The sequence below is a fragment of the Vipera ursinii genome (genome assembly GCF_947247035.1).
Source record: "Vipera ursinii genome assembly, chromosome: 3".
Lineage (NCBI taxonomy): Eukaryota > Metazoa > Chordata > Lepidosauria > Squamata > Viperidae > Vipera > Vipera ursinii.
In genome coordinates, this window is record NC_139516.1 from 24,552,303 (window position 1) to 24,624,391 (window position 72,089).

At 38.8% G+C, this 72,089-nt stretch overlaps 2 protein-coding genes across 4 annotated transcripts; one reads left to right on the plus strand and one right to left on the minus strand.

Annotated features, from left to right (window-relative positions):
* Positions 1-6,215: 6,215 nt before the first annotated feature.
* Positions 6,216-9,333, plus strand: GHRH (growth hormone releasing hormone; the record flags this gene model as incomplete). The annotated part of the gene is made up of 4 exons (XM_083358233.1): positions 6,216-6,295; positions 7,274-7,402; positions 8,148-8,252; positions 9,140-9,333. 4 exons carry the CDS (start codon positions 6,216-6,218, stop codon positions 9,273-9,275), a joined length of 450 nt encoding a protein of 149 aa, XP_083214359.1. The 3' UTR covers positions 9,276-9,333.
* A 1,365-nt stretch (positions 9,334-10,698) lies between these two features.
* Positions 10,699-45,993, minus strand: RPN2 (ribophorin II). Of its 3 annotated transcripts, XM_083358812.1 has the most exons (18): positions 45,956-45,993; positions 44,400-44,593; positions 41,501-41,596; positions 40,400-40,575; positions 39,820-39,895; positions 38,774-38,908; positions 34,616-34,792; positions 32,455-32,573; positions 32,001-32,106; positions 26,227-26,318; positions 24,684-24,798; positions 23,109-23,303; positions 21,821-21,907; positions 20,811-20,906; positions 20,035-20,110; positions 17,188-17,317; positions 15,000-15,086; positions 10,699-10,844 (listed from the first exon to the last, which is right to left on the minus strand). In XM_083358812.1, the coding sequence occupies exons 1-17, from the start codon at positions 45,966-45,968 to the stop codon at positions 15,035-15,037; spliced, it is 1,935 nt and encodes a 644-aa protein (XP_083214938.1). In that variant the 5' UTR covers positions 45,969-45,993; the 3' UTR covers positions 10,699-10,844; positions 15,000-15,034. The 3 variants fall into 3 exon arrangements, with proteins under 3 accessions (XP_083214938.1, XP_083214939.1, XP_083214940.1); XM_083358813.1 differs by lacking the exon at positions 15,000-15,086; XM_083358814.1 differs by lacking the exons at positions 10,699-10,844; positions 15,000-15,086 and adding an exon at positions 17,882-17,942.
* Positions 45,994-72,089: the final 26,096 nt, after the last annotated feature.

A 72,089-nucleotide genomic window follows, 5' to 3' on the forward strand; every position in this document is an offset into this window, starting at 1 on the left:
CTCTTAGGTTTTATAATTGCTTCTTTTTTAAAAAAAATTGTTTTAACTGTTCTAACTTGTAAATATGAAGTGCTTTTAATTCTGTGTGTGACCAGCCATACGCTAAATAAATCACCTTTTGCAATTTTCTGACAAAATCAATGGGGAATTCAGATTCACTTAACAACTGTGTTATTAACAACTGCAGTGATTCACTTAACAATTGTGGCAAGAAAGGTTGTAAAATGAGGCAAAATTCACTTAATAACTTAAATTCACTTAGCAGCATAAATTTTGGGCTCAAATGTGTTATACATTGTGGACCACCTGTACATAGGATACAAAAAGTATTTCCTGTGTTCTGATTTGTCCAGTCAATAATGGCTCTGAAACTTCCATAATACAGGTACTTCTTAACTTACAACAGTTCATTTAGTGACCATCCAAAGTTACAGTGGCACTGAAAAAGTGACTTATGACTAGTTTTCACTCTTGCAACTGTTGCAGCATCCCCAGGGTCACATGATCAAAATTCAGATGCTTGGCAACTGACCCATATTTATGATGGTTGCAGTGTCCTGGGGTCATGGGATCATGTTTTGTGACCTTCTGACAAGCAAAGTCAGTGGGGAAGCCAGATTCACTTAACCATGTTATTAACAACTACAGTGATTCCCTGAGACAGCATATAGGGCGGAGGTACAAAAACTATCCATATGGTGTAGTAACAACAACTTGCACCTAAACATCGGCAAGACGAAAGAGATGGTGTTAGACTTCCAGAGAAAAAAGGAGGAACCTGCCCCACTTTACATCGGGGAGGACTGTGTAGAGAGAGTTTCCTCCTTTAAATTTCTGGGAGTCTACCTCTGTGAAGATCTGACCTGGAATGTTAACACAACCCAGGTGGCTAGAAAGGCCCAACAGAGGCTTCACTTTCTTAGGGTCTTGCGGAAGAACAGGGTAGAACAACAGCTAATGACCCTCTTTTACCGGTCTACTATAGAGAGCGTCCTCTCGTATGGTATTGTTGATTTGGTATGCTGGTCTGACAGCCGCGGACAGGAAAGTATTACAGAGGGTAGTGAGCACAGCACAAGACATTGTGGGCTGTTCCCTGACACCACTGGATGACATCGCCAGGGCTCGTTGCCTTGGAAGAGTGAGGAAGATTCTCAGGGATGACTCACACCCTGGACGGTATCTCTTTACTCTCCTACCATCCGGTAGGAGATATAGGAATATAGCCAGCCGTACCAACAGGCTGAAGAATAGCTTTTATCCGTGGGCTGTTAGGCTTTTAAATGGGACATAATCTTATGCAGAATTGACTTGGGAGGCCGGTGTGTGGTGTAGTTGGTTCACATGGTGTGGTAGGATGGAGGGTTTGTTGTCACTGTGTGTTGGGGGGAGAGAGCACGGGGGGTGGCTCAGCTAATCTCAATGTACACATGTTGTACTTTGACAATAAAGGTTTATTATTATTATTATTATTATTATTATTATTATTATTATTATTATTATTATTTATTAACAACTGTGGCAAGAAAAGTCATAAAATGGGTCAAAATTCACTTAACTAATGTCTGACTTAACAACAAAAATTTTGGGCTCAGTTGAGGTCGTTAGTCAAGAACTATTTATATACAACTTCAATATTGCTCCAAAAACCTACAGAATGAGATGAAGGAAGCTCAGAAATTACTTCAGTCAAATGGAAGAAGATATGGAGGAAGTGTTCAAGAGGTCTCCGAAGAAACTCTTCTGATGATGTTTTGTCCAGTTGAGGCTCCAGCCCTGACAATTAAAAATTCTAATGAAATTTTAGGTTGCATCAACATAATTCTACTGTCCGAATTAAACAAAATATTTACTACTAGTAATCAATCTTGCTTATGCCTTCCTTATGGAATATGTGGAGTAATGTCACAGTTTAAGAAAAATGCCCCCAAATTACAACATATAGGAGTTACAGAAATGGTTAAGGGTTAATGGTTAAGTAGAAAGTTGAGATGAGTAAAATGTGACACTTGTCGTGTTCAAATATGTGAAGACTGCCAGATTTTGATAGAGATTTTTGTTGATGCTGCTGTTGCTTCAGAACATAGGATGAAAATTAACATGTTCAGAATTGTACAAAAACAGGATTATAACTAAATGCCGTAAAGAAATTGTTGACAGTAGTAAGTATTTTAATAAAGAAACAAACTGACATGGAAGGGTTTTTTTCCTTTTAAAGTAGAGGTTAGAGGTCCACTTTTCTAGAAGGTTGGACTGGATAATCTCTAAAGTCTGATTAAATCCTATTGTAATACTTCAGGATTTTTCCTTGCTCACACATGGTTGATATTTGCAAAACACTAGTGCAAGTTCATATAACCATAGCATCAAGGCAAAAGAAGATAATCCTGATAATTTAGAGCAATACAATATATTATAGAAACAAATCTCTGTACAAAAAAGGGGAGAAGGTAATACTAATGGTTAATTTTCCATCATAGCTGGCTTCCTTGTTAAAATGGGTGTTTTTCAGACATGTAAAATTTACCAGTAGCAAGTTGTTATTTGTTCTATCCAGTGGTGATGATGATAATTTGCATGTCAGGCACCTCATACCCTCCACCGATGCCTGTTTGTGATTCTCTTTGTAAGATAAGGGATGCTAAATACGGCTTTTTGGAATGGTTGGTAAGTAATTGATTCTCTGACGTTCAGGAATTTGCAAGTTGGATGAAGACATGAAAGTATAAAAGACCAGGAGACTCTTATAGTTCAAAAAGCTGGACTGAATTCTCTCCATTTCATCAAATACCATAGCAGAAAAATTTACAAGAAAGGACAACAATTTATAGACCTGAAGGTACACCATTTCCAAAGGAAACTGTAAGTTGATACAATTAATTTTGTTATTTCTTCATAGATACAGTACCAGTTTCATGGTGTAAAAATGAAATTGTAGAAAATTTTGTAGACTGAATAAGATTATAATTCTAGTTATACTGACTAGAAAATTAACCATACTTTCTTCAATCAAATTTCAGTAAGAATTCTTAGCACTGGGATGTAAATTACAGAAATGAATATTAATAATTGGATTCTGATAAATCTAATGTAAAATCTAGGATAACATTTGCCAGAAATATTATCTAAATTATTATCTAATTTAGACTTAAGTACTTAAAAATAGTTAGAGATACCAATTCTTTAAAAATAACATTTGTCCTCAGATAATAAGTAACTGTTTATGCTTTTATATTACCTAGAAGAAAAGGAAGTTATACATATGTTATTTAGAAAGTAAAGTATAAAACTGACATTTCAGTGAATAAACTTCCATATGGTACTTAAAAACTTGCAAAGCATAGGCAAAGCATTGTAGTCTTTTCCTAGCCCACATTTTTAAAAATCAGTCTCCGTTTATCTCAGAGTAGATTGGGACTATATTCCTTATGACATGCATTTATTCATAGTGCAATCCTAATACAGTATGCTCTTCAGGGGGAACAATTCCTATTGATTCAGCGGAGGTTACCTTTGAGTTACAGAACTGCTTTGTAAAAAGTACAGAAATATTGTATAATGTCAGTGACACAATAATTTAGTGACTTGTCTCATATTTTCTTTCTGTCTTATTATTTCCTCTACAATTACAATATGCAAGTGCTTAAAACTATGTCAGAAGTGCAATCAACTAATAGGGATAGATTTATCTTTTGGGATATCTATTTTAAAAGGAGATTTTCTTGGTTATGCCCTCTGCTGCTTAAGGAATTTGGTAGCTTCTTTTCTAACTAACACATTTATTTTAAAAAAAACATAAGATTATGCCTCTGATGAAGGGAGTTGTGCCTTTTAATATAATTAGTTGGAAAAGGTTCCAAACTCCCTGTGATTTTTGTCACCATAGAGAAACATGGCTGTCTTACAATTTCTGCGACTTTAAATTCTCAAAATGGAAATAATAATACTGTAGCATCTTTGGTTCTGAAAGGCAATAAAGTCCTGTTAGGTTATCTGTTACCCCTATGTAAGGAAGGGAAATATTTAAAATCCTGTCTTAAATGTTATCTGTTACCCCTATGTAAGGAAGGGAAATATTTAAAATCCTGTCTTAAAATCCTGGAGGAATGTTGTCCATAGGGTCGCGATGGGTCGGACACGACTTCGCAGCTAACAACAACTTTTTAGTTTCTGAAGTTGCAGAATGATTGGATCCAACCTCCCTCTTAATATAAGTCATTTAACAGCTTTTTAAAACGCTCAACACTCAACTGCAGGAATGGGCTGGGCAAGGCGGGGTGGTGGTGGAGGCTTCAGATATAGCTGTGCCTGTGCTATGACTTTTATCTGCACAAATGAAAAGACATTGAAAAGAGTCTGTAGTGCAGAGGTCCCCAACCTTTTGGGCACCAGGGACCTGTGCCGTGGAGAAAGGTTTTTCAATGGACCAGAGGGAGTGTGGTTTTGCGTACTGCCTGCATTCCGCAAATGGGGCTTTGTTTGTTTGTGTGGCCCGGTTGCTGCCATTCTGTGGACCGGTGCTGGTTCACGGACCAGGGGCTGGGGACCCCTGCTGTAGTGTGATCCTAGTGATTTTATGACAATGTCAATGTAGTTTTCTTAGCAAAAATACAAGAGATTTCTTATGACTTTCTTCTGGGATACCTTTTCAACATCCCAATCTTGCCTACATCCCCAGGGAAAGAATTAAAAAAAGGGAAAGACATCCTGAACTGTTGCTCAGTTCCTGGTGATTGAATCCATGCAGTTTTCTTGTTTCGTTTACAGCCTAGATCAGCTACATGCTGCTACCTAGATTCTCTCAAATTGATCACAGGATGATTTATATTTCTATAGTCTAATATAAAACAAGAATGGAGACAAGAATTGATGATGGAAAGAGAGAGCAGTAGATTACACTTTTAAAACACAGGAGCCTAAAACCTGCGCTTTAAATTGTTAAAATGGATTTATTAATCTGCATCCCTCAAATCCTGGTATTGGAAGTATCAAAAGTACTCATAAACGTAGGGCAGGCTTCCTGGAATTTTTTTTTTTTATTGAAAAGTTTTAAAATACAATTTTCCTTTAAGAATCCCCCCTTCCCCCTCCCTCCTCCCCCTCCCTACCTCCCCCCCTCCCCCCCCCGGCTTCCCAGAGCTAAATACAAGGTATATATATAAAAAGCAATCATAAACAATCATATACTAACAATTATAAACTCTAAAATCCATCACTCTCTAGCTTATATAGGATAAAACATACCTTAATAATATTGAATATGTATAAAAAGAAACTAAGATAAGAAAAGAAAAGAAAAACGAAAGAAGACTTATTCAAATGCTACATAAAACTTCTTAACCCTATACTTGTTCTGGATAAAATCAATCCATTTTCTCCATTCCATAATATAGCATTCTTGCGAATGATCTTTCGGGAATTTTTGACTATAACAATGAGTTGCCTAAGAAATGAATTTTCTTTTTCCCCCTCCTTCAGTAACTGGCTCAGTTAAAAGTCATTTCTGAACTAGCAGATATCTGGCTTGAAGTGTATCCAACTAAAGATCTATTTTAAAAAAAAGCAAAAAAAGACATAGGGATATTTTTGAGACTTCATATAGCATTGTTCATAAAATTTTCCTTTTATTTTTGAGGTGAATGCAGTTGCCCGTTTTGCCAAAACAGCTAGAACCTCACATGGTGGAAGTTATAAGGGGCTGGAAAAACAATGAAAATAGTTAAAATAGGAATCTACAAAGTAGCTCAATAAGACTAAGGATGCTCAGTAGCTGTAGAACTGAATGTATGTTCTTTGGATTCCATCTCAGTTCATGCAGTGTGTTTTTGGGTTTTGATCACAACAGTTCTGTGAATTGGAACATTGTTGATGGTCCTATTTGCATTTTTTAATTGCTGGAATTGAACACCTTTCAGTAGCCACATTTGTCAACAAGAGAGATCCTAGTAGAAATCAATATCATTTCTCTCCTATCCATTCACATGCTTGATTGAAGTACAGAAGGGATATTAATGCTCCATAAGATATACAGGGTTTTGCTGGAATTTAAGTTGTTGAATTTAGATTACTGAGATTAGTAAGGAGAGGAAAGCTCAGTTGACTTACAACAGATTTGAAAAACACCAAATTGTTATCTCTGTGGTGATTATTTTCAAGAGCCACAATTAATCCCGAATTCTTATTTTATGTTGCAGCCTGCCCTAGAAAATATTAAGATGTTGGACAGAGCTACTCATTTCCTTTTCCTCCACTTTGTCATGAGTTCCTTTTCTTCTCCTCTCTATCAACCACTCAGGTAGTTGATCATCGCTATTAATTTTTGGCTACTCAAAATGTAAGTTGAACCCATTGGTACCTTTTCTCCATTGGAAAAGTCTCTCTTGGACAGTAAGTTTCTTGCTGCTGGAAGAAGCTAGTCCATCTCTAAAGATAGTACACATATTTACAAACAGAAGGGTCCTCTCTGTAGTAACTTGGCAATATGCCAAGCACTATACAATATAAGCTTTTTTGCAACTAAGTTAAAATGCTCGCTTCTCCATTTGATTTTTAATACAGATTAAAATAATTTATGTTTATCAATATTATTTATTGATCTGTAGATTACCATGCTTTATGATGTATGAAAGGGACGCGGTGGCTCAGTGGGTTAGGACGCTGAGCTTGTCGATCAGAAGGTTGGCAGTTTGGCGGGTTGAATCCCGAGTGCCGCGTAACAGAGTGAGCGCCTGTTACTCGTCCCAGCTTCTGCCAACCTAGCAGTTTGAAAGCACGTAAAAATGCAAGTAGAAAAATAGGGACCACTATGGTGGGAAGGTAACAGCGTTCCATGCGCCTTTGGTGTCTAGTCATGCCGGCCACATGACCACAGAGACGTCCTTGGACAAGCGCTGGCTCTTCGGATTTGAAACGGAGATGAGCACTGGCCCCTAGAGTTGGAAACGACTAGCACGCATGTGCGAGGGAACCTTTACCTTTACCTTTAGATGTATGAAATATTAGCTAATGATTTAGGTATAACCTTTTCCCTCAGATCTCGACGTATAATGGATGTCTTCCTTTATTTTATCCCAATATCCACAATCCTATGCAATGGATTGGGTTGACTGAAAAAGATGATTGACCTCAGAGCACTCAATAAGCCCCCAATGAGGACATATAGCAATATTTTCCCTCCTTCTAGGAATGTCTAATTGTTACTTCAATGTGCCATGGGATGAGAAATATTTTGCCTTATTCTGATTGTTTTTAATGTTGTTGCTTGTTGCTTTAGATATAATCCACTATCCATTTCTGGCAAAGCAGGGAGCTTTCAACTACAAGAAAGTAGTCCTATGCATGAAAGCCACAATCTTTCAGTAGAAGACCAAGAAGAGAATTTTCTCAGCCCTGCTGAAAAAAGGTGGGTATACAGTATATGAATGTCAAAATAAGTAACACAACCTTAGCTGTGCTCAATCAGAGCTAAGATCCATCTACTTAGCTGCCCTGTTTACTCCAAATGGCCAGCTTCTCAGAATGTCATGAACAGATTTTGAGCTTTGATTCCATGAAAGAATGCAGAAAATAGTTATTTATAGTTGTGAAACTGAGAGCCCCTAAGGTATTACATGATGTCAAATTTCTTTTTAAGAACTTCAGTTAAAATTGTTTAGACATGTTTACGGTATACTTTTTCTTGCCTTTAAAATTTAGCAATTAGAAATACACGAATTCACAACAAAGTTCAAAATAAATGATTCAAAACAAAACCAACAAAACAAACCAGTTAGGACATTGGAAAATCTATTTGGCCTGTCTTGGGAGGAATTCCAGCACTCCTGTGGAAAACATCCTGTTTTGCCATTGAACCTTTTTAGGCGCTACAGCATATAAAAAGGGCACACATTGGTGATCCTTATTTTGACTTCATAAGTTCCAGAAATAAATTATACATGAGAAAGAATGCAGTGAACTCATTTTTATTTAGCACTTCACTTGTTATCCAAAAGGAACAGAAATTGGAAATGCATAGAACTTCCCCTTTTAGGATAGTGTAGCTTTGAAGGTATATAGACCTGCCTTTTCCATTAACAAGAATTGTTCTTACGATGCTCCTTTGCAAGTCGGTACTGCATCAGAATGACAGTGCATTTATATTTCATTAGACTTCAGCGTCATGCAGATGCCATATTCACTGACAGTTACCGGAAGGTGCGAGGAAAGGTATCAGCACGGAAGTTATTACAGGGCATAGTTGGGAAAAGACTTAGGTAAGTGTAAAGAATATACATTATTTACCATAACTTTGTAGCTGTTAAGACTCTACTTGACTGTCAAATGCAGAGACAGGAAGATAATCCTGGTGGTGGTGACAAATTCTTACAACCGCAACAGATATTTTTCTCATCAGACGTGGCCAGAAATATAGCTCAGTTAGCAACAAACAGTTATTAGAAAATGTGCTATATATTTCAAGTGATTTGAACTATTCACTAGAGGAAATTTGAATTTATGTAGTATCTTAACTGGAGCTCTCCTTTCACTCTCTATTTTCTTGGAAAAATCTAGGCCTATATCTGATATGTAATATAAAAATATTTATCTTTCTAATCCAAATAAATATTTACAAATCTTTCTAGAAGAGTACTATAGAAAGAATTAGACTTTTCTGTTCAGATGTTAAAATCTGCAAATATCTCAAAGACAGCAAACTGTGCTCAGATGTGTTAGACCAGAGGTCCCCAACCTTTTGGGCACCAGGGACCGGTTTGATGGTGAAAGGTTTTTTCATGGACCAGAGAATGCATGGTTTTGTGTGCTGCTTGTGTCCCATGGATGGGGCTTTGCTTGTTTGTGCAGACTGGTTGCTGGCATGCCATGGCCCGGTACCGGTCCACAGACTGGAGGTTGGGGACCCATGTGTTAGACTACAATGTCATCTATGAACAGTCATTAGATTGTGGAATTTGCATTAGAAGAAATTAATTTTATTTTAGCTCAAGTAATTGTCTTCAAAAATAGCTGTTAAATAATAATTTTTTCAAGACCAATTTATGAGCCTGGTAGTCAAGCAGGAATAGCTCTTGCCTATGACCCTTGATTCATGCCTTCCTCTGTAGTGTGTTTCTCTATAGCAATCATTTTGGTTGTTTTCTAGGAAAGGAAGCCTGGGAGATGAGCAACGTGAAATCTTGACTAGACGCCAGTCTGACAGCATTATGATGGATAGCCGCTACCACCAACAGATGGTACTCAGGAATTTCTTGGGAGCAATGTTACAGAATCAAACGTAAGTAGTTTTATAAAAACAAAACAATCACATTCTGTAACCTACAGTACATTTGAATGTGCTACTGCTACTTTACCAACTGATATAGCATATATAATGACTGCAACAAAAACACATTCTAATGAGTTGTAATTTGTACATATCTCTGTTCAGTGTACTTCAGTGCGCATTCAAAGCTTACTCTATATATTAACCCTGAGTAAATTGCAATATATTAAGGTGATTAATCATTTAATTCTGCTTGTATTAGAACTGCTTTTAATTTTTAACACTGAAAAACATAATTTGCATAAATTTCTGGCATCACTATTACTGGAAATCATCTCTAACTAGACAACCTAGTCAGATGGCTTAAGTTCAAAAATTTAGAAGGAGAAACTGATTACTCATTACTGTTCAAAAAAGGGATGAATAAACACAGCTTTTATCTTGGTCAGAGATGTCCTGTTGCTGGAGCCTAGTACCTTGGAAGCAACAGTGTTCCACTGAAAGTAGCCACAATCTTGTTGCATTAAGATCTCTTCTTTTCTTTCCCAGCCCTCAAGATGTTGATAATGACAATTTAGAGGATTTTACCAGTGTTCTGATCAAACTGATGGAACTGTAAACTGACTTCATCCCTTCCCTTTCTCACTTTGGTCAGTACTATTCTCAGGTTTGGCATAAACTGCAAGAATTTCAGGGGGTGGGAAAGGTTTCTAAAGCTGCAGAAAGAAATGAACAGGACACCTCACAGATAACCAATATTACTTCTTCTATAAACATAGGATTAAAATTAAAAGCAAATGTTTATATGTGGAATTGTTTTCTGTTTAATTTATGCCAGATAAGAATGCTTAATGTATAGTAGCCTCATTTCAGTTTGAAAAATAAATGGCCGCTGTGGCAAAACGCTATATCCAAATACTTTTATTCTATTAAGACTCCATAATCAACAGCATTGAGTTGTCTGATATAGTTAAAAGATGGGGATTGTACTGAGTGTTTAAATTGAGAAGTGCTGAATGGAAAGCATTCATTGACTTCTGATTTCAGCACCATGGATAGTTTTTGATTGCTATGCAGTCTTGATAAGTGTGTAAAGAATTTGTCAGAGGTTTTCTGATTCTTCAAAGTGTATTTTAACTGCTTTTTATCATCCAATTTTTTCTTGCATTTTCACACAAAATATGGAAATGCTCTTCTATAATTACTTGAAGCATAAACTTAATGTTTGCTTTAGAAAGCCAGAATATAATAAAAGAAATTGCAGTTGGCTAGACCTTTTGTCTTATTCTCTTTATTTCGTGAAGGAGGCGGTAGAAAAAAGATTTTAAAAAAATGACAATTTGGGAGCCCATCTGTTTTTAGTTCTTACTGACTGACAAAGTGGTTGTATCGCAAATCAAAGTACTTACACATTCAAGCAAACACAAAATGTTAGGGTATTTTTCTTCTTAAAAAACACTTTTTAATATTACAGGCAATTATTTTCCACACTTCAGTTTCTGGTCTTCAAACTGTCTTTGGCTCCTTTCCTTTTTTACTTAAGGTTTTTTTTTCTGTTCCTCTGTTCTTCTGTCATTAGCGTGTTCTGGAAGGACACAAAGAAATCCCCTTAAAATTAAAATTCCTGATGTGGAAGAGTTCTTCACTTATAAAGCAGTTATCTCTTTTTGGAACAGAACAGTGAAATTTAATGTTTTAAATGCCAAATTTCAAACCTGAAGAATGCAAAGAATACATAGTAAACTAGAATGTAATGCAAAATACAGTTATTTATCATGCAAATTTGAATTTACAAGTCATACTATATTTGGAGTATTATGTAACATGTGTACATAATGCTACAAGTTAAATTTAATAACATATTCAACAATTGATCTATTTTATTTATTTTTATCTTGCCTTTACCATTTTTACAACAACTCAAGGCAGTGAACTTACTTAATACTTCTTTCTCCTCCCACTTTCCCCACAACACCCCTGTAAGGTGGATTGGGCTGACAGAGTGACTGGCCCAAAGTCAATCATCTGACTGAGATTACAACTCAGTCTATCCAATTCAAATGATTATATTAAAATTAAATTAAGACTAAAAAAGAGACAAATCTTACAAATATCTCCCTATTGTAAAAGAAATGGAATATTCTTTTTGTAACACTTTAAGTGTACAAAAACAACTAGAATCAAAAGGAAAAGATGAGATGGCTCTGACAACAGGACTTAAGCTCTTAAATTACGACATTCATAAACTCAATTCCATTACACAAATGATATATAAAACAATATATTCAGATACTTATTTTCATCTGTAAAACTGCACTGAGATTGTTTCTCCAAATAACTACATACTTTTAATAAAGAGATAGTGGGAATAACATCATTCTTAGGTATTTTTCTTTGGAATATAGTGATAAAAGTACATTTTTAAAAATTATCCATAATCCCCAGTTCTGTAGCCTACAGTGTGATAAGAGCTTCAACTAAGTTCCACTAATAGATTTACTTTAATAGGTTAAAGTAAATACCACAAAATCAGTATTTTCCCCCCCACACTGTTTCTCATCTAACAGTTTCATGTTTTCTTTGGCATATCCAGTTTTTAGCCATTACAACCACTTAAGAGGGAAATTGTAACATTTCTCTGAAAGCTGACCAGGCTTGTGCAGACAGTTTTTATAATGTTGTGTGGGTAAAGTGGGGAACATAACTTAATGTTTTAAGAGAAGATTAAATCCAGTATTTAGCCATCTTTGGATACCAATACCTGATGATTTCTAGTATGGTATGTAGCAGTACATCCATCATATTTGAAGTGTTTGGAGAGGACGAATTTTAAATTTTTCATGTATTGGAATGCATAATTATTTTTCTTTAATAAAAGTAAAGATGATCAATCAATCAATCAAAGGAGTTACATATCTTTTATGTGGGTATATTAATTTCTTCCCCAACCTTAATCCCCAGTGAAATCCTCTCTCTCTCTCTCTCTCTCTCTCTCTCTCTCTCTCTCTCTCTCCCTCCCTCCCTCCCTCCCTCCCTCCCTCCCTCTCTCTCTCTCTCTCTCTCTCTCTTAGCTGGTTTGGGACTAGAACTCATAGTCTCCTGATTTCTAACCAGGTGTCCTAAACAATCCATCAAGCTGGCTCTCAATGAACTCCTAAGTCATTTCCATTCATTTATCATTTTAGATGGCCATATACTGCAAAGTCTGAAACCCCCTTGACAGCTGTGTATTCTTGAATATTATAGAACTGGAGCTCAAATATCTGTCTTTCATTATTCATACATTCAAAGTGTAAAACCTGGAATTTACAAGACTAAATGCTTATATCCTTATTGTAGACAAGAATATATCAATTTATATTCTTTAATTTTATATCCGTAATCTACATTACCTCAAAATATCTTTGTTGGTACATGCAAAATTTATATTTTTGTGTGGCCACATAACTACAAAATCTGGAAATGTGCTATTAAAATCAGTAACCTGGAAAACTCTATTTTAAACAAACATTATAATAATTTCTTAATGCAGAAACCAGAAATGAGGACAATGATTGGTCAAAGTAATATCTTCTCTTACTCAGATTCTCCTATCAACCTACAATTCTTCTCTTTTGATTCCATCCAATATTCCATATTGTTGCAAAAAAACAAGACTTGGCAATCTAATTTATTAATTCATTTAATTTAATTTAATTTAATTTAATTTAATTAATAACATTTATATACCGCCCTTCTCCCTGAGGACTCAGGGCGGTTCACAGGGCAGAATAAAATACCAAATACAAACATTAAAAAGAGATTAAACAGTTGCCCTAGTTAAAACAATAAAAGTACAATTCTAAAAACCCCAAGATAAAATTAAGAGACCAAAGATAAAACAACCCCACCGATCCCCATCAGGCTAGGCCAGCTTGTACAAACAAAAATGTCTTGAGATCGCGACGAAAGGAGCGAAGATCGGGCGCCATCCGGAGCTCTACCGGCAGCTGATTTAAGCAGCACAACTTATTCTAATTTAGAATATACTTAGCTTTCAAGGATGTTTCTGGAATAATGAACAGGAGGTATCATAACAGTAATTCATGCATTCCATAGCATGCAATTAGGCTACCAGAAACTATTCTTGTCCTAAGTGTCGAAGCCAGGTGCTAATAAGTATGAATTCTTTTAGTAATGTAACAAAAGTGTTCTAGTCACTGCATTAGTTGCCAATTGGTTTCAAAATCCAATTCAAAATACAGGTAGTCCTTGGTTAATGACTACTGGTTCAGCAACCATTCAAAGTTTTGATGGTGATCATTGAGGAGATTTATGACTGGTCTTCACAGTTTTGGCTGTTACACCATCCCTGCCATCAGAATATGTGATTCAGATGCTTGATAACGAGCTCACACTGTGTCCTATGGTCGCATGACTTTAACCACCTGCTTTTGACAAGCAAGTCCATGGGGAACCTAGCAGGAGATTACAAATGGCAATCCTATGATGTCGTGCTTAACGAGCACATGGGATTCATTTAATGATCAAAACTGGAAGGGTGCATTTGCCATCGTAAGTTAGTAGTCATGTAACATTGCACTTTTTGACTGCATTGCTTAGTGATGGAATTCAAAATTCCAATTGCCATCATTATGCAAGGAGTACCTATATTTGTTTTAACCTATAAAGTCCTTAATGGCTCAGCTCCTAGTCACCTTTGGGACCAGCTTCTCCAAACTGTTTTTTGTATCTAATGAAGTCTTTGAGAGAGATGATGTTTGGAGAGGTAGAACAGTGTACGGTAATCTGATGCTGTATTTTTTTTTTGTTGGTGGCTTGTTATGGAACATTGTATCCACTAATGTGAAACTGGCCTGGAAGAAAGTCATGGTAACTATTTTATTTAAACATAGTTTTAAATGGTAATAAGATGGCTGGATGCCTGTTTGTTGCTTCAGTAGATTTTTAGACATTATATGTTTTAAACAAAATGTTATATTGTTTATATTGAATTTATGCTTCTCCAAATGTTGTAATCTGCCTTGACTCTGAGGCATAAAAATTCAACAAACAAACAAACAAAATATGCAGTACAAAAGCAACTGCAACAAACAGACAAAAATCCACCCAGCTCACTAAGCTCCTTTTTTCCCCCAACAAGAATAAACGGGCAGAAAGAGAAAAATCAAAATATTACATGCAGGGCCATAGGTAACATAGATTCAGGCTACCCAACTTCATGAAACAAACTGAAACAGGCATGTCCAACAATTTGCATCAAACTGATCCTAACTATCATAGCCTTCTTACTCCAAAATCTTGTTCCCAAGATTCTCAACTTTTTAAATTACACAAATACTGATTCTTTGCTTCCAGAAAAATTAATTTTATATTGGTTGGACTGAGAACAAAAGCAAAAGCAGCATGTGGGTAGGTAGATCAAGCAAAAATGTGGAAGACATAAAAATGAGAAGTCTAGAGAAATCTCGAAGTCTTAAGCATTGCTAGCAATTTCTCTAGCAACTGATTTTTTTTAAGAATGTGGAACTGCAATGGAGTTAAAACAATAATTGAGTTAAACAATAAACTCAAAATACAGCTAAACCATGCAGATGTTCCTTTTGCAATGGTCAGAAGCATAATAGGCAGAGATAGTGACTTCTACTAAGGCTCCCCCACCTCCTCAACCCCAAACAGAGATAAGCATAAAATGAAGCAGCCACCATGCTTAGGAAGAGGAACAGCCAAAGACCCTTACTTCTAGGTAGGACTGGTCACTAGTGTACCCCCTTTTTACCGTAGCGTCCTATACTTTGCCAACCTACTGCTCTGTTCTGCAGCGATCCTGCCAAAAGGAGAAAGGAATTAAAGTTCAGAGCAGACAGGGAAGTGGAAAGAAGTATTACTTTAGGAAGTGACAACACATTCAAAAGAAGCATGCAAACCAGGCTTCCCAAAAATCGACAGAGATTGGGTGAGCATCAAGAGAATTGCCATTTTTTGTAAGAGAATTTATGCTGCCGTACTGGCTGAATTTTAAGCCAGCCACTAATGTAGGTAAAACCATGGTCGCTCTAATTTCACCAAATAGCCATCAGAGAATAAATCGGGTAAAAGAGACAAAGTGCACAATTATAAAGTTAGCCCTGATGCATAACAGGTATTAGCAAGAAGCATTTTTATTACAGGCAGTCCTCAACTTACAACCATCTGTTTAGTGACTATTCAAGGTTACAACAGCACTGGAAAAAATGATTGATGGCCATTTTTCACACTTAAACCATTTCAGCATCCCCATGCTCAGTGATCAAAATTCGGATTCTTGGCAACTGCTTCATGTTTATGATGGCTGCTGTGTCTTGGGATGATGTGATCACCTTTAGTGACCGTCTGACAATCAAAGTCAATAGGGAGATTCACTTAACAACCGTGTTACTATCTCAAGTGTAGTGATTCACTTAACAGCTATGGCAAGAAAAGTCGTAAAATGGAGCAAAACTCACTTAACAACTGCCTTGCTTAATAACAGAAATTTTTGGGGTCAATGTGGTTGTAAGTCGAGGACTACCTGTATTGGTTCATGCTACTAGGAGCCCTGGTATAACTTAGAACTTTGCTTCCTCATTTAATACTTACTACTACAAAAAAAATCCACAAAACGTTACTTCTCTATGAAGACCTCTCCATGCAGCAAGAAATGTTGCCTATATAAGCTACATATACTAACTTGTTACTAACCTCATGGTTGCCTCAACCCTGAGAATGCCTAATGACCATCAAGATTTTCTGAAGGCAAATCTATACATTTTTTCCCAGAATTTTAAAAAAAGCCAAGCATTTAAGACACTAAAGTGAGGTTCTAGGTCCTGCAAATGATTTGAATTACTATATTGGAGGCTTTGTGAGAAATGACACTGACCTTCCAATCTTTTAAAAAGAAAAAATCCAGAAAAGATATTCCTTATATTACTGATGGGGAAACCTACGTCTTTCTAGATGACTCTCAATTTATAAATGCATGAAGCCCCAGATAACATGGCTAATAGTGAAGGAAGCTGAAAAGTAGAATTTACATATGTACAAAGGACTATAAATGATGACAACTGAGGACTGAATTTAAGCAATGTGGTGTTAATACATGATGTCATGTGACTCCATTGTTTAGTGATGACAATCCCAGCAGTGCTGGTTACCATTGTAACCCCAGGACCATATGGGTTGTTAAATGGAAATGGCAGGAGTCCCAGACAAGAAGCGCTAGGGAATTGGAAATACTGCAGGGTGACGCAGCAAACAGGAAGTGCAGGTGGGGTCACAAGCATGTGTGCACAGTACAAAGTGCGAGTCAAGTGGCTTTTTTCTCCTGGGGAAAGGCAGAAACAACTTACAAGGGATGACTTTTGACCCTTCCTGTCAGCTTCCCTAATGACTTTGCTTGTGTAACACAGGCAGAGGTGGTCGTAAATGGTAATCACGTGACTGCAGGATATTGTGACACTGGAATTGCAAGTCAGTTGCCAAGCACAAAATTCATGATTATGTGACCAGGGAGGTACTGCAGTTGCTGGATCTTCAAGGACCAGTTATAAGTACCATTAGTTCAGAGTTGTAACTTTGAACAGTCACTGAACGTGTGGTTATAACCCAAGGACTACTTATACTAAAAAAAAAAAATCATTCCAAACAGATCTCATCACTTGGTCAGTTAGAATCTCTCCCTTAAATGACTGTCTTTAAAAGTCAGAACATGGAATTAAAACCTAGAATGTCTCAATTATTACGTAAGGTGAGATATACTAATGAATCAGGAAAGGACAGCTAGGAATTTAGCAACAGATTTATTGTTAATCGCACGTACTTCCAATTTTCCTTTACTATTGCTACTAGGTTTTTTTTGTAAAAAAAAAAAAGAAAAAAAAAAGGAAATCCAATTTTTGTCCTCTTACCTTTTCACAGCTTTTTGAGCCAACATTCTATTGCCCGCTAGGAAGGTGAGGCTACCAAGGAGAGCCAGGTACTTTAGGGTTTGAAACATGTTGAGCTGAGTCCAGTAAACATACATGAGCCCCAACATTGCTAGGAAAAATATGGTCAAATAACAGATGGTAAGATTTGATTTCCTTGAAAACATTTTACAGTAATTCCAGTCTGTGAACTCCTTGCACTATCTACTAAACTGCAACTAAATCAGTTAAAGTACCCAAATTACATATTAAGTAACGGTTGCAAACGGTTGCTCCACTATGCAGTAGATAACAACCAAGGCTCCAGAATCTTTGACTTCTCTTCAAGTGCAAATGTTTAATTATGTACCATAAAAAAGCTGACTGGCAGAGAAGGAAGCTGGCAAAAGGAATATGAGGAGCTTGCTTATTTCTCTCCATATCAGGTGCAAATACTAAACCTTTCATCTGGAGGGATGAATTTATGATTCTTCCAATATGAAAAGCAATTCTAACCACACACATAAGACATAAATAAGGCAAATGAAACAAAAATAATCCTCAAATGAAGTAAAAATCAACCTTCTAACATAATATGCTGACATTTATAGACAGAATGCAATTAAATGAGTCACACTGAATACCGAGAAAATTTCAAAGGGACCAAAGTATAAATAACTTGGAATGTAACACTTACATTTACAACTATCTTCAAAATGTACTCATTTACTGCAGTGGTATTCAAATTTCTGTGCTTGCTTTATTTATTTATTTTGGTTCATTATATAACATGTAAGAATAAAGCAGATATCAAAACAAGAGTAACAAAAAGAAAAAAATATGTAAATTTTTGTTGGCTAGTCTTTCTGTTAGATCAATAGATACACAGTTCATAAAAAAAGATGGACAGGTATCAGCCTTATGTCTTACTTATCTCTATTAAAAAAGGAAATATATACATTTACAGTCAGTTCTAAATGTTCTCTATATACTGTACATATGTAAAACTGTAGGTGTTTATGCTCTCCCCCCAGCATCCACATGCAACTTCTCTTTAAGCCTTAAAAGGTTTAAAAAAAACAAACCTTGTTCTTCCAAGGTGAGGCAGAGATGCCCTACCTATATGTTCCCAGTAGAAACCCCCCCCCCCCACAAATGATTCTTGGAAAAATATGGTTCTATGGCAGCTAATGTATTTTTGGGTGAGCAACCCTGCATTTTTCTGGCCCTTCTCTTCTTTCATTTACAGCACTAACCCAGTAGTGGGATTCAGCTGGTTTGCACCAGTTTGGTAGAACTGGTAGGTAATTTTTTGTTGGGTTGAGTGAACAGGTTGAATCCCATCACTGGATGGCACCTAGTGAAGCCCTAGCCCTTTTTCGCAAGGCCCAGAATCGCCCTCGGGAAGTGCGTGGATGCTGCTTTGGAAGTCTGTTCTGGGCCTCGGAGGCCCAGGCCCAGAACAGACTTCGGGAAGGGGCATCCATGCAGAGAACTAGTTATTCACATATTTGAATCCCACCACTGCACTAACCCCATCACTTAACCAATTTCTCCATGATTCTCTGCTTCTATTCAGAAACCTGGGCACCAATGCATTCATATTATGTGTGGGCTTGCAAGCTGCAGAGAATCCAATCAACCGCTTTCCTCCAAATACTGTAGGAGTCCCATTTCAGTCCCAGATGGAACATGCAGGCATTACTGTCTAGGTGTCATATTGAGAACACTTCATGCTGTGTCAACACATGCTGCCACTATGTTCATCTAATGTAATTTAGAAAACTACACAGAATACAAATGTGTGCAGTGCCTGAACACCACAGACGGCCAAGAAAGCAAGGTCAGGCAAAGATGCTTGTAGACTGTTTCCACAGCATATACATTCAGGGAGATGGTGTACTTTTGACCATGAGTACACGCTCCCTATGATTATGAACCCAAATAAAACAGTCCTAGATCATCTGGACAGCTGTACTCAAGCAAACAGAAACACAGCTACTGTTCAAGCCTCCCAACTGAATATATGGAGGTTAGAAGAGAGGATAGCATCATATGGAATGCCCTATTCTCTCTCCTCTTTTTGCTAAATCGGTGAGTTAGGGCAAACATCTCTTTTATAGTGACTGCTGAAAACCAGGATCTCCTGGATAGTTAACAGGAATGCCTGCATTCCACCAGCGGTATACATATAATAAACTGAGAATCATTGATGAAAGATTCAAATGAAAATTTTAAATATCCAATTAGCTAATTAAACTTTTTTTAAAAAAATGCTGGTTTTTCATAGGGAAAATATGAAGTTATGAAGAAGACAAAAGGAAAGAACCTAAGATTGAAAGATAACAGGGAAACGATTCAAGATAAAGAGGACCTACAACTTTCTTTTTAAAATTTTAGACAATTTAGCATGTTAAAGCCAAGTGGCATATTCCAAGGAATGTAAGAAGCCAATAGCTGTTTCTGATCAAATTAACACAAACTGACTGAGGAGAAATCTAGACACTGATCAAGGTACAATACAAAAATCAAAGCATCAAAAGGTCATACATACTAAAGGACTAATGCCCCAAATACAAACTCAGAACATTATGTACTAACAAATGTATCTAAATACAAGAAAAGCCATTGAAATTAATGATAGCTTTTAAAACTGATGGCAAACATGCATTTAGCCATACCAGAATAATTCTGAAAGATGGGCTAGAGGAAAAATGGACAAAAGGGAGAGATATAGTGTCATTATGTCCATTATACTTAATAAGCTGTGAGCTCATCTGTCATCAGGCTCTTATCTATAAAGCCAACAGAAAAAAAAGGATAATGGAGAGGAATTCCTCTGGCACTTACCTGCATGACCCAGATGAAAGATAATGGTACTTGGAGCAAAACTGAAGTTAGAAATATTGGCCCCAATCTTTATCCACTGAAAAATGGTAAAAAATAATACATTAAGGGAGGATAACATTTGCCAATCAACTTCAAGAACATTAATAATAATAATAATAATAATAATAATAATAATAATAATAATAATAATAATAATAATAATAATAATAATAATAATTTTATTTGTATACCGCCCTTCTCCTGAAGGACTCAGGGCAGTGAACAGGGCAATAAATACTAAAATACAAAGATACAAAAATTAAGAGAAGATTAAACAAAGTGCCCAATGCCTTAGAACAGTAAGTTAAAATACATTAAAAGCAATAATAAAACCCAAACCCATCAGGCCAGGCCGGCTTGTTCAAACAAGGTCTTTAGATCCCGTCGGAAGGAGTGAAGTTCGGGCGCCGTCCGGAGCTCAACCGGTAAACCCAGCTTGCTTTAAGTCCATTCAAAATATCTGATTCCTTCAGATATGCAAATGAGCCTTGAAAGTTTTCAGTGACCGTCTTTTAAAATGGGCCTCTCAAACAGAGGCAGGAATTTGGGAGAGGGGTAGATATGGAATAGGAAAATTTTAAACTTTCACCCTAGGAAATCCTTCACAACCCTATTTTGTGAAAAAAATAGCAATGTTATACTGTATTTATATTGGTCTTCAGCTGCCTGAAAAACCCAGCAACTGAGTAACAACGGCAAAGAATTCAGTATAATTAGAATGTATATGAAACACTTACCAGAATAAAGAGCAAAAGCAGTGGAGAGAGTATCATGGCTGTGAATGTGTTTGATACAACAGTGGGAGGCCTCTTCTCAGGCTCTCTGAACAAGTGCTAGTAAAGAGGAATTCCAGGAAAAAAAAATCAGAAAAGTACTTTGTCTCACTCAACAGGCAGCAAATTCTAGGTCAATATATCTAACTATTATTGTATGTATATACAACTTAGATTCTACTGAGTTGTTAGTGTTGTTTTCTTAGTACTGCCTGACTGCAAACTCGTTTGACCGATTGCTTTTGTACTGTATTCGCCTAGTTCTTATAGCAAAACAATGAATGATACAGTGAGGAGTTTTATTTATCAGCTGACATATGCAAGGCAGGTATTGATTTGACGGGAAAGTGTGACTGAGCCAAGGCTACCCAGCTGACCTTCATGCCTATGCAAGAACTAGAAGCTGAATTCTTAAAGACATTATAAATCTCTAGTGGGGAAATGACCAACTTTTCCTTTTTTCCTTTGTTGTCATATTCAAGTAAGGCTCTTTTCCATATACAATCAATGCTAATTTATCTGTGCAGAAAAGAATAGGTGTGCTATAAGACCCTTCTAGGTGCCAGGGCATTATTTTTCTATTTTCTTTAGCTAAAAGGTGATCCTTGAAGCAACAGTAGAAAACTCAATGTCTTATTCTTGGCTTTTACAACCATCTATGGATACATGCACACTCAGGTTAAGAATTACCAAAAAAAATACAACTCTACTGACAGAGGAATTCATTATAGTTGCAAACATATGGAGGTTTTTGTAATGGCAGATAATATTAAATTTAGCACGCTAATCCAAGTACAAAAAGAGCAAAGGAAGCAAAAGCAAAAGCATTCATGGACAGAAGAGACCGAAACTGGTACTCTTGCTCTACAGCTAGATAAGCTTGATAACAAATTTAAGTTCAATAAATAAATCAGAAGTAGCGGTCTTTCAAATGGAGAATTCAATGGAACAGAGTGTCCTGATTTGGGATGTACCTGTATCTCAGGTTTAGGAGTGAAAAGGCTTTTTGACTGGACTGTAGATGGAGCATCTTCTTCTGGAAATTTGATGACAACATCAGCCTGAAAAGAATTAAAAAGGCAAATGCTAATTGAAGGTTATTTATGTTTGATTGCTTTACCTTTCCATAAATAATTAAAAATATCAATTCACTGAACCTATCCTTAAAATTAAGGCCTCAGATAATTAGATAGTTGCCACCTTTATATGATTTGGGTCCTAGCTATATTCATGAGACTGTATTTCCCTGATAGAATTTGCCTACTTGATATGGTTGGGTAGAGATTCACAGCTGAAGGTCCCTTGTTATCAGAAGACATTCCCCTCATCTGGAACTGCTTGTTTTACTAGGCAATACAGATCCAATCTGATGGCCTTCCAAAAGCTTGTAAAAATCTGGCTGGTTTTTTCCATGCCTTTTATTATTGGTTAACATGGCTATGACTATTACATAGATCTAGATCTGAAGGGATTTAAATGATAGAAAGAATACACAAATAGGAATAATTTATCTTAATAAGGTTTACTCTCAAGGTAGTAACCCTCTTTTGCCTTACAACTGGAAGCACCATGATATCACTGGTTTTCAGAATAGCCTTATATAGAAAACATTGATGCAAGTTTTTCCCCTCGCTCAAAGTATCAGAACTCAAGATCATCCATTGAAATTAAATGGAAAAAGATCCAGAAAAGGCAGAGGAAAGTATTTTTCCACAAGGCACATATGTTTTGGAATTTGCTGTGAGCATCTATGGTTTTAATAGCCAAGTTGGATAATTTTTGGAAACTTGACAGGTTCATGACGGATCAGGCTACCAAAGCCTACTAATAATTTAAGGACTGATTCCTAGCTCTTGGTTAGTAACATACCTTAAATGCTAGTTATTGGGAAGTATCATGAAAGACTGATGATGCCCTCCAGTCAGGAGGTATAAGCAAGATTCAAAAGCTGGCCACTGGGGCAAATAGAAATGGGCAAAATTGATCCACGGTGTTCTCCCTGCCTCTTTTATTTAGATCTTCATCAAGTTAGTTCCTTGAGCTTACACAAGGTCTAGCTCCTCATCTCTCTAACTCAGGGGTGTCAAACTTGCAACGTCACGTGACGTCGCGCGACGTATCGGAGCTTTTTCCCCATTGCCGGCAATGGGGTGGGCGCGGTTTTGTTGTGATGCATCCGGCCCATGGGCCAGCAGTTTGACACCCCTGCTCTAACTGATACTAATCTAGCAGGTAAAGCATTCTACAATTGGACCAACATACCACATTCCAGAGGATTGGGTTTTCCAGAGTGGCATCACCAATGATCAAATAAAGAGTGTATATTCCAGAGGCTGAATCAAACTCAGTTTTTCTCTCAGAAGTGTCCAGTTCAAACTTGTAGATGTTTTTGCTATCTGGTTCTGCAACGAACACTACCTCCTGCCCAGTTTTTTGATTGTGAAGCCGTACAAAAGTCTAATTTGAAAAGACAATGAAACTTATGTTAGCATCCAAATCATAAAAGCACAAGTTTTAATACTATTATTTCACCAGGGTTGAAGGAGAATATGCTTGATTTAAGAGCTTGGAAAGAATTCCAAGGGCCAGACATTTTACAAATTATTATCCTCCTACTGCCAATAATTACAGAAGCAATGCAAGGATAAAGTAAGAAAAGTTGAAAATATCATATTCTGTTTTATATATCATTCACATGCAGATTGTTATTATGCTATCCTATAGCGGACACTTTTAAGGAAAGGAATTATTTTCCAGGTTCTGGCAAGAAACTAGAAAATTCAACATGGGTTTATTCCAAGAAGGAATATTTAAAGAGCCAATTCAGACATGCTGCTCTTATATATAAAAATGTTAAAAAATAGTATAATACTCTTTCCTTCTTCCCATTGTACTTCTGATATTAAGCTGGAATATATCCAGAACTATAAAGGTAAGCTATTAGAGGCTTCCTCTTCACAGTGTACTGCAAAATTTTCATCCAGAATCAAACTATGTTTTTATATGCTTCATGAAAAGACACTAGCTTACCCTCAGTAAGCATGTGATCTGTACATTCAGTCTTCATTGCTTCCACTTGTAATATCTATGTGTAACATAGCCGGGTGAAAAATGGGTTGATGAAGCTTCTCTGAATGCTCTATTGATTTTGTTAAACTTGGCAGGATTGGTCATTTTGACAGAAGTGAGCTTTTAGCATCACACAAATCTTAGCCAATATTTTATTTATTTATACCCCACCTTTATTTCTTTTAATAAATAACTCAAGGTGGCAAACATACATAATATTTTCCTCCTATTTTCCCCATAACAACCCTTTGAGGTGGATTGGGTTGAAAGAGAGTGAGTGGCTTTCATGCCTAAGTCACCAGCTGGCTTTTATGCCTAGGAGAGGACTAGAACTCACAATCTCATATTTGCTAGCCTGGTGCTTTAACCAATCTACCAAACATTTTCTAACCTGAGACAATGGCGATGATACAAGCTAAGCATTCTGATTCTGACAAGATTTCAACTTTCTTTGGTGTTTTAAAGAGCTCTGGTACAGAAGAATAAATAGCAATGGATCAACTGAATAAACAGTTTATCTGGCTTAAGGTACTTTCATAAGTATACATGAAGATCTCTCTGTAATTTTGTCCATTAATTTAGACAAGAGCTAACAAATCACAAAGGCAATAACTTGCTTCTTGCCTTCAAATCTGTTATGCGCAACTGTCACATTTGCTTGTTTCTAAGTTTTTATAAACAAAAAACAAAAAGCAACCTGAACTTCTTCCCATAAGCCTTTTTGCTAAATATGTCTCTCTGGATTAGGGTAGACATGCATTAACTAACCTGGTGAGGGATTAATTCTGCTCCAGTGTTCACATCAACCAATTGAAAGGACAAGGCAAAATTTTGATGGCTGTCAGCTGTGAATGATCCTTTGGCTTTGGCTGGGTAAGTGACCCTGAAAATAGAAGTGAACAATTGCTAAGGAAAAAAAAAGTGAATCTGTGCAGAGGAAATTAGATGCAAAGTAGATTGGGATCTACTCATAAATCTAGTGATCTGCAGTTAATTAACAAGAGCTTCTGATTCCCTATTATGTTATATAATGTACGTAATACAGAAGCAACTAGAAAGCTTCTTATTCCCAAATTAGATTGCTAAGAGTATTTGTGAAAACCCAAGATCTCTTTGAACAGAAGGACTCAATTTGGGTCAAGCACTGACCCCAAATTTCTGATAAACCAATACTTAGAAACACTCTTAATATTTACCGTAATTGTTAGCATACATGTACTCATTTTATTGGTTACAATTAATTGGTCCTATTCTTTTACGGCAAGTTAATTTGCAAGTCTAAAATCTGTTCATCCTTCAATAAAGGAGAAAACTATAGAAACATGCAGGTAGTTTTTCTACCCTCTTAAAGCCAAGTTACAAGAAAGCTGGTTATGCTTCACATTCATTTCCATTTGGTGAGTAAAATTATTGCTAAGTCAGTCATTGCTAAATCTGAACTATGATTTATTAGCATCTAGTCCTAGAATTATCTTTCATTATATATAACTACCGAGGGTCTTTTTAGCATGAAGAGAGGTGGTTGTCATCTCAGAGAACATTGTCTGCCACCTTATATTACATATTTAAGATTAGGAACTAAATCTTATAGATCAAATTATCTGATTTCCAGTCAAGCTTGAACCCTACAATACATGGGCCAATAAGGAAATGGAGTCATAATTAATTTGGGAGATGTGAAATGAAAAAAATGGTACACAGACAGCAAGCAGGAGAATTGTTTATTTATGTTCCTCTTTATGCCCCAATATAATCTGCTTCAGAGGCCCTATGGCCCTTTCCAGCCAGATTACAAAGCATCATTAAAGGCATCAGACAAAAGTCTTAAAAGATACTCAGTGCCAAGTAAGAATAAGCATTTGCATAGTTGAATCACAAAAAAGAGAAAGGTAGGTGGGTTGGTAACAAAATGAAATTGTAAAAACAGCAAAAGAAAAAGAACAATAACTTTCTAGAAGTTCAAGAAGTGTAACCTTCTTTTACAGACAAACCCTTTCATTTCTGAAGAGAAGCAGGCAAGGATACAAGAGGTTCAATAAAGAAATTAAAATAATGAATTCTGTTCAGTGTTCTGTTTGCCCTGGTTGACTGAGTAGTTAAGGAATTAATAATCTAATACTTGAAATTTTTAAAGGACTAGTTGCTGCTAAGAGTGTAAACATCCAACCATACATATCTAGTATAAACCCTAACAATTTAAATGTCAAAATACAGATCAATTTATATAATTTGTTTCCTTGATAACATGTTGAGAAAGCCTGGATTTACAGTGTTGACATTCAGTACTGAGTTGTATGTACTGGTATTTTACCTGGTAGTTTTGGGTGCAATGCTCTGATCTTTATCCACAGTAAAGAGATCCACATTTGTAATACCAACTTCAGTTGAGACTTTGACTTTCAACTGCAAACCAGAAACAATGAGTTACACACACACACAAACACACACACACACACACACACACACTTTACATAAACAAAACATGCTGCATTTTAAACAGATTACAAGTAATATTTTTATTCATGCTTCATTTTTGGAAATTAGGCTACTTTTCTTTTCTTTTTTTTTGAAAGTATATTAAAAAGGAATCCAAGAATCAGCTTTTGATTTTTGGATATTTCCATACATTAATCAATTATAAATCAATGCTTTCTTCTAAAAGTATTCGTTTGTAACACTTTATTAATGATAGGGTTTCCAGAAAAGAGATAGCATAACTTTATTCATTGAGATGATTGAAAAGATAGTATAGTAGGCAAACCAATGTTTGATCGCATGAAGGAAATTTAAGGAAGCAAGAATATGACTAATTAGTGGCTGACAGCTCCATTTTCTAATCACAGGGAATACTTTCTAGGGCTCTCTGTGAGGCACTCTGTATCATTATGAGTTTTTTGCTTATAGTAGTTGAGACCAAGCCGCATTCTGTATTTAAACTAAAGAAGAGAATATCTGTCCTTAAAGTTCAATTTAATTTACTGTTGTTTGTTAGTTATTGGAGCTTCCTTATACAGCTGATGTTATCTTTTGCTCCCTTCTTCATTTCAATTTCTTCCACATTTGGGCCCATTTCAGTTTCAAAAGCTAGGTTTTAATAAAAAAAGTTTGTATTTTACTATTCTATCTCACTTTACAATACAGGTAGTCCTTGACTTACAAGTTACTTACAACATAGTCCATTAAGTGACCGTTACAACGGCACTGGAAAAAGTGACTTAATGATCACTTTTCACACTTATGACCATTGTAGCATCCCCATGGTCACGTGATTTACATTCAAATGCTTGACAACTGACTCACATTTATGACGGTTGCAGTGTCTTAGAACCATATAATCTCCTTTTGTGACCTTCTGACAAACAAAGTCAACGGGGAAGCCAGATTCACTTAACAACCGTGTTACTAATTTAACAACTGCAGGGATTCGCTTAACAAATGTGGCAAAACTCACTTAACAAATTTCTCACTTAACAACATAAATTTGGGGCTCAATTGTGGTTGTACATTGAGGACTACCTGTATTTGAATGTCTACTTTGTTTCTTGGGTTCATGAACTTTTAAAATACATATACTGAAAGGCATATGAGACAAATTTGAGTACTTGGGCATTATGCAAAGCAATGAGGGAATGAGCAGCAGTTATTCAGCACTATTGTTTGGAAAATGCTCACCTGGATACCATGAAACTAAGTCCCTACTAGTAACAGCCAGATACCCAAAAGAATACAATAAAATAGAATGCACAATGAACCAGTCAGCAAATGCAATTTGAGCTACACAAAACATTCCAAGCTCAAAAAACCCTGTTTTTTTGAGTGTTCCAAGGTCAGGACAGAACACCAAGAGTTTACTCGTGAGCTTATTTTGAATACAGTACTCAACCACAGGGATCAATGGGAACTTGGAACAATATTTTGTTCTCCTTTCCAGAGGCATAAAATATGTGAATAACTGTGCATACAATTTCCTATTTGATCAGCAGCACATTTTACTTTAATTAAAACTTTCACAGTAAATCATGGAAGCAATTATGAAGTCAAACTTTTCATATACTACACTTTGACGAAGGCAATATTTGGGAATATTTAAAATAAGGATTTATCTTTTGTTTTGCTCAGGTTTGTCTACTGTGTTTGGCACATTACATTCATGCACACACAATAAATGCTAGAGAATATGGTATTTTTAGTTAAAATATTAAAGTTTAGATCATAATTGCTGAACCTGCTAGAGCACTAAGTAATCTAATGACAACCTCTAATAAGCAGCCCACCTGACAGCTTTCTCCAGTAATAAAATGCCTTATTATTAGTATTCTTACTAAACCATCACCATTAATGCATGGCCACTAGTACTCACTTATGTAGCCAGAGTGCTTAAGCAGCTCCATAAATCCCTCTCTGATGCTTTAAGAGAGATTATTACTCCAATTACCACATTGATTTGGATATGTATGACAGAGCTTGGCATGTAACTTCTAGCTGATGCATGCTGAGTGAGCAACAGGTCTTAAATGCTAATTTTTCAATTAAATAAGCAATTGAGGAGGTGAAGAGAATATCAAATATGGTAAACAGCTCTTGGGGGAAAAATAGCGCACACACAAATTGTTTCCAACTGCCATCACTGTCACTTTGGGAATGATTTTTTTTTAAAAAAGAGACTCAGTAAAAATGAAAAGATAGCTGCATTAGACTGCAAGGAAAAAAAATTCAAAATATTGATGAACTGCAAGTAAGCTAAAGAATACATTTCTATTTCCTACTCCAAAATAAGTATGTTTCATGTTACTGAATGAAAGTTTTTTGGGCCCAAATTCAGTTGGGCAACTTGTCCCTGGTCTTAAAACTAAACTTTTTTCGGTTGCTGAAACATTTTCCAACTGCACTGCTGAAATTTCATCACAAAACTGACGGTAGTTTCTAGACAGCACACTAAAAAACAGAGACATCACCCTGTCAACAAAAGTGCGTATAGTGAAGGCTATGGACTTCCCAGTTGCAATGTATGGCAGTGAAAGCTGGACCATAAGAAAGGCTGAGCGCCAAAGAATTGAAGCCTTTGAACTATGGTGCTGGAGAAGACTCCTGCGAGTCCCTTGGACTGCAAGGCGATCAAACTGGTCAGTCCTAGAGGAGATCAACCCTGACTGCTCTTTAGAAGGCCAGATCCTGAAGTTGAAATTCAAATACTTTGGCCACCTGATGCGAAGGAAGGACTCACTGGAGAAGAGCCTAATGTTGGGAAAGATTGAGGGCAAGAGAAGAAGGGGACGACAGAGAACGAGGTGGCTGGATGGAGTAACTGAAGCAATAGGCGTGAGCTTAAATGGACTCCAGAAAATGGTAGAGGACAGGAAGGCCTGGAGGAATGTTGTCCATAGGGTCGCGATGGGTCGGACACGACTTCGCAGCTAACAACAACAATGAGCAGGAAAGGGATGCGGTGGCTCCGTGGGTTAGGACGCTGAGCTTGTCGATCAGAAGGTCGGCAGTTTGGCGGGTCGAATCCCGAGTGCCGCGTAGCAGAGTGAGCACGTTACTCGTCCCAGCTTCTGCCAACCTAGCAGTTCGAAAGCACGTAAAAAAAATGCAAGTAGAAAAATAAGGACCACTCTGGTGGGAAGGTAACAGTGCTCCATGCGCCTTTGGCGTCTAGTCATGCCGGCCACATGACCACGGAGACGTCCTCGGACAAGCGCTAGCTCTTCAGCTTTGAAACGGAGATGAGCACCGGCCCCTAGAGTTGGAAACGACTAGCACGCATGTGCGGGGGGAAACCTTTACCTTTACTGTTGTTGTTGTTAGTTGCGAAGTCGTGTCCGACCCATCGCGACCCTATGGACAATGTTCCTCCAGGCCTTCCTGTTCTCTACCATCTTCTGGAGTCCATTTAAGCTCACGCCTACAGCTTCAGTGACTCCATCCAGCCACCTCATTCTCTGTCGTCCCCTTCTTCTATTGCCCTCAATCTTTCCCAGCATTAGGCTCTTCTCCAGTGAGTCCTTCCTTCTCATCAGGTGGCCGAAGTATTTGAGTTTTAGCTTCAGGATCTGGCCTTCTAAAGAGCAGTCAGGGTTGATCTCCTCTAGGACTGACTAGTTTGATCGCCTTGCAGTCAAAGGAACTCACAGGAGTCTTCTCCAGCACCATAGTTCAAAGGCTTCAATTCTTTGGCGCTCAGCCTTTCTTATGGTCCAGCTTTCACTGCCATACATTGCAACTGGGAAGACCATAGCCTTGACTATACGCACTTTTGTTGGCAGGGTGATGTCTCTGCTTTTTAGTGTGCTGTCTAGATTTGCCATGGCTTTCCTCCCAAGGAGCAAGCATCTTTTAATTTCTTGGCTACAGTCCCCATCTGCAGTGATCTTGGAGCCCAGGAAAATAAAATCTGTCACTACCTCCATTTCTTCCCCATCTATTTGCCAGGAATTGAGAGGGCCAGATGCCATGATCAACCCAAGTTTTGCACTCTCCTTCTTCACCCGCAACAAGAGGCTCTTTAGTTCTTCTCCACTTTCTGCCATTAGAGTGGTATCATCTACCTTTACTGAGCAGGAGATAAACACCCACGTTTTTACTCTGTATATAACCTGCCTTTATTTTAAAGTAGGGGAGGGGATACAATGGCCTGCTTAACTGGTTCCAACGCCAGCCACGTTTGCAGGAGTTCCAGATGAATAAGTCAAACTTGCAGACCCTCAAAAAGGAGCAGCCATAAGCCCTGCTCTGCCATTCTGTAGCAGATCAGTAGATCTCTCCTTTATTCTTCTAGGGCAGGGGTAGGCAACCTCGTCTCTTTTATGACTCGTGGACTTCAACTCCCAGAATTCCTGAGCCAGTTGAAGTCCACGAGTCATAAAAGAGACGAGGTTGCCTACCCGTTCTAGGGCTCTACTTCACTTGGCGCAGATCCTAGTACAAGGGAAGACAGGGAAACTCCGCCGGCACGACAAAGCTCTGATAATAGGGAGTCATTTTCAGAAGGAAAGCTCTTGACCCCGAAGCATCACAGACTGCCAAGAAAGATGGAACCTGAACCTGGGTTCTTAACTCCATCAAGTCCCCTCTTACAAAGTATCCTGCAAACGGCTAGCAGGCAGTTTGCACGTGGCTAGTTTCTTGGTCAAACCAATTTCTAATTAAAACAATTTTTTAGCAAATGTGACAGGCAGTCACAGCAACGCTGAGCAGAAGAAATGGGGTAAGTTGTACATTCCTCAAATGCAGACTAAGTAGTAATAATAAAAAAATGAAGCATGAACAGGCTTCCCTAGCGTGGTATTTTTCAAGAGCAAAGCAAAGTAATATGAGGACTACCTCTTAACAGCACAAAATACAGAATGGCTTTTCAAAAGTGGTAAATGTGGGATATAGTGAATTTGAGAAAGGGTATCTTTGGTATGGACCTTTGTTTGCCAAGTCCAGGGTGGATGTCTACCACTACAAAAAAACCCCAACAATTTAAATTATTTATAAAAATATAATACATTAGTCACACTCATTTAATTAAGACCATTATTTGTTATTGTTTTCCCCATCTATTCAATGCAACACTTTTTTTCCCCCGAGGACACTTTTTTTCTGACTACAGGCCTTCAAAGTCCAACCATCACACATTCTGATTCAAAGTCACTGGCCGAGCAGTATGATAACAGTTATTTGGGAAGGGCGAAAGGAAAAGACGTTTCCATGCAGGACAGCTTTCTGAATTAAAGAAAAAAACCATGAAAGACAAATTATATGAATGAAGGCGAATAGACGTGTCCCAGGGTAATGTTTCAGGATCCAATCTGGGTTGGTCACCGGGACCAAGGGTTTAGTCTTCTGAGCTTTCGGACTTCTTGTGCTGGAGCCCCCATCCTCAGGGATCTTCTCTCCAGCCACTAGAGAAGATGGGCTCCAGCATGAGTCCGAAAGCTCGGAAGACTAAAACTCTGGTCCCGGTGACCGACCCAGATTGGATCCTGTGACAAATTACATGTTGACAAAAATAAGTATTTTTCAACTAACAAGAACCAAAAAAGTTTTAATGAACAAGTTCCTTCCCAGAATAAAAAAGGGCTTAGATTATATACTTACCTCAACTTTGTTTGCTATAAACCGACTATCTCCATTAATGCTGATTGTAAAATCATAATAGCCGCTAGCAGGCTTGACGCTCATGAAATTCAGCTCAAACACGTCTCTGTTAATAAAAGCATAGCTGTAAAATTGCAGGAAATTGATGCCCCATATACATAGCAATGATTAAAAATGCCAGAAGCAGGATGCACTTGCTTATAACAAGTGGCTCATAAAACCTTGCTTATTATAAGTGGCTTATAAAACCTCAAACAGCAAAGAAACAGAATGAAAAGTCACAAGATACTATTTGGATAGAAAAGCTATGAATTCAAAATGTCAAAAAGGCTGAGCATCACTGGACCCATATCTATTTTCAATCTCTGCATTCTTTCCACATTCTTGGGAAGAATGGGAATCTTCCAAACTTAAGATGAAGAAGAAAGGTTTTGAATAACAGTATTCTGCTTACCCAGACAGAGAAAAAGTAGACTGCTGAAGGACTGTGGCTTTAGTTGCAACAGACTTTACATGATCCAAGGTTACAGTTGCTTGAGTTAGTGGCTGTGACATCACATTTGTCACTTTAAGCTAAAGAAGGTAAGATTTGTAAAATTAGTTCTTCTTCACATATGAAAACTATCAGCTAAATAACAAATTCCAGGAAAAGGTAAGCTATAAAGAACTCCTGACAATCTTCTCTTTGTTTTGCTTCAGATACATTTCTAGGCATCTTCCAAAAACTACATCTAATTAATGCCTTGTTATAGCTTTCATTCTTGTTATTTAAATTTATACTGCATCATATAGTATAACCTAAGTATGGCCTGTCTTTAAAAATACGCCCTTTTCCACTTATCCATCAACTAAGAGGATATGTTGTACCGCAAGACTGGTATTTTTATCCAAATTGCTCTGGGGAAACTTGGGTTGAGAGGAGCTTTTAAAATTTACGATAATGTTTTTATGACTAATAAATATTATTAATTTTACAAGATATACAAACTACACCAATCTAAATCAATAGAATGGACATGAGCAAACCAAAAGAATCTATAATAAGCCAATATATAATAACTAACAACCATTACAAAAATAAATGCACACCTAAAACCACCCTAGATTGAATAGAAGCTAGATCTTCTCAGTAATAGCCACCCCATTGTGGGACATCTGGACTCAGGTGGTTCCATTAGCCTCTACCCTCTTCTCATTTAGGAAAGCACGTAAAATTAATAAGCAGGTGTTGTTTTATAGCAGCAAGCCTCAAATATCAACTGTAGTTCTTCAACGGTGGGATATGTAACTCCTAGCATTGGTCATTCTGTCTGGGTTTCTGGGAATTCAAATTTAAAAGGAGTGGGAGAGCTACTGCTGTCTATTCCTAGCCTACTCAAAGGAGGGATTCTAAAGGACTCCATTGACATCTATTAATTAACAATCCATTAACAGGCTTCTGAGTTTATACGTGGAATCATTTACCTTACTATGATGCTATGGGTTTTTTTACTGATCACCAGGCATTGATCTGTACGCAGGGTACATCTCAAATCAAATTTACTTGCTTCTTAGTGGCTTTCCTGAATTCATTTCAATCCATAAGATTCTGCTCAGTTTAACTCCAGAGGGGGAAAACAATAGTTATATGGGAGAGACTTACTATATTTTAAAGCCTCTCATTTTTTTAAATGTAATTTCTGAGATATGAAAATGCCCTTCCAGGCTGCTTCATGTATACAGCTTGGCATTTTATAATACGCATTCTATAAAATACTCTGAAATTAATTTTGAGTTCCCAGTTCATTATCAGAGGATAGAATGGTTCCTGAAAATATCAGCCATTTCTGCTTTAAGACAGGGCTTTTCAACCAATGGTACGGGTACCACCTGTGGTACATTGGCACCTGGCTGGTGGTATGCGACCATCCTAGAAAAGTGGTAGCGAGGGAGGGGAATGAGCTGAACTGGTGGCAGTACTGCACAAGCCTGAGCGAGAGACGGCTGGAGCTGCAGGGCTGTCAGGGCTCAGTGGAAGCGCCAGGATCAACGCCAGGCTCCAGCTGCTGATTCTGCTGAGCCCAGAAGAAGCGCCGATCAGCTGGAATGTTGCAGCATCTCCAGGGTCTTGTGATTTACATTCAGATGCTTGGCAACTGATTCATTCAGTGACCAAAATCTGCTGCAACCACCCAGCAGACGGGGGGGGGGGGGGGATAAAAACCAAACACACCCCCACCCCACCCTCGCTGCCAATCCTCAACAGAAATGCTCACAACAATGAAAACCTTGGACAGAAGGAAGAGCGCCGCCGGGCAGGTAGGCGTCTTGCTCGGCTGTGGCTTGGGGGGCACTTTTTTCAGTGCCATTGTAACTTTGAACAGTCACTAAGTGAACTGTTGTAAGTCGAGGACTACCTATACTTCATCACTTTTTTCCTTTTTTTTGGATCATCACGTTTTTGACACCTTGCTAGGCGACTGGTGGTACTCGGATGCTGCCATTTCCTAAAAGTGGTACAATGAGTGAAAATGTTGAAAAGCCCTGCTTTAAGAAGCAGATTTAGTATTATCTTCCCAATGCAAATATTCTCACTTTCTACTTCAGGCATTAAGACACTCGGTGCAGCCACTGACCGTGAGTATTGGCTGATGGTGAGAGACTGCAGTAGGTCCCTCAGTCACAGCAATGACCGGCAAATGGAAACGATTCTGGGAAAGGGAGGCTGCAGCACAAGCCACACTGAATGCTTCAGAAAGAACCTCAAAGTTTTTCTTGCTGAAAACTGCATTCACCAGCTGGATGAGCTGATCCTGAAAACAAAAAATAACAAAGAACCAAAAGTTAAGTTGGCTTGAGCTTTTTATTGTTTTAAGATACAAAAAGAAAGGAAATAGGGGAAAAAATAAAAAAGTGATTATATCATATACAGCAGATCATTCAAGCAAATTTTTAAACATACCATTAAATCTTGATTACATGAAATATTATTGATTACCTTGAAGGAGAGCTAGTTCATAAACAGAAAACAAGCATAAACTGATGAAACAGTATCAGTCTAGGAATATACTGAAAAATAATTTATGTTAAAAAAGTTCTAATTCTTCAGTAGTAGTAACTTCCATGTTTTTGGTATATAATTCATTACTGTGTTTACATTTTTAACTTAAAGTTTGCTAAGGAAAATATAGTTCAGGTAGTGTCTAAAAATGAAGACTGTCTTGAAGGCACATATACAAAAAGAATAATCTGAAAATCAGGAAATTTAAACTCTATCTTAATAGATTTAATTTAGAAAATCTAAGAATTATCCTTCTAAAAATGAATGCCTTAATATTTTATCAATTTACTGAAAATAATGTAAAATAGTTATTATAGGTGTATTTCTTAGTAAATCAATCTAGAAATAATATTCAATTTTATAATTTAGTGGATTTTAATAATCTATTTTATCTATTTTTATCTGAGATTAAAACTTTTATATATAACATCTACAAATGAATTTTCATTGGAATTACTATTCCTGGATACTCAAAAGATTCAAGCAACAACTGAAATCCAAATTATTACTAATATCCATAAAAACCATGGGGCATATAGAAAGTATATGACACTTTACTTTAGCAGGCACATAATATTATCAGATGTTTGGTTACCTTTTATAAAAACATGATTGTGTAGAATTGACAATCAAAGGTAAAACTTTTATGTAATAGGCCAGGGTCACCGTCAATATTTCTACATAAATGGTTAACCAGAAAATTTGACAATAGCTTGCATAGTCAACAGCAACTTTAAAATGGATTTATAATAGACTTCTAATAGTACTGGAGCAATTACCTCAATGAATATTTTAAACCCTCAATGGGATAAACACCTAGATTAGAAGTTTATCCTATTTTTATAGATTAATGGTACCCATTACTTCTTGGAGAGACAGATACAGGTCCTACTCAAAAGGACAGAGTTTATCATGTAAATCTAAATCAGAAAGGGAAAGGGCAATCAGATACAGGACCAATGACCTGGCATGTCTCAAAAAAGCTGTTGAGAGACAAGGTTTGCATAGGGCAGTCATGACCTTTCCGAAATTTTAAAAAAAGACTGTAAGGAAAAGATTTGTGAACCTATTGTGAAGAGCCTTGGTGGAGCAGTGGGCTAATGCCTCCTTAAGTAACACCAGCTGCCTGCAATTAGTGCAGGTTCGCATCCCACCAGGCTCAAGGTTGACTCAGCCTTCCATCCTTCCGAGGTAGGTAAAATGAGGACTCAGATTGTTGGGGGCAATAAGCTGACTTTGTAATAATGCCGCTTGGGGGGGGGGGCGAAAGCCCTAATAAGCAGGCATATACATAGAATGAAGGCTATTGCTAAGCACATTGGTTTGTGCTTTAAATTGTAAGCCGCCCTGAGTCTTCGGAGAAGGGCGGGATATAAATGGGATTAAAAAAAAAAGTGTTAATAATTTTGAATACTATTCGTCCATATTCTTCCAACAAAGAAATTTTAGTTATTGTTGTTGTTCTTGTTATAAAGGAAAGCTAGAGAGCTTATTTTTACCTCCATTTTAGGTACCCAATTAAAGCTTCACATCTCATTAAAAGCATTGAGGGTGGTTTGAAAATTTGTCAAACTAAATTCTTTGTGAGGAATGATGTAAAAGCATGCCCATTTAGTCACAGCCTTATTAAATTACAAAAAAACCTAGCTGTTTTAAATTTTTCAATGAAATAGAATCTGTTAATACAATTTATATATATATATATAAATCTCAGAGTTCCTGACAACACAACGCATAACTCACACCAAATAATTAATTTTAATTGGACCAATTTGAGACTTTGGAATTTTTAAAAGCACTTTATGACAAGCAGCCTGCAACACATCATTTTAGATTCACCTGGGTACTGTTTAAAGAACGTGATTTAGAAAGTGTTGCTTTTGCCACAATTCTTAAAAAGAAGAAATAGACTTGAGACCTTTCTAGTCCATTACACATTCCCAATACTAATTGGAAATAATAGGTGCTAATTATATTTTCAGTTCAGTGAAACACAATTTTGTGATTAGCTCTTAGCTGTCAAGACAAAAGATATTATCTTAGAAGATGACATTAAAAATTTTCATAAGTAACTTCAGTCTTTCTGCAAATTATGAGGTCATCTGATGTTCATTAATTAATGCCTTTGCCTGAAATGTATTTGTTTTTTCTTTCAATTGGTTAAAGTCACTGTTTCCATCTTGTCATTGTGGGTAGCCTAATCACACCTGACATCTGAGCCAGAATAACTCAGTATTCCTATAGATTACAAGCATTTTCTGGTTTTCCTGTAATGGTTGACTTTCCCATAAAACCTAGACTTGTATCTTTGTCAGTTTTACAAACTGTATAACTTTTCAGTGCTCACCTACAGATAATAAACATTTGATATTCTTATTTGAAACTCTTGTACACAGTTTTTAATCTGATTGCTTTATGTTTTAAAGAGGCAGGACCCTCAATGGTGACTGAAGCCATATGTTGATGAAGATTCTCAGTCATCCAGGTAGAGTTGTCTGGAAGTTGAGTCATCACAATTGAACTTCTTTTCTTTTTGGTTTGTAACATTTTGCTGCTTCAAACCAAAAAGAAAAAAAAAACTAGTTGCCATGACTCAACTCCCAGTGACTGTAGCAGTTTTTCCATATATGATGCTAACATTATTTAACTTCAAAATTAAGGTAAGCACATAGAAATAAGCTATTTGTATTAAGTGCAGAGCTTAACAGAATTATTTTTCTCCTGTTTTCATACAAGAAGCAAGAACAAGAGGAAGGATTTAAGATGCACCCAGTACCATATACCTTGAGGCCAATACCTAGGTCAGGGGTAGGCAACCTTGGCTCTTTTATGACTCGTGGACTTCAACTCCCAGAATGGCTGGCTCAGGAATTCTGGGAGTTGAAGTCCACGAGTCATAAAAGAGCCAAGGTTGCCTATCCCTGACCTAAGGGCTGTTAGGTATTTACACTGCCATCTTAATGTTTTTTGCTGGAACTGAAATGCTGAATGCTAAAAATTGAGGCCACATGACCACGGGATGCGGAAAAGGGTCATACATGTGAGCTGGTTGCAAAACACCCGAAATATAATCATATGACCACACAGAGTATGTATGTTGTGTCTGTTGTAACTTTGAAATTGGGTTGTAAGTAGCTCTGGGGAGGTATATTGTAACTTTGAGCTAAGCAACTAGACCAGACATGTCAAACTCGCGACATCATGTGACATCATGCAATGTATCAGGACGGTTTTGCCATTGTCGGCAATGGGGTGGGCACGGCTTCTGGATGGCAGTTTGACACCCCTTAACTAGACCTTAAGTTAAGAGAAGGACTACCGGTATTTCAATATCATATTCCTCCCAACAGTATTGGGGGGGAAAAAGTGCAGATGAGCTCTGCATTATTAAAACACCATTCTGCTTTGATATTGGTATTAAAAACTGACATTTCATTGTCACATAACCAAAACCCAGATAAATATAAATTATTACTAGTTTATAAACCGATTCACATCTTGCAATAATCCAAATTCAGTTTTGATTTTGTGGTTCTTCATTCTAAACCAGGGGTAGGCAATCTTGGCTCTTTTATGACTCGTGGACTTCAACTCCCAGAATTCCTGAGCCAGCATGGCTCAGCTTGGCTGGCTCAGGAATTCTGGGAGTTGGAAGTCCACGAGTCATAAAAGAGCCAAGGTTGCCTACCCCTGTTCTAAACCATTACAACAGCATGTTCCAAAAGTTACCTACTTCTTTTATTGCCGGCTCAGTGCCAACATGATCTGAAAGTCTGTAAGTAGCAGCTACAAATAATGCGGTTGCTTCAAGCCCTTCTTCAAATTGTAGATACATTCCTCCTAGATCATCCAAGCGTGCAACGAGATCCTACAAAAAGACAACAACAAATAATTTTACATCTATCTCATCCATATAATGTACAGCATGTCCTTCCATACCCAGGAGTTTTGCTACCTTTCTTCTTTTACCCCTTACTAATCTGGGGTTCTTCTTTCATATCTAGTCTGGGAGTGTCTAATGGAGAAAAGGATATTCCAATTCCAGTGAACAAACAGGACTCAGTACAGAAAACAACCTGAACATTAAATGGGAGAAAACCAAGAAAATCTGCATAGTGGGAACTTTGACTAGGAGAACATGACAGCAACAGCCTCAAACCACCATAACCCTGTAATGGATGAACCTTGTGTGAGTGAGAGGGCAAAAATTGTTAAATATGGATAATGGAAAAACAGAGAAAAGGAAAGTTTGACTTCTTTTTGCCCCCCTCGGACAAAAGCTATTACTGATAAGTATCCCCACTTCCTTGAAATATAGCTCTTAATCACAAAAAATTGTCAACCTTTTGATCTAGTGGCATGGATTCATGAAAATATGAATTTAGAGTCAACAGAAGTTCCTATATTAGTTCTATCATAAGAAATTATTTTTTTCTTCAGACCAAAATTAATATTGCAGAAAGACAAAATGTAAACTCCAGGTTACATTTTGGGGGGAAGAGGAGCATTTTCATTTCTCAGCATCAAGGCCTGTTATGTACTCACTCTACTGTTATGGAATACCTAAATATTACTCTTTTAATCTTTATTCTACCAAGAATTTGTGATTTGAGAGAAGTGGCGTGCCATTTATTCCTTTACTACTTTTAGAATATTGTTTATATTTAAAATATAGTTACACTTTTTAAAAAAATTGGTTTGATAAATTTTATTTCATATGGTTAGTTAGATGAGAACAAAACAGAACGGCATATTATAACAAAAAAATCTAAAACAAACCTCTATTTCTTCCACAATGCTTCTTAAATCTGCCTGCTGGGATAAATAGGATGCTGTCTGCAACGCCTGAATTGTTCTGAAAGAACAGAAACCTTGATGTGGGGAGTATACTATAATACACGATCCTACCAACTATGAGCAGATTGATCTCAGAAGTACGAAACAGGAATATATATTAAAAATAGCACCAACAAATTGAGATTCATATGGTAAAAAGTTTTGGATAAAATAAGATATATTAAAAAGTTGTATGATTTGATTAAGGTCAACTTTATTTCCCTAGACTAGAAATGAAACTGCAGTGGTGTCCAAATTCTAACATTCAGGAGTGATCATTAACATTTCTATGAATAGCTAAGTCAGAAGTTCATCAATCCAAAAAGCTTCAATATACAGTAATCTAATCATATTGCCAATTCTGTTCCATGCTTATGGCTCATAAGCCATGAGGCATGTTACATAAGTGTCAGTAACTAGATCAACTTAAGGCAAAAAATTAAAATGCAGAAGTAAATAATACAGCAGTCTAGCTTTGGCATTCCATACGTTTCTCTGAATAATCCTCAAGATAAACACTTACGCCAAGATGTTTTCTTCTTTGCTAAGACGAGAAGTGAGTGCAGTCAGAGCTTCTTGGGAAGCAAGAGGAAGCCCAAAACCATTCAGGGCTCCAACAGCATGATAAATCTGGGTAATTGAAGAATCTTCACTGATAGCTTCAAGTAGCAATTCCCTGGTTTCATTTGAAATAGTAATCTAGGAATAATACACTAAATGCAGTATACATAAAATCAAGTCAAGTCTTCAAACTCCTTCAAGTTCAGGAAAAAAAGCCAAATCAGACTATTAGGCACAGTACTGTCTATTCTGATATACAACTCCTGAATTTCTGGTAAATTCTTTCCCATTAACTTTATGTGAACTCTTTAACTGGAGGACTAGGGATTGAACCCAGAAACTTCTATTTATACTACTGTTTACATTATACATAAACCTTTAGGTTCTTCAAAATCTAACAAAAGACACGTTCCAATTATAGTGCACTACATGTTATACTGGCAGTTTAATGTCACAGCAAATTGTGATTCAATGAGCAGAATGGATAAAATCTGGAAATCAAAAACTAAATCGCTCAAGAAACAGCACTAGTTCTGCAAAAATCAGAAACCAGAAAACTTCCCTCCAGTAAATTGAAAGCATATCATAATTTCTTTTCATAAACAGCTTAGTTAAAAATAATCCAGAAACACATGTCACTTTCAGCTTACTCAGAAAGTCAAGTATAAGAATATTAGCTACATAAATAGAAACTGTATCCAATATAGAAACTGTATCCAACATAGAACAAAATTATGCCTAACTTCATTTTGAAGCCCTTGTGGTTTAATTTGCACTGTCACATTGCTTAAAACAGGTTAAACAATCTGCCTTCTGCTATAGTGTTATTTAATATAACCTCAATAACTGCTTATTTTAGCGTGCAAAGAGATGTCTTGGAAACAGCTGTTGTCAAATTAACCATAAGTCAAACAAATGGAAACATTTGTACAAGAGAACATATACTGCTCAAAAAAATAAAGGGAACACTTAAACAACACAATGTACTGTATTTAATAGTAGGATGTCTTATCTTGTGTTCCCTTTTTGAGCAGTATATTTTTCCTTTAAAAACTGAACTTACCTCACATCCAGCCAGTGCCTGACTTCCCTGTGCAGCATAGAAGAGGGAATCAATACTATTGGGGTCCAGTTTAGATTTTATAAAATTGCAAGCAGCCTATTAAGAAAAAAAGTGGTCTTAAATAATTAAGGCTATTAGCACATGCTAAACGTAACGTTCCCAGTTATTTACCACGAAAAATCTTTCCAATGTAGATTTTGTAGAAAAGATTATGCAATGCCAGACTAGATCTGGTCTAGTGAGATCTGGTAAAAGATAGCTCATAATTTATGTATCTCCCTCCACTACAATAACAAAAAAACCCAAAAGGTAAGTTCCTAATCTATTCCTTTTCTTGCTTATATTACAGGCTGTTTTGTTCCTCCATTCTCAAAGACATGAGGCTTTTTACCTATGGAAGCAAACAGAGGCATCTATAGAATATTTTCAGGGCACAACATAAATGCTGTGAAACATGGAGTACCTGATTTAGGAAGGTAACATAAAATAACACTGGATGTAAAGGAGGAAGGCATTTTCTAGTTCCTGTAAGTGGTAGCCTTATGGTCATTACAGTAAATCAAAGATGGCTATTTATCAAATAAAAAATACACTCTTTTCAATTTGAGTTCAATTCCTGGTAACTTTACTGATACATTGTCCGTATGGAGCTCCTATTGCTCCCACAGAAGTGATTCACCATTACAAACTTTTGAGAAAGTTTCCCATACAATCTGTAATCTGGTTTTCCTTGGAGGTCTCTCATCCAGATACTAAATACCCTGACCCTGTGTGGTTTTGAAGCCAGACGTAATCAAGCAAGCAGAGACTTTTCTATGGGTTTAATTAAAGTAACTGATACAGACTGCAAATTGCCAGCAGGTGAAGTATTAGCACCATCTATTGGAGGAACTCTATTGCTAAATCCAGAAAGAATGATAAATGTTCAAACTCAAGCAGAAATTATCTGTCTGAAATAACAGAACACATATAGTCTGAAATAACAGAATACAAAGTCTACATATAGCTGGATTAAAATATTTTGAAGAAGATATGAGCAGTAGGAACAGGCATTAGTCCAGCAGAGAATATATTCTGCAAGAATATCAATTTTAATTTCTATTATTTCCAGAAAAATCATGTGTGAAAACATGAAGAGTCATTACTAATACAGACAATACTGATAAACTGAACACTATTCTGACTCGGTATAAGGCAGATTCATACCATTTTAAAAAGAATCAATAGATAGTCCATTCCTAATTGTCCTAAACTGGGATGGTATAAAATAGTATATAACAGGTTATGTTGGTTCCAAAACCAACAAGGGCACCTGAGCTTTTACTACCATGGTCTTCCAACAACCAATTTCATCTGTTGCGTACCCCACACTTATAATAAGCATTCCAGGTTGTGATGTAAGGTCACAGAGTGAGACTGACAAATAAAAAAATGGGCAATTCAACTCACAGAAGCTAGAAAAATAAGTCTGAAATAAATGAAAAAATATATTTTATGGGTGATCACTTAGTGGACAATCACTTAGATATGAGCCAGCAGTGTGCTGCAGCTGCCAAAAAGCCAACACAGTATTAGGCTGCATTAACAGAGGGATAGAATCAAGATCACATGAAGTACTAATACCACTTTACAATGCTTTGGTAAGGCCACACCTGGAATACTGCATCCAGTTTTGGTCACCACGATGTAAAAAAGATGTCGAGACTCTAGAAAGAGTGCAGAGAAGAGCAACAAAGATGATTAGAGGTCTGGAGGCTAAAACATATGAGGAACAGTTGCTGGAATTGGGTATGTCTAGTTTAACGAAGAGAAGGATGAGGAGGGACATGATAATAGTGTTCCAATATCTCAAGGCTGCCACAAAGAAGAGAGAGTCAAGCTATGCTCCAAAGTGCCTGAAGGCAGGACAAGAAGCAACGCATGGAAACTAATCAAGGAGAGAAGCATCCTAGAACTAAGGAGAAACTTCCTGACAGTTAGAACAATTAACCAGTGGAACAACCTGCCTCCAGAAGTGGTGAATGCTCCAACACTGGAAGTTTTTAAGAAGAGAGTGGACAGCCATTTGTCTGAAATGGTATAGGGTTTCCTGCCTGAGCAGGGGGTTGGACTAGATGACCTCCAAGGTCCCTTCCAACTTCACTATTATTATTAAATTACATCATGTTAAAATGTATATTATATATTATACATAATTTCTTCTCTATTACCTAAAGTGTTAATAGAAAGGGTTCAGGTATAAATTAGTCAATGTTTTTAAGAAGAATTCAAAATAAGCAATTGCCTGATACAAAGGAATAAACATTTATTTAGGTTTCATTGCTTCTCTTACACCTATAATCGGGTTTTTGTCAAGTTTAATTTTTCTCCCATGATCTTCTCCCAGAAGTAGAGACACTAATATAAAGCTTATTGATGCTATTCCATGGATGTTAGTTAAAGATCCTTGCAATAAAACGCAATAATTTATTGGGAGTTATATAAAAATAACAAATAGAATAAGGCTAAAACATAAATAATTCCAGGTAAGAATTCTTAAGTCGTAAGAAAAAAAAATGTACAAGAACTCTCCTGAATGCATTATGAGAACTGATTATTTTTCTTGATTTGTCCTTTTGTTGTACAGTATTGTCAGAGAGCAATTTTCAGCTCTCTTGCCTGAAATCAACAAGTCAACTTTGTTTCTAGCCTTACATTAAATGTTCAGGGAAAACTCCGGGGAATGATTCATAGACAGCAAAGCTAAGGATATGGGAAGTATATGATATTTGTATACCTGAAAGAAATATTACTTGCCCAGAGCAAATGGCAAAAATTATGCTGACTTGCAGTAATTTATTTATGTACATATAATCAGCTCATTCATCATGAATTCATCAATATTCTAAATGCCCCTTACCTTTTCATCAGCCACTTTCCCACCTAATTGATTCAATCCTACGATGGTATAATAACTTCCTTCCAAATCAGTAAATGGACGATTCAAAGAGATTTGTAACCTCTGAACATCATGTAGTGTGAGATAATGAGTAGGAGTCAAGGCTATGATCTTGTCCACAGATATTAAGACCAAAATGAAAAATGTGAGATATCCTGAAAAAAGGAGAAAAGTAAATGCCTGTGAATATCTTTGTGAAGTGCATATATTAGTTTTAGAATAATTTTATCTAGTTGGATCATTACACGATTCAAGTATCCTCAGCGCAAGAAGAAAATGTATTAGAGTCAAAAACATATAATCAAATAAATAAATTTGACTGCTTTCTACTTTCAGAACATACTTTTAACGTGTTTTATTAAAACAGGCTATCTTTCTAACACATGGTTGTCAAACTCGCCACATCATGTGATGCAACCGTGACTCTTTTTGCATTGCCGGCAATGGAGTGGGTGCGGCTTCAGTATGATGAAACTGGCCCACGGGCCAGCAGTTTGGCACCCAGATCAAGGAGTATATTTGCAAATATTAAAGTTGATTTGTTTTAAAAAATATTTGTATTCTTTTAGATAGCTTGGAATGAAACAAAGACAACAATGCTATTAGCCCAAATCAAAATGTAAATAATTAGATGAAAGGGGACAGATGGGGAGTTGTTTTACCTCACTTGCAATCAATTTCTGCCACCTATAGTGCAAAGTTGCTTGTAAAACACAAGATGTGTCACCCGACTGAAAATAGACGATACTATTCTCCTTCATACTATTCTCCTTCAAACACAAATAGCTTCCCATTAATTTAGAATGACCATCAGACTCAATTATCTTCCAATTCCACATTCACATCATTACAAATGATGTGAATGTATGTGGAAATGAATCCATACGAACAACCTTTCAAGCTATTTAACCCCAACCTTGTCCTTCTTTAACTGTACAGAGATTGACCATGTGCAAGAGAAAGTGGCAGAACCCAGGTAGTATTGAAGGCTGAAATTATTACAATCTTTTAATGCAATTATATTCAAGAACGTGGTTTTTTTTGAACCAGATTAAATTTACTCCATACTAATATGGAGATTAAAGTGCATAATTACCTAAGCACAATTACCTGGTAGAGAAGAAAAAAAATATATAGGATAAAAGCGTAGGGGAAAAAAAGCCTTTACAACATCAATGTAGCATTTCAGTTAACGCTACAATAGTGAAGAGGCTCAGCTCTATTAGGAACGCATACAATTCTCCTTTGATTTAAATAAAGATCGCTCGAAACAAGGCTCTTTTTATTTTCATCAACTGCTTGACAGGTAGGAAATTCAGCAGGTGAAGCTTTTTGTGTCAGCCTTGACATGATAAGGTAAGATTCATTCTGATCGTGCCAAGGACTTTTCCCAAATTCCCTCAGGGGAAACTTACACCCCAGACTTCAGAAAGGAGTCCTCCACCCGCCCTCCCTAAGCAGGACTGCAAAAGCAACAATCCGTTTCCACGCCGTCACCACCTCACCAAACTCCTTACCCGGGGCCGCCATTTTCCCCCTCGCCTGCACACCAAGGGAAGACCCCACTTCCGCCCGGAGCTCTGGAACATACCATTTAGCATAACCTAACTCTTGCTCTTAAAGAACAGGATTAATATTTGGATAAGATAGATCGAATTGCTCCTTTCAACCTGTGGAAATGGATTTCAGTTTAAAGAATGTGAACTTTGGCTCTGCTACTCATTTCCCCTTGGTCAGCACGAATGGTACGTTCCAATACGGTGGCTTTGGTACTGGGCGGAGCTTCAGAAAGGATGTGGCGTCCGCTGAATGGCTGGCAATCGAATCATTTATATCGAAGGAGGCACATTTAAACAAGCGTGCTATGGAATGATTTTGTGGGGCGGGTCGAATTCTAAATCTATACTTAGGAAGTTTTCGGAGAGGTTGGGAAGTTGCAGATTGTCGGCGAGAGATTATACAGCGGAATACAGAATATTCACACACATCACTTAGAGACCTCATAGCTAAACAAATGGAATAATTTTGCATTCCATCGGTGAAATTCTCTTCCTCGTGGAAAGAGTTTTTAAGCAAATTCTGTTTCATCAAGATGAATGAAAACTGTTAATTAACCCCATGAGGATTTTTTTACTGGAAAAAAAATGCAAAGAGGAAAATTTAGATCTGGATTTAAGGCAAAATATAAATTTATTTATTTATTTTATTTAATTTGTATACCGCCCTTCTCCCGAAGGACAGAGGGCGGTGAACAGGGCAATAAATATCAAAATACAAAAATTAAAAACAGATTAAACCATAGTGCCCAAATACAATAAATAAATTACTTAGAAACAATAATTAAAACCCAAACCCATCAGACCAGGCCAGCTTGTTCAAACAAATAGGTTTTTAGATCACGTTGGAAGGAGCGAAGGTCGGGAACCATCCGGAGCTCAACCGGTAAACGGTTCCATAGGTCAGGCGCACCCACAGAGAACGCCCTCGCCCTGGGGGCCACCAGTCAGCATTCTCTGACCGGTGGCACCCTGAGGAGGCCCTCTCTGTGGGAGCGCACTGGGCGGAGGGAAGTTGATGCTGGCCGCAGGTGCTCCCTAAGGTACTCTGGACCCATGCCATGTAGGGCTTTGTAGGTCATTACCAGCACCTTGAATCTCACCCGGAAGGCAACTGGAAGCCAATGCAGCTCACGGAGCAGAGGTGTAACATGGGAGTATCGGGAGACCCCCCAACACAACTTGCGCGGCTGCATTCTGCACCAGTTGGAGCCTCTGAGTGGTCCTCAAGGGCAGCCCCATGTAGAGAGCATTGCAGTAGTCTAACCGAGAGGTCACGAGCACATGAGTGACTACGCAAGGCATCCTGGTCTAGATAGGTCCGCAACTGGCGCACCAGGCGAACCTGGGCGAAGGCCCCCCAAGTCACAGTTACTATATGATCTTCTAAAGAAAGCTGTGAATCTAGGAGGACTCCCAAGTTGCGAGCCCTATCTACGGGGGGTAATAACTCACCCCCCATAGTAAGAGATGGAATGATCTGAGTTTCCCAAGATGCTGGCACGCACAGCCACTCAGTCTTGTCAGGGTTGAGCCGAAGCCTGTTCCTCCCCATCCAGACCCGGACCGCCTCCAGGCAACAGGACATCACGTTGAGGGCATCACTGGGGTGGTTTGGGGTCGAAATGAAAAGCTGGGTATCATCAGTATGCTGATGATACCCAACTGATGATACATACATACTGATGATACATACTGATGATACCCAACTCCAAAACCACGAATGATCTCACCCAGAGGCTTCATATAGATGTTGAACAGGAGAGGCGAGAGGACCGACCCCTGAGGAACTCCGCAAGCGAGAGGCCTCGAGGTCGACCTCTGTCCCCCTGCCAACAAATGTACATATAAATGCAACAAAATATAAATGTATCTATAACTGCTGTAAAGAAGACGAAGCCACTACATTCTTTTTCCTTTTCTACTTTTTCTGTATTTCTTTTTAACTTTTCTATTACTTTTAGTCATTTATCTTTAACTCAAAATCTAACTCAAAATAATTTCTATGCTTAATCTAATGAGGATTCATATCTTTCACAATGTAAACTAATGAGAACATAAATGGCTTTACAGCAGGGTTTATGGGCAAGAGATCAAAAGAGGCAGGGCGGAGGTGCCAAGATCTAAGTCTTGACCCTTTCTACCTGGACATGGACAAAGGGGGTGGAGCTTGGATCACAAGATCATGTCTGCCCTTTTACTTCCGTTTTTGGATATCGCTGGTGCTATTAGGAAAATGCAGTTTTGTCCTGCTTTTAATAGTCAAATCTTACATTGACAGACAGAGGAAAACCTACATTTTTAAGTAGACTATCCAGATAGAAACCTAATGCTGGGAAAGATTGAGGGCAATAGAAGAACGGGATGACAGAGAATGAGGTGGCTAGATGGAGTCACTGAAGCAATAGGCGTGAGCTTAAATGGACTCCAGAAGATGGTAGAGGACAGGAAGGCCTGGAGGAATGTTGTCCATGGGGTCGCTATGGGTCGGACACGACTTCGCAGCTAACAACAATCCAAATAGAATTAAACATGGCTCTCAAGCAACTTACGGTTGGATTTGATAGACTGAAATTCTTTCCGATTCTCAGATTCTAAATAAGTAAAGATTTTCAAGTAATGAAAAAACCTCTAAATATTTTGCTTGTAAAAATTAAATCTTACCACTCATCGTAGTAATTAAATAAATAGATGGGCAATATCCTGTAAAAGCAAAAGACTAGAAAGGGAGACGATGTAATTCTCAATCTAACCCACAGAGGGTGGTGGAATCATATTTTTTGTTTCTCTGGAAGAATTCAAAGCTCCAGAAGAGAATATAAATAAGCCCATAAATATCTTTTGAAAAGTTTATGCTAATACAGTACTGTACAATATTATACTGTAAATGAGAAACATCCTGTCGTCAAATTCAGATTTGAAAAATAGGCAGCAATTAGTGATTAGCTTTGTCATAGGTACAATTTAAACCTCACCAGCCTGGTACCTCTCAGCTCTGTTAAATTTTCAGTTATATGAAGACAGCTAGATGCATAAGACATTCACCTGGAAGTTAACAATAAGAATCTCCTTTTATCTGCTTGCAAATTTTGTTATAGTCTGATAATGTCATATCCAAAAGCTGCTTCAATTGCTGCAACACTGCTGAACCACCTCTCAGCAAGCTATTTCTCCTGTCTTTTATTTATTGAAGGTTTATTATTGTTTTATTATACAAGAAAGCAAAATCCAAAAGGATATTAACTTCTTTTTAAAGGCAGAACAGCATATTAAATAAGTACCAGATGACTGTTAAAATTGAATTTATTACATTTTAATGTCGATGAGCTTGATCTGTATCCTATTACAAAATAGTTAAAACTTTTCCATGAGAACTGCAGTTTTCTCAATGAGTGCAGATGATGTCATATTCCTGTTGCTAGCTTGCAGAGATTGAGAATTATCTTGTACTTTTAAAAAAAAAGCTCATTCTATGCTCAGGTATGAGCAAAAAGAAGGTAATATAGTATTTGTGAACGACAGTTTATTTCTTGCTATTGTTTACAGCAACCATGGCAGGGCGATTTGTACTTCTAGCCAAGATTAAAAACCCTGGAACTAAATTGTGTGACTCATTTGCAGAGATCCAGAGAGGATAAAATATGAATGAATTTACAGCTACTGTAAAGATTGGAAACTCCCTTTTATATCTCTTTTCTTTTTCTTGTCTCTTTTCTCTTTTGTTACTTATTCACTTTTCTTTGTTTTCTTCTATTTTGTTTGAATTTGAATTGTTTTTATTCTGTAAAAAATTTTTCAATAAAAATTAATTTTTAAAAATCATTTTGATTGGTTCTCTAATAGTGCAATTTTCGGGATCTTTGCGGAGAAGTAAACTGCAATAGCACACCGCAGATAGATTTGTTTAAGATTACTATTGTGATTTCTTTTTCAAAGAAAAAAAATGTAAATTTGAGTTTGAGGGATGATTATATAACTCATGGTGTCAAACTTGATCACATCACGTGATGTATCATGTTACATTGTGACTTTTTTGCCTTTGCAGAGCTGGGGTGGGTGTGGCCTGTGTGTGATACATCCGGTCTGCGGACTACCAGTTTGACACCCCTGATATATTTGGATTGTGTGATTGTAGAATTATCGATCCGGCTATTTGATTACCATTCGTGAACTTATGACTTAACTAATTAATGACTAGGGACTTTAATAATAATAGTGTAGTGTTACCACCTCAGAGGCCGCCAAAGCCCAGGCCATCCCAGTCCTACTCTCCTCCATCATGCTCAGCAGCTGTGCTCTTGAGGTGTTCATAAGAGTGTCTTTTCCAGCGGGAGCTCACGCAAAGTGAGGTGGCAGATTCTCGTCAAGGGGGGGGGCTTACAGGAACAAAGATGACCAGCCCCTAACCCCGATAGTCAATGCATGGCAGTGTTTAACAGCCCCTGGCAGTCACAGCAGCAATAGTCAATGATTTTACAGTGACTGTTCGGAAACAAAGGGGTGGGGAAAACCCCGGCGCCAGGCAGCGCTGGGAACACAAACGAAGGTAGTCAGCATTCTGCAGAAACAGCTCACCCTGCGAGGGCAACTCCCCACAATGTCTATAACTTGCACAAGTAACTAATCAAAGTTTGGGTGGCCGCTGGTCCCCAAAGAAGTAGCTACCAGCCTCTCCTTCTCTTCTGTCGTCGCTCACAGTCCCAGGTCTCGTCGGCATCAAAACCCCTCCCCCCTTCTCTTTATTGTTAAAATCTGAAGACTTAGCAACCCCAACAACTCTCTCTCTCTCCTCTGTGTCTCTCTTGCCTCTGCTCAGGATATCCCCCCCTGTGAAAGAAAGCAATAAAATTCCACCTTCTCACTCTCTCCCACTCTCTCCTTCCCTCTCCTTCAAAGAGAGGGATCAGCTAAAACCTCAAGTCCCTCCCCAACTTCACCTGGTCTCTCCCCGACAACAGCAACAGCAAACACCTCCATCACCTTTCTTTCCTCCTTTTTCTTTCCTTCCGCCGGAGCCTGCCGTGCCCAAAACTGGCAGCAGCTGTCTGAGCTTCCTTCTCCCCAGGCAGGCTCCTGCAAAGCCTTTCAGCCAGCCCCGCTACAATAGTAATAACAAACAACAACAACAACAACAACAACAACAATAATACAACATTTCTCAATGGCTGAAAAGTTCTGCTCTGGCTTTGGAAGGTTACATATAGTACTACAATTTATGGAGGACTAGAGGAATACTGAAAATAACTAAACTCTATAACATTGCACCATTACAGAATTCTCACTTGCTTGGAAATGACAGCTCTTACCTACAAACTAAAGGAAATTTCTAATCTGTATTAGTGGAAACAAATTTGCATGTGTACAGCAGAACAGGATGGAACAGCAGCACATATATAGGTCTATAGGTTCAATTTTAGAAAATACCAGCAAATTAGCTTGGACTAGAGATACTCAATCAATGAAAAAACTTGATAAATATCCTCTATATCATAGGACTGTGGCTATTTGCTATCATATCTCTATATTCTAGGCTTGGGATTCATTCAGAGATTGAAAGGGAATGCTTCTGTAGATTTAGAAATCCTCAATGAATGCCAGATCACTGTCCAGCTAGTTAACTATGAAGTGATTGCCTTGTGTCCCTTTATTACAGAGTCACCAACTCATGTATTTGTAAAAAGGAAGACATATTGATCTCCGGGATAGAAGATATGTTTCCCGCTGCTAACATTATCAAAGAGTAAGCCAACATTAGAGAGACATTGTTTTTAACTGCCAATAATTTAGCCATCGAACGTGTGGTAGGTCTGTCGGTTCAACACGTGCATATGTTTGGATGCGTCACATCTGGCTCAGCTGTGTTGGTTGATGTATGCAAAACTCTCATTGCCCTGTTTCCCACCACCTGCTTTCTAGGCTGTGTGCGCCTATCCCGTGCTGTCAAATTGTCGGGCATTACCCCACAATTGCTCTCCCTATTACGGTACAGTGTGTTATTGCCATCTCGTACAGTTGCTCTGATTGGTGGCCTCCCGGTTGTATTTGCAGTGTCAGTCATGCTAGTTTGCTTTGGTCTCGTAGCCGATCCAATCTGTCCCTCTGTGTCACTGATTGTCATAGCCCCCAGTTGTTCAGCTGTGTCAATCAATCCATGGCAAAGATCCTTTGCCATCTCTCTGTGGTTCATGAGGCTGTCCTGAATGTCCACAAGGGGGGGAGAAAGGGAGGATAGTTATCGATTCTCGCGTTCCGGCCTCTTATGCGATTTTCCATGATGTCGTAGTGCCTGATATGCAGGTAGCAGATCAATGTGCCAGTTAATCGAGTTCTGATTGGATAACCATGTTTCCTTCAATAGGTGGCCACTCCTTGTGGAATCCTGGGCAATAACCTCGACCTCTGTAAAATTAAATTAAATTAAATGACAATCAGTGACACAGAGGGACAGATCTGCAACCTATTTGCTGTGAATATCAATAGCTTCTCATTCCTAAAATAAGAATATTGTTCTTTTTGTCCTGTCACATCTTGAATTATGGCCACAATCACTGCAGCTTCTTTAATCTTTGTTTGGAAATTAGTGTCCTTGGATTTGGGCGTCTATGATCCCACTTCCTCAACAACTTTTATTGATTAGCCCTTGGGCCATATCAAAGTACAAAGTTCCAGCAACAAACCGTCACCAAAACTAGATAAAAGCAATCCGAAATGGAATTTGATAAAATACAATTTAAAATGGAATTAAAATACAATTTAAGTTAAAATAGTAATAAAATGCAAATTTAAGATATAGATAAAATATGGAAACATTATATTTTGGAGTCGCCCTTACAATCTACCCCAATCAGTCCCACATATGCAGATCTTAACTGGATCATTTTGTTCAAATACTGTGCTACATTGGATGTTATTTTCAAGTTCTGGCCGGACATAAGGTAAGTTATTTTGGTATGGGGATCCCAATGGGTCATTCGTTTGGTATATAGACCAAGATACCTGTCTCTCACCCTCTTATACAAACAACAGTCAAATAGGATGTGAGCCAGGTCCTCTACCTCTGCCGCTCCGCAAATGCAGAGACGCTCATTGTACGGTATAGCATGAAATCTCCCATATCTGACCATTGTGTCAAGCTGTTCAAATCTTGCTCTCGTAAATATCTCCCTAAGATGTTTTGGGAGTTGTGACTTCAAATAACTGTCCACTTGAAAAGTACATTTGTATTTACTCAGCCATTTCAAGTTACCCACCTTACTAAGGATAGCTATATCAGTTTGTGCTTCTATATCCTTAATTCTTTGGGCAACTCTTTTTTTAGATTGTTCTCCTGTTACGCAAGAAACAGGAAGGCCACAGCTTCTTACAAAATTTGTTAGTTTGGTGATCCAGGAGATTTGTGATTGTAGTTTTATTTGCTCTAGTAGGCATAATTTGGGGAGTCTATCAGTCTCCATTTCATTAACTTTGCACCAGTAGTTATAAGCTCTAATTTTAGATAATGCCTGAATTGTATGAATTCCCAATTCAGCTCTAACTGCTGCAGCAGATGTTCTTGGATCTACACCCAAAATGCATCTCAGATGCTGGGACTGTGTTCGTTCTAAAGCTGTGGTTGAATAAAGACCCCAAATTTCTGCTCCATACAAGAGCATTGTCGTAACCTTAGCCTTATAAACTTTGAGTAGTGGAGCTAGGGATCCTGGGTAACTATGATCCTTTAGTTTGAGCAATAAATTCAAACGGGCTTTTGCTCTAAATGTACTTCATTGATGATGGCAGGCCCAAGATCCAGTCTTGGAAAAAGTTACTCCCAAATATACAAAGGTATTAACCTGTTCAATTGGTTCACTGTCTAATTGCCACTTATGTCTCTGATGGTTTCTTCCAAACACCATTATTTTCGATTTGGATTTGCTAATAATTAGGGAGTTATCCTGGCAATAAGAGCTGAATCTTCTTAATAGCCTACGTAATCCTACTTGTGAGTATGATAATAAAATCATATCATCAGCATAAAGCAAGCTGTTACAGTAAGTATTTAGGATCATCGGCATGTGTACCATGGTATCCTTCATTAACCCTGGCAAATCATTGATGTATAAATTAAATAATAATGGGGCCAGGATACACCCTTGCCTTATCCCTTTATTTGTGTGAATCCTATTAGTCAGGGCCCCATTAACCCCATACCGCACCCTCAAACAGGTACTTGTGTAAAGGGCTTTAATCAAAGCCAGAAGTCTGGGTTCTATTTTAAGAGATGTCAATTTACTCCATAGTACGTCTCTATTTACCATATCAAATGCTGCTGTAAGGTCTATAAAAGCAGCAAACAGGGGTCTCCTCTTATAGGCATATTTGGCAATTAGATGGTTCAAAACAAAGCAGTTATCAATAGTAGATCTGTTCTGTCTAAAACCTGCTTGTTCTTCTGTGAGGATGTTGTTTTCCTCTACCCAGATTTCAATTCTGTTCAAAAGGTACCTAGCATATATTTTTGCTACAATGTCAATCAGGCTGATGGGCCTATAATTACTAGGATCCTTTTTATTCCCTTTTTTATATATAGGGACAACTATTGCCATCTTCCACCCGTCTGGTATATGGCAGGTGTTATTTATGTGTGTAAAAAGACCTGCTAATACAGGGCCCCACCAGTTGGGAAATTTCTTAAATAATTCTGCTGGTAAAAAATCCTCGCCTGGGGCTTTATTGCTCTTTAAGCTTTTAATGATGGACTGTATCTCCTTTTCTGAAACTGGTGGCCAAGGGGGGAGGGTTCTCGGATTTACCAAATCACTGTTTAAAAATAATTTCTTTACCGGTTCGGTGGGGGCAAACAAGCACTGATAATAATTCTCCCAGTCCGCAGCAGAGATTGGTATGTCAAATGCAAATCTCCGTTCCTTCAGAATACCTGCTACTGAGTGCAAAAATAATACTGAATTATGACTTCTGGCAGCCAACTCAAGTTCTGACCAGATTGAAATGGCAAAACGTTTTTTCTTTAATGTTATAGTTTTTTTATATTCCCTTCTTGTGTGCAGCATCTTAGCTTGTATATGGGCAGTAGGATTCCTCTGGGCAAGCCTCATGGCTGCCTTCAATTTCTTTTTCTGTCGCTGGCAATCAGGATCAAACCAGCGAGGTCTACCCACTTGGGCTCTTTTTGTAGTAGGTTTAGCTGTTAGGTGTTTCTTCAGTATGTTACACAGATTGGAGAATGCATTGAAGGCTGACATCCAGTCAGTAGTAGATGACTGTATTGTTCTAGCCCACTTAGTAGCATTCTCTGTTTTAAGGCATTCTAATATTGCCTTAGTATCAACTTTGGCCCAAATTAACCTTTTATTTTGGGTCACCTCTACCTTTTTGGTGAGCCATCTGTCAGCCATGTTATATGGTCTTAAATCTGAGCGGCCTCGCAATGTCACACTTACAGGCTGATGGTCGCTATTGTCGCTAAGGTGTACTGTGACCTCTGAGAAGAGGTCAGCCTTATCTCTAGACACACAAAAGAGATCCAGTACACTACTTGAATTGGCTGAGTGGTATGTATAAGGGTATGTATAATTCTTGTCCTTACCTCCCAAAATTTGGAGATTACCCTTAAAAATTACGGAGACTAGGAGCAGGCCAGCGGCATTACTTTTACAGTCTCTTGAGAGCCACTGAGGATGGTTATCAAAGAACTCCCCTAGGATTCCCTTCTTCTGGGCAAGCTCATACAGAGAGGGACCCAGTCTAGCATTCAGATCTCCTAATAATACCACTATGGACTGAGGGTACAATATAGATAAATCTTCTAAGATAACTTCCAAGCCCATCCAATATTCAAAATTAAAGTGCTGGGATGTGCTTGGAGGAATGTACACATTTACCAATATTAACTCAAACTGGTCATATTCAAATTTGACAGCTAGAAAGTACGGATACTTATGTTCATTATATAATTTCTCTCCCTGCCATTGCAACTCTTCCTTTATAAGAATGCATAGCCCACCAGAGGGTCTCCCTTTGTTCTTTGTTTTTAGGGCTGGGGAGGCCCATCCCTGAAAGCCTGGCAATTGTACTGGTTCATCCACTTCGGTTAGCCAGGTTTCTTGAAAGGCTATTATGTCAAATCTAGAAAGAAAGCTCATTAGTCCACTATCAACCATCCTTTTCCAGCCAGCTATGTTCCAGGTCATCAACTGTATGGGGTTCTCAGAAGCAACGTGGTCTGACTTGGTTGATTGGATAGATGGTGGAAATGCCAGATGTCAACTTGACAATGGAGCTGGGTCAATATCATCTAAGCTTCCCATATAAACACAGTTGTTGTGAGGTTCGATATTTCTCCTCGTGGGTTGCAGAACTTGTTGTTGCTCCTCTATATCTCGGTTGCCAGTGTGCCTCTGCTCTTGCTCCAAGAATGATTTTTTTTCCAAAGAGCAGGTACTCTGGCTTAAGTCAATAAATGTAGATTTATGTCCATTTTTGGAGGGGCATGGCTGAGGGTTCATCTTGTGGAGAGATGTTGTGGGAACTTCTAAATCAAATGAGGATGGAAGCTGGATTATGTCCTTAGTGTTTGTCAGCTTAGGGGGCACTGTGTGATGAAGCCCTTTGTCTTTCAGTTGTTTCTCAGAGGCTGGGTCAGTCAGTGCAGTTACTCCACTCTCAGCCTGTGTGACAACACCTTTTTTTACTGTTGAGGTAAAGGCAGATTGTTGATTAAATATCTTGTCACAAGGTTGCGTGTTTAGTGGATCCAAATTAAATAGAGGCTTTGCTGTAGATTGGGTTGTTGTCAGTGCCTCTTTTAGGTCGTCCAATCTTTGAATGATGTTAACTTGCTCAGGTTCTGGCAATGCACTGAATAGGTCAATCAACATTTCCTCTGGCACATCCTCAGCAGTTCCTGCAGCTGTGGGTAACACAGTTCGTATATTGCTTCTTTGCTTTCTCAGGGTCAGTTCAGTTGCAGCAGCCTCAGGCTTAGTAGTGTGAGGGCTGTTGCAGCCTAGATTTAAAGCGACAGTTCCCTCTTGGTGACGCTGTTTCAGGAGTGGGCACACTTTTTCTGAGCAAAAGACCCTTATTGGAAATATAGAGAAAAAGCTCAGAAAGGGCTTCATTCTGAAGAGCATGGAGGGAATTGTGGGCTGCTTGAATGATAGGAGAATTCTCATACATTGTGTTCTTGCTGGCAGCCACTCTACATGTAGTAGATCTATCAGAGTGGATTCACAGCGGAGCAGCTGGCTCAGGGACAGCCTAATAGCTTTTCTATTGCTCCAACGCCCTCTATTTACTCTCTTGTCATAAATTTGCAAAGTAACCTGGTTAGTTTGCAGACTGTAGTTATATTGGTCATCTCTTAGACCTTTGCCTGATTGAGTGTTTTCTCTGTAGGTGTTCAAATTTTTGGGAGGAGAACAAGGTCCTTCTCTACTTTCACCTTCTGAGTTAGCCATCTCATGTCTGTCCATGGTTATCCTCCCAAGTCCTTCCACAGTATTTGGGTGGCTCCTAACAAACTCTGCAAAAGACTCTTTCAGACAATCAACCTTATCCATGACAATTGACAAGAGATTATATATTGAGTTTACAGTTTGGGCTGTAAGCAAACATTGTCTAGAGAGGAAGTCTGTCACATTTTCCCCCTTCAAATTTGTTACATCTCCCTCCTGTGTAAAAGAGGCTGTTGCCAGATTCCAAGGAGGGGAGCCATTCTCCAAGAGGGAGGAGGACAACTCCACATGCTGTCTGCTCTCCAGTTCAGTTTGTAAGTCCCATTCCGATGAGTCACATAAATTAAATTTATCTGATAAGGTGCCTGCGAATGAGTTACTTACTGGAGCAGACTGTCTGTTTGCAATATAATCCTCCATTTTCTGCTGCTTCAAAGGCTTGGATATACTTTCTGCTGCAGAGTGCTGTCTCTTCCTTCTTTTCCCCATTCAGGTTTGTTAAAACAGGTTTAAAAATAAGTTTAAAACTATGGTTTAAAAAGTTGAAATGGGTTAAAAATGGGTTTAAAAAGTTTAAAAGAGGTAGGTTAAAATACAATATTAAAAGAGGTTAAAAAGTTAAAATAAAAATAAAGTAAAATAAAATAAAACCTTTACTTTTGGAGGAGCTCTTTACAGCCTTTGCTGCCTCTCCACCATCTTGGCTCCGCCCCCAATCCCACTTCCTCAAAACTAAGGAAATTATTGAAACAAAGGACATCAGAGAAATTTGGAGTAGAGACTCCAGCCTTTATATCTTCCCATTTCCCTTACTTTTGCTAGCAGCTTAGGTTAAATACTTTTTAGTCTTTCCTAGAATGAGAAAAATAAGAGCTGTCATTCTAACCTCTTGGGGGTCACCATGTTGAACATCTTTGAAATGTGCAGCAGCTTTGATTATTTCTGAAAAGGTATTTCACAGAACTTAACATCTTCTCTGCCACTTGTCATAGTTGGAGAAAGCCCCAGAGCAGTGCAAAGTGAAGCAAACACTCAGGTTACTTTGTTCAGTCTAAGAAATGAAGGGGATGCATAGCTTTGTTAAGTATTTTTGAGTCTTACCTGAGAATACTCTCAAGAGATCTTTGACTATGACCTCTGTAATTGCAGTCAACATGCCCAGCAGCCAGGCTTAGAAAGGACAAGAGGAATGGGTCTGACACATTTATGTTATGTGCACAGGTTATAAATAGCTGCAGTTAAATTAGCAAAATTTAGCCAAGGTGATCCCTCCATTTTCCTTCCACTTGTTTCTTCACCCAGTCAGGTATAATTTCTCCAGATCTTTCGAACTATTTATTTAGATTTATATGGCTACCCACTCACTCTGAGTGACTCCAGGCTGCTTGTTGTTGTTGTTAGCTGCGAAGTCGTGTCCGACCCATCGCGACCCTATGGACAACATTCCTCCAGGCCTTCCTGTCCTCTACCATCTTCTGGAGTCCATTTAAGCTCATGCCTACTGCTTCAGTGACTCCATCCAGCCACCTCATTCTCTGTCGTCCCCTTCTTCTATTGCCCTCGATCTTTCCCAGCATTAGGCTCTTCTCCAGTGAGTCCTTCCTTCTCATTAGGTGGCCAAAGTATTTGAGTTTTAGCTTCAGGATCTGGCCTTCTAAAGAGCAGTCAGGATTGATCTCCTCTAGGCCTGACCAGTTTGATCGCCTTGCAGTCCAAGGGACTCGCAGGCTGCTTACAAAGAATAAAAAACCCAATATAAAAGAATAAAAAACAGTACCCCCCTCCTGGCAACAATACACAATCAAACGAGCCACTTGATGGACTCCAACCTATTCTGGGTTCCATCTAATCTTAAACCATGACCCAGTCTTTGATACACAGTTGCAGGTTTCATGAGAGGGACATTTTACATCTGTGGAAGCATTAAGATTCCCCTTTCTTGGACTTCTCTCTCTCTGTCTCTGTGGTGGGTCCTATAGACTTCCTTCTTTGGTTAAAAGATGTCTAGCAATGCCCTTTTTAGGACCAATATTGCATGTTCTATGTGGAATGTTAATTTATTTCCCCCTCCTCACTTGAGAACTTTCCAAGGCTGAAAGGGCTTATGAAAAACACAGAACAAACATTGCAAGCATCTCCTGATATGGCTGCTAATGGGTTTCCACTAGCTACTCTCCTTCTAAATAGCCGTAGTTCATTCTCAACAGTTTGCAAATGGATTTTCAAGGTTGTTTTTTTTTCTTCCCTGCCAAACACACTCAGAACACAAACACATCTTATTTTCCAGAATGCTGTCTCTTGAGGAATGTGCTGTAACTGCTCTGTGCTGACTTTTCTTGCTGCCTTTTCAGCCTTCAAAGCAAACTGCCTGGGTAGGGGGAGAGAGAAAAAAAAACCCATAGAAAATGGATTCGCTTGTTAAGTGAACTAATGTGAGTATGAAAAACACCTTTTTGCTCTAAAAAGAACTCCGTTGTTGACCCAGCCTACCTGCCGAGTAGGGCGGTGGCCTTTTTCTGGTGCCAGCTGAAACCATTTTGATGCTGCTCATCTTACCTAACATTCCTTGTTGTATTAAAAAGCTTGCATTGATGAATCCCATCTGGGATATTTCTTTTGTGTTAAATGTTTGGTAGAAATGTATACATACAAATATACACACAAGGAAAAGCCAGTATTTCTCTCTCTGGCAGCGGGAGAATTATGCTAGTGTCTGCTGAAAACTTTACTTAGGAAATATCCTTTTCTTTGTTTTTCCTACATAGTTTCAGGTTTTTAAAATAAAGGTGGGCATGTAAGAAAGCATATCAGTTCTTTCATTATCAAAACTTTCCAAACAAACTTAACCAGTTTAGCGCTGAGATGTTTGAATTTTGTATTATATCTGGATTCCTATTTTGGAATAAATTCTGGTATGTTTTGTGCCCTTTGTAGTGGAAGGGATAAAATATTTCATCTTTAATTAAATTGATCACAGATTATCCTTGCCACTACCCAAGTAACAGTAACTGTCCTTGTTTCAGTATTCAGCTCAATTTACAAAATCATGGTACAGTTTTAAGCATAGGCCAGTGGTTCTCAACCTTTTCTTTACCATGGACCCTTTTTAACTCAAGATTTAAATCAGAACATTTTTTCAAGTCTTCATGCTGTTCCCCCCAGCCCCGTGATGGCAACGTGGCTCCCTAGAGGTCTATGGACCGTAGGTTGAGAACCTGTGACATAGATGTATATCCAGTGGTAGGATTCAGCCAGTTCGCACCAGTTCGGCAGAACCAATATCTAATTTTTTGTTGCCCAGGCCCAGAATGGACTTCCAGAAGCAGCATCAACACAGAGACCCAGTTGTTCATATATTTGAATCCCACCACTGGGTACATCATCTATAGAAATACGATCTGTGTTCGCATTACTGTTCAGTACCACATTCTTTAACTTAATGCCCTTTTAACCTAAAGTAAATTTCTGGGATTGTGGTTTTTCAGAAATTATAGTATCATAAATGTGTTTCGAAATCTTTTTAATACATTGCAAGAAGCTCCAACATGAATACCAAAAATGAAGAGAGGACGAAGAAAAAACATGGACAGAAACTGTCTTAGATCAATTAGAGGCAACAGAAGTAGATCTGTCAGGTAAGCATATTGGGGGGGGGGGAACTTGCTACAATAGTAACCAAAGAAAAATAAATATCTTTTCCCCTCTATGGAGATGAAAATGCAGCTTTTATAAGAAAAACTGTCCTTGTTTCAGTATTCAGTATTTAGGGAAAGGGCAGAAACTCAGAATCTCCAGTTAAAAGATTTCAACAATGTAGGAAGCCTTCACCTGAATCCATGAAGTGTGATGGGTGAACTGTCTGAGCATATGCATCAAATTAAGTCAGATACTGGGTTTACAATCATATAATAATAACATACCCACATATCCGCCATACCTAACTAAGTTCCAGTAAGGAGAAGAGGTTAATTTTTAGCAGACAGACTTTTCTGATATTCTATAAAATAAATTTCTGAATTGTGCATATGATTGAAGGGATCCCATTCCTTAACTCTGTGACTGAGATATTACATCATGCCAGCAACTCTTACACCTGGAGTAATAATATACAAATTCTGACTTCATATAACATGATGAGCCTAAATTACCCCATATTCTGCTTTAATATGATGGCCAATGTGCCAAGACAATGATGGATTCCTATTGCACCACAAATAGTCTAATTCAAACACTAAAAGCTAGTCTAATATGTTTCCTGAACCCTGCCAATGTTTCTGTGTCCTCCAAACCCCAGACTGAGGGGTTTTAATTAATTAATTTATTGGGTTTTAGTTTAACTTCAGGGACTGTAATTTAATCATAGTTTTAACTGATTTTAATTTGTATGTTATGTATTTTAATTCTCCCTGTAAACCGCCCTGAGTCCTACGGGAATAGGGTGGTATATAAATTTAAATAATAAATAAATAAATAAATAAATAAATAAATAAATAAATAAATAAACAAACATTTATATTTCACACTCAAGCTCTAATCAATGGAGCATAAGGTTTTAGTGTAAAGCACAGTAGTTGCCATAGAGTTTTAGTCTGTTCTGTACTGGCTCAGAGGATTTTTATTATTGAGCAGCATAGTACTTAATGTTAAAATGGGAGGAATTTTAGATGTTATTACTGATCTCTTACTTCATAGCTGCTTTAGTTTTTAGTAGTCAGATATGGTCTAGAACTGAGTACAAGATTAACATATATTTAAAAAGATAGAGAACAATTGCTCATCTTGTATTGCTGAGAAAGTATCGGGGATATTGCACAGAAATCTGATGCCACCGTGTCTATTGTTTGCACTTACTTGCAAAGATTAATTTGCTGTAGTAAACGTCCAAAAAGGCATTTTCAAAACCTGAGTGTCCTACTGCAATTAGATATGCATGTTTGGCCAATGCTCCCTGTAATGTATTGGCCTTTCTTATATGTGTAAGTGTTTGCTTACGTTGCACTGCTTGCTAATTGCTTGAATTCAACTGCTAAGTGCTAGTTCACGTGTATGCTTGTAAGGGTTGCTAGCCGGCTCAGACTGGTTGTCTCCAGCCAGCTAAGTAGGTCTTTGGGCGGGAATCCTCTGCTTCAAACCTATTGGTTGCCGCCTATCGGCCAACCGTATAAATAGCTGCACAGCTTGCTTCTGTTATGTATGACCTTCAATAAAGCCTGTTGCTGCATCTCCCAAATGTTGGAAGTGTTCTGAAGAGATAGGCACATACTTCCACACGTGGTGGTCTTGCAGTAAAACACAAAAATTTTGGAGAATGATTTGGATTTGGCTGAAAGAAATATTGAAACAAGATCTGGAGTTTAGTCCAGAACTTTTCTTGTTGGGAATCACGAAAGAGAAATATCCTAAAGATGTGCTATACTTAACGATCCATATTATCACAGCAGCTAGAATATCATTTGCGCAAAAATGGAAAAAGAATGAGATCCCAGGACAAAAAGAGGTTATTAGGAAAATTTGGGATTGCGCTGAAATGGACAAATTAACTTTGGAATTAAAGAATAAAGATCAATCAGACTATTATAGAATTTGGAACAAATCGTATCTTTGGATGGATAAAAAGAAAGGTCTCTATTAGGTTTTACAGACTAGCTCACTGTTTTAAATATTGTGGTATTTCACCGATTTGTAATCTAAGTGTATTTAAGTGTATTTTTGATGTACATATATACATGTATATATATATATTTAAACATTGTAGACAAAAAGGTTTGTCAGCTCGCTGGTACTGTGTCCAATGTTTTTAAATAATAAATTTAATAAAAAAATTTTTAAAAATTTAAAAAAAAAAAAAATAAAGCCTGTTGCTGTTTTGAACCTTCCGTCTCGCTCAGTGCCTACAAAGAACCGGCTATACCATCCCACACAGACTCTAGTTGGGTTAATACAGCCCATTTAATCGAGAGATAGTTTCTTACTATTGTTCTAGTAGCAGGCAACCAGGCTTTTCAAGTTAAAAGCTGCAATTTGGGGAAATATAGAACCTGTGCCCACTTTCTCCAAGTATCCCATGGTATACCCTGAGCCCATGTTCTGGAAAAGTATTGGCAAAAGTTTATTATGTCAATGACTTTTTCTCCATTGGTAGGCATCTGGAATAATAGCAGCGGATGTGGTTTGAGCAACCAGCCAGTGTTTGGGACACATGATCTGTGGTGTTAAGCCTTCATAATGGGTTTTGTAATGAAACACTTTCCATTTTAGCAGTTCTCTAAGTTTGATTTTTTATTTTTTGGAGGACTAAAAGAACAGTGCTTGGACATTGTTAGGGTTGTCAGAGTAGAACACCATAGCTAACTAAAAGAATGGTTTGACTTACAATTGTCCTGTAGGGTTAAAACTGCTTCTTTCCACACTGTTAATAGGTCCAGATAACATAGTGCCACTGTCAACAATTTGGCTAAAGAGTTGTGAACTCTGCCAGTTTGTACAGTCTTAAAGAATTATGTGCAACAGCAAAGGTTAAAGTTTCATTATACAGTACACCTGCAATCTTTCTCCATCCATTTTCCCCCCAATGTCTTCTCTTCTATTAATCATCACCCAATTTATTGCACATCATCACCTGCTTTCTGATAACCTGGGCACATTTGCTGCACATCTGTATTGCTGATTAATGAAATATTGCAGAGATGAAAGTGAGAAAGGTTGGGGGCCTACACTCCTATTCCATGAAAATGTCACACAAAGGGGGACCCCCTCCCCCCTCAATATTGGGTGTTTCGTGTGGTGAAATGCACTTGGCATCCTTTGATAATATTCTGAGATGAAAGGAACTCCTCAGAAGGTAGCCAAGCTTAGTTTCCAAAACTTTCTGTTTTACCCTCTGCACTCAGTCAGAGGCATTTTGGCAAAGCTTTTCTCTATGTCAGGCATGTCCAAAGTCCGGCCCGCGGGCCATTTGCGGCCCGCGGGGCGGTTTAATACGGCCCTCAACAGCCCTCCCTGCTGTATGTAAATGTGGCCCTCCCACGGCCCTCCCTTCTGATTGAGGGCCGCCCCTTCGGGAGCTGCTCCCGCCTCCCCCGCCGAGGGGCCACCCCAGAAAGCGCAGGCCGGTCCAGCTGCTGCCCCCACCCCGCCAGCCAGGCTCCGGGGCTCCACGCGGCTTCCTCCGCCTCTTCCTCCTCCTCCTCCACCAGGCCTGCTCGGGGCCCAGGGCGGCTCCAGTGCGCAGGGGAAGCGCGCGGAGAGCAGATCGCGCCCTCATCCCGGCCGGAGCGCAGCCCAGAGGAGGAGCCGCTGGGCCGGGCATGCCCTGAGCGGCCGGGGGTCTCCGGTCGGGCCATGCGGCGCTGTGGGTGAGGCGGGGGTGGCCGGCGGGGGTCTCGGCCTGCCCGCCCATCCCGCTGAGCACCTTCCCTGCGCGCCGCGGCTGCCCATGGCGGCGGCTCCGGCTCCGGTGGCACTGGGGCTCCCGGGCGTGGGGGCTCCGGCGGTGCCGGGCTGGCTGCTCTGGTACCACAAGGACCTGAGCCGGGCGGCGGCCGAGGAGCTGCTGGCGTGGGCCGGGTGGGCCGGCAGGTTCCTGGTGCGCGACAGCGAGAGCATGGCCGGCGCCTTCGCCCTCTGCGTGCTGTGAGTCCGGGGACCCGCGGGTGCCGCCTTGGGGACGGGCCGCGGGAGGGAGGGAGGGAGGGGAGGGGGCCAGGGCGCACCTGCAGAAGACTCCCCCCCGAGGCTGGGCATTCCGTGGCGGCGGCCCCGGGGCCTGGAGCGGGGTCTGTCCAAGCCTCCGATTTCTTTCTTTCTTTCTTTCTTTCTTTCTTTCTTTCTTTCTTTCTTTCTTTCTTTCTTTCTTTCTTTCTTTCTTTCTTTCTTTCTTTCTTTCTTTCTCTCTCTCTCTCTCTCTCTCTCTCTTTTCTCTTTCTTCTTTCTCTCTCCTGCCTCCATTCTCTCTTCTTCCTTCCTTCCTTCCTTCCTTCCTTCCTTCCTTCCTTCCTTCTCTCTTTCTCCTTCCCTCCCTCCCCCCATTCGTCCTTTCTCCTCCCTGTCTCCTTCCCTCCCTTTCTCCCCCCCTCCCCCTCTCAGCCCTGCCTGGTGCTGGAGTCCCGGGGGTGACCTTCTGCCATGGAATCCGAGACGACTTTTTCGGCTGCAGAAATGTCAGCCTCCCGGGACGGGCTGGGCGACCCCCCGGCGGGGAGAGGTGACTCCCCTCCCCCTTCTAGTGGCTTTCCCAACTCCGGCCGCGCCGATCTGCCGCTCCTCCGGTGGGTTGAAGGGCCGGCTGCCTGGCCGAACCGCCGCACTCCTTCCCCTCGCCCCGGGCTTGGCGCGGCGTCTGTGCCGATGCAGCGAGGCTGACGGTGCGCGCCTGGCCTGGCTGAGCGCATGGCGGTTCGGCCAGGCAGGAAAAGGTGCAGGAAGCGGCCGCCGCCTGGTAACGGCGCCCGGGCTCACAACGTGGAGGCGGCGAGCAAGCGCGCGCTCAGGGCGAGGCGGCCGCGGTGCAGTGAGGGAAGAGCGCCGAGGGAGTGGCCGGCCGGGCTGCGCTGCTGCCGAGCAAAGCTCGGCCGGGGCACCCGCTCTGCTCTGCCTGGCGCCAGCTCAGAGACTCCGCCCGCCAGGCCCTTCTCCTGCTCAGCCAGGCCAGGCGCGCACCGTCAGCCTCGCTACACCGCCTCCACGTTGTGAGCCCGGGCGCCGTTACCAGGCGGCGGTCGCTTCCCGCACCTTTTCCTGCCTGGCCGAACCGCCGTGCTCCTCCCCCCCGGGCTTGGCGCAGCGTCTGTGCCGGTGCAGCGAGGCTGACGGTGCGCACCTGGCCTGGCTGAGCGGGAGAAGGGCCTGGCGGGCGGAGTCTCTGAGCTGGCGCCAGGCAGAGCAGAGCGGGCACCCTGGCCGAGCTTTGCTCGGCAGCAGCGCAGCCCGGCCAGCCACTCCCTCGGCGGTCTTCCCTCACCGGACCGCGGCCGCCTCGCCCTAAGCGCGTGCTTGCTCGCCGCCTCCACGTTGTGAGCCCGGGTGCCGTTACCAGGCGGCGGCCGCTTCCCGCACCTTTTCCTGTCTGGCCGAACCACCACGCTCCTCCCCCCGCCGCGGGCTTGGTGCGGCGTCTGTGCCGGTGCAGCGAGGGCGCGCCTTCTTTGCCGCCGGAGCTGCCCCGGCTTCGAAGCCCTCTGGCTCCCCTGGGCGAAGGCGACGTCCAGGGAAGGGCGGGTGTGTCTGTGTGTGTGTGTGTGTGTGTATGTGTGTGTGCACGTGCGCGCATTCTGTGTTTCACAGCCATTTTATGGGCTGGGATGTGGGGAGCTGGACAGGGGTAGGTAGGGCCCTGGCCTAGCAGAATTTGTGAAGTGGTGGAAGTGTGTGAGCTGTTACCAGAGAGTCTGACCTTGTCAAAGTAAGTTTGACAAGGTCAGACTCTCTGGTAACAGCTCACACAGTAAGTTTTTTTTAAAATTTATTTAAAATACATTGTGAAAACTCAGCTGTCAGTTGATCTTATGTTATAAAATGAAAAGTATGCCATTTGCAATTAACTTGGCATAAAATAATTCATTTGCATTTAATTGTAATTGTTCAAAGAATGTTTGGAAAAATGTTCGGCCCTCCAGCATGTTCACTTCATCCAATCTGGCCCTCTTTGAAAAAAGTTTGGACACCCCTGCTCTATGTGTTTGATGAAAGAATTTAGAGAAAAAGGGAAAATGAATTGGAAATATAAATTACTTTGAAAAATGTGTTGGAAAGAGAAAACAAATATGGTTGCATCTGGTGGGTTTTGGAGAGGATCAGTCTGTTCCAAAGTAGATAGTCCATTGCTCTCCTCGCCAAAATTTTATTTTGTTGGCGTGGCATAAATGCTTATTTTGGGACTGTAATCCTGAACATTGGAAGAAGCCCCACTAAAACTCTATAGGAGTTACTTCTGAAAAGACATGTCTTGGATTGATAGCGTAGTTATTTTAGATTGTAACACTAATAGTCTTATTTTAAACAAGGGGGGGGGACTATGTGTTTTTTTAAAAAAAAATTTCTATAGACTACTGGAACCGATGTTGTAATTGTTGCAAGATTCTGCCTAATAATAATAATAATAATAATAATAATAATAATAATAATAATAATAATAATAATAATACAGCAACAACAACAACAACAACAACAAACAATAATAATAATAATAATAATAATAATAATAATAATAATAATAATAATAATAATAATAATAATAATAATAATAATAATACAACATGCCAGATATCACAGTCATAGAGAACCGAAGCATAAAGTTCATTGATATCGCTGTACCAGGAGATGCCAGAGTCAAAGAAAAAGAACTGGAAAAAATTACGAAATACCGCGACCTGGCCATCGAAACTGCACGATTATGGATGAAACGTGTAATAGTGATACCCATTGTCATCGGGGCACTGGGAACTATGTCCAAAAACTTTGCAAAATACACCAAGAAATTGCAGCTTCCTGCAATAACTCCAGCAAAGCTACAAAAAACTGTGCTACTCGGAACATCTTATATTTTAAGGAGATACCTGGTTGATACCTAGGATGCTGGCAGCAACCCCTGTCAACCATTAGTGCTAGTCAATTTGAGTGTTCCGTTGACTGAGTTTCATGTTTTATGAATAAAATTGTTATAATAATAATATTATTAATAATAATAAAGTTGGAAGGGATCTTGGAGGTCATGTAGTCAAACCCCCTGCTCAGGTAGGAAACCCTATACCACTTCAGACAAATGGCTGTCCAGTCTCCTCTTAAAAACTTCCAGTGTTGGAGCATTCATCACTTATGTAGGTAGTTTCTGCTAGAAATAGGAAGGACCAGCTGCTTATGAATCTGAGTCTTCAAAATATGTAAAATCTAACCCTCATTGATTCACCAGGCCATTTAGTAGATGATACAGAATATGCATAGTCACGATTCACATGCCTGATTTTTCGTTTTAAAGAGGCAAACAGCAGATGAAATAGGCTGTGCTATATTGAAAAATGGTGTGACTTTTGTTCCTATGTTATGCCTGAAAGTACTGCAGAAAGTACTGCAGAAGTCTAAAGTTTAAAAAGAAAAAAAAGAATAGAAAAGAAAAAATATATAAAGAAGCGACTTCTGAACCTCTTTACAGCAGTTATAAGTACAATTGCAGATTTATTCCTTCCTGTAAAGTTGCATTGTCACTCCCTTCTTGCTAATTCATCCTGCTTAATTATCAAAACCACAAATCACAACTTTCTTTTTTTTCTGTTGTATGCAAAATCCATAAAGGGTTTCTAGTCAGCAATAAGTATAGACACTGTCTTTTCTCTAATCAAACAGGTCAGCTTGGCCATCACACCAACCATTCCTCCATTGCAGACTGCCAAATCTTTTCATCTTTCTGCATACAAATTATTATAATATTATATTATAATATAATATAATCATGTATAAAAACAGAGTTCCATGACTTTTTTTCCAACTGTTCATCCACAAACCCAAGAGGAAAAGTTCTGTTTTCAGTTTAAAGATTTCACCTTTAAAGTTCTCTGAATCAGCCTATACTTTCTTATTAAAGTCAAATCTTATCCCTCCTTGAGTATTAATGCTATATTAGCCTCTTTTCAGCTTTTTCACATCTTTCCCTCTAGAATCCATTCTATTTTGTAAAAGTTGATCCTTGGAGCATGACTAGAGTAAGAAGCCATCTGATCCAGGCACCTTTCTTGCTTTAGTCTTTATTTAATAGCTTTTTAATAGCTTTGTAAACTTCCCTTATTGTTAATGGTCAATTCATAATTTGCTTCTGTTTCTTGGTTATTTTCAATAGGTTTTATTTTTTAAAAATATTCATCTCCAGGCAAATTTCTTGTTTTTTATATATTTTTTAAAAATTGTTCAAATACATTCTGCATAACCACACGATCTGTTATTACAGTATCTCTCTTTTGTAATTTCAAGATCATTTTTTGCTTTCTTTTTGTAATTTGTAAACCAATCACTTCCCTGGTTTATTTGCAAACTCAATTTTTGTTCTGTTTTGCATAATTCATTTTTATTTCCATTTCTCTTAGTGCTACTATAGGCAATTGTTATCATAGAAGCTAAAGCTGATGAGATTAAAGTTTCTTTAATTATTCTTTTGTTACCCAAATAGCTTGTACTTTCTCTTGCCTGTTCTTTAGAGTTCACTGCTAAGCAGTATAAAGTAATTCTCAAGAAAACTTTGCTTACATTCCAAACCATTCTTATATCTGTATCTTTATTAAGATTATTAAAAAAAAGTCTTTTTAAATTTACAATCCTCCACTGTTGCTTTTCTGCTATAGCATTTCATTAAACTTCCGTCTGAAAGAATTGGGTTTCACTTTAAAACCAAACTCACTGGCTTATAATCTGAAAAGATCTTTGATAATGCCTCTACTTTATGAACCTTAATAATTGAATTATTTAAAATCCAAATCATGGGTATTCTTGAAAAATATCTATATCTTTCAGAAAAATAAATACACTCTCTTGAGGTGCTATTTTTATGTCTCCAACAAGCAATAAATTGTCCATCAAATTAAAAAAATGGTTTTGGTAGTTTGTCTTGTGGAATTTTAATTTCTCAGAAATTCTGTCTACTTATAGGGGGATTACTCCATTCCAATAAACAGCAATTTTCATAAGAGAAGCTCATTAGTCTATCCATAAGGTTTTTTTTATAGAACTTTGCTTTATCCTGATTTGGGGTGTGAATTCCCTGTATCAGAGTCTTAACCATACGCAAATTAACTTCCAACAAATGTGTCATGCTGATCATCCCAAATAACTGGGCAGATCATATCTCAGTCTCCTTCATGAGACTTGCATGACTGGAGTCCAAGTCAAAACAAATTCAAGCAACTTCATTCCTCAGATGTTGGGAATAGTCCTCAAAGTGGCCTTACAGGAGCTTCTGTAGCATATCTTTACCCAAGAGACTGATTTGCTTTCTTACTGATTTTTGAATATTTGCATTTCTAACATCTATTCATATCCGAGGTAGGACTTCACTATATGATTTATTTATTTATTTATTTATTTTATTACATTTATATACCGCCCTTTCCCTGAGGACTCAGGGCGGTTTACAGGAAATTAAAAACCAACAATACAAAAATTAAAACCAATTTAAAAAAGATTAAACTTAACCCTGTGCAATTAAAACCCCAATTAAAATAAATTACTCCTCAGCCTGGGCCAGAGAGCTCAAAGAGCCAGGTCTTCAGGCCCCGGTGGAATGAACGGAGGTCGGGGGCAGTTCTCAGCTCCACTGGCAGCTGGTTCCAGAGGGCAGGCGCCCCCACTGAGAAGGCCCTATCCCTGGGTGTTACCCGCCGGCAATCTCTTACCGGTGGGACCCTGAGCAGACCCTCCCTGTGGGAGCGCACTGGACAAAGGGCATTTGATGCCGGCAGCAGGTGTTCCCTCAAATACCCCGGACCCAAGCCATGTAGGGCTTTATAGGTAATAACAAGCACCTTGAATTTTACCCGGAGGGCAACTGGAAGCCAATGCAGCTCGCGGAGTAGAGGTGTTACATGGGAGTATCGGGAGACCCCCATTACAACTCGCACGGCCGCATTCTGCACCAGTTGAAGCCTCCGAGTGGTCCTCAAGGGCAGCCCCATGTAGAGAGCGTTACAGTAGTCCAAACGGGAGGTCACGAGCGCATGAGTAACTGTGCGTAGGGCATCTCGGTCCAGATAGGGACGCAACTCGGTCCAGATAGGGACACAACCAGGCGAACCTGTGCAAAAGCCCCCCTGGTCACGGCTCCTATGTGGTCTTCAAAATTGAGTTGTGAATCCAGGAGGATGCCCAAGTTGCGAGCCCTATCAACGGGGGGTAAGACAGAGAGAGGGAAAGTGGGAGAGATACTCAATTAGATAAGTAATATTCTATTGTTTTGCACATTGCTAACTGTATGATTGAAAACATTAATAAACTATTAATGAAAAGAATTTCAGTCTTGTTGACTTATTTTCACATTATATTTTCCACCATAATATGCTATAACTTTTTTCCTAAAGCATCTGAGCACACTGTGCTTATAAGATGGAAATTCCACACATTTTGCAATTAGGACTGTCAGAACATACTGGTCATCAGTTGTTTTTTTAAAAGATGTCCCTATATTCTCCTTGCCTAAAAATGCATATTTTAAAGGCAATGGAGTAAAGATCCTAAACTGAAAGACTAATTTTAAATCTCTCTATGCATGCATTAACTGTTGAAGCAAACTATAAGAGATGACATTATAACATAAATTGTATTCAGCTGTTATTTCAGAAAGAAAGGTAGCACTATGAGTCTGGACAAAAAAAATTGAACTTTTTCCAAAACAGAGGTTTATTGGGATTGTGCCTGGCCAATTTCTTCTGTTCTTCAGCCAAATACAGCATGGCGTATTTTGCACTGTCCGCACATCTGGGCAAAGATCTCATCTGCAGTAAGGCACAATTTATTGTTCTTCAAAGTGTATCCTCAAAACCATATTTTAGTTGGACATTTCTTTAATGGTACAGATATCAAAAAGGATTTCTATCTAAAATATTCTCAATGCAGCTTGGTGGCAGATCTCTATATACAAAGCCATTGTAAAATTTGAGAAGGGA

Bases quoted from the DNA above. Each gene is read 5' to 3' on its own strand.
- RPN2 (XM_083358812.1), bottom strand. The intron at 38,909-39,819 runs GTTTGTTTTAGA...GTCTTTTTGTAG, and splicing joins GCATTGTGGAAGAAATAGAG to GATCTCGTTGCACGCTTGGA. The intron at 26,319-32,000 runs GTAAGTATATAA...TCTGGTTTGCAG, and splicing joins TTATAGCAAACAAAGTTGAG to TTGAAAGTCAAAGTCTCAAC.